The sequence below is a fragment of the Pinus tabuliformis genome, chromosome 4_2, assembly GCF_031772625.1.
Source record: "Pinus tabuliformis cultivar Carrire ecotype Pingquan chromosome 4_2, CPIR1, whole genome shotgun sequence".
Taxonomy (NCBI): Eukaryota; Viridiplantae; Streptophyta; class Pinopsida; order Pinales; family Pinaceae; genus Pinus; species Pinus tabuliformis.
In genome coordinates, this window is record NC_142304.1 from 711,017,260 (window position 1) to 711,089,348 (window position 72,089).

The window sequence follows — 72,089 nt, forward strand, 5'->3', positions numbered from 1 at the left end:
TTACATTAGATTATTTTTTTAATAGAATAATTGAAATGTCAATGGCCAAAGGCCTTATTTTCTTTTATTTTAATTAAATACTAATAATTATTATTATTATTTTAACTATTTTCTTTTATAATCATTTTTCCATTTTTTTTTTAAGTGGCCAAGGGCCTGACTGAAAATGGAGAAACTCCAACTCGTGTAGTGAAACGCTTTAGTTGCGATGACAAGTTGATGGCCAAAGGCCGGGATCTGCCAACGTGGCTCTGATACCAATGTAATGAGCAAGGTTCGTATACGAGGAATGCTCTAATACCAATGTAGCAAACAAGTTTTGTATACTCAGAGGAATGCTCTGATACCAATGTAACGAACAAGGTTTGTTTACACACCAAATTAATCTTCAAAATACTTGGAAGACGTAAGAATCCATAGTAGGATAGTAATTGTATATTAAATATTATATAAAAAATGATGAGATATAAGATTACAATTGAGGGTGAGGACCTCCTTATATACCCTAGGTAGGTACCTCTTCACTAACAGTCATGTCCTTAGGGACATACATTTTCATTAATTAGTTACTAATTTAACCATTATTTATTATTATTATTGTTTTACATTATTTGTATTATTTTATATATATATTATTCATAACAAAATGTTGTGGTGGACCATGAAAACCAAGGAAATAAGGTGTAGGTTCAAAATTCATACCAGTACTTACCTGTTTCCATGATTTTTGTACTCCCATAACATGCAACAATTTAGGTACCGAATGATCCTCTTGCATCACCACCTTGAAGCCATATATAGAAGGACACTCCTCTGTAGGATGTTTAACTACACAAATAACACAACTCTTATCAACATGAACATCTGCAGGGCATTCACACAATGGATGTTTCTTTCTGCATTTTGGGCAAAAAATAGGCAATGCAACTTCTTCCTCTTCTAATCTTTTTTGAAATTTACGAGAATCAGACTCCAAACTAAGATTATTCATTATTTCAATTCTCATATCATCTATTTTATGCTCAAGTTCAAGTAGCTTAGCATCAGTTGATCCAGATTTGATATTTTTAAAAGAATTTCCTCTTACTCCCCTACCAAATCTGGATTGGTTGCATGAATATTTCCTGCATAAGTCATAAATTTGATCAAAAGTTAGTTGGGAAATATCTCCTTGTCCTAATAAATTTAAAGTATTCATTGATACATCCAAAATTCCACATAAAAATAGAGACATAATAGTGGCAGGATCCAATATGTGTTTATACCTTTGGAGAATATATAAGAACCTTTTGAGATAATCCTCCAAACTTTGATCCTAAATTTCACAAGTTTTACTATACTTCGGATATTTACCAGGAAAATTACTCTTAATTTGATCTCAGGTACATATGGCATTTCCCCCCAATCCCATAACCTAGTGTAAAGATGAATCATTAAGGGTAGCGAGGAATAGCTTCAACTTTTGGGCATCTAATGAATAATCATAAATCCTACACAATATATCAAACTTGAAAAGAAAAGCATCAGGGTCTTCATGTACTTTACTGTAGAAATGAGGGAGAACTGATGGTAGGATGTTCTTCATTTGCATAATAGCATCGAGGTCCACAATTGGAAATCCAAAAGTGAGTTCTCCATGCTGATCATTCTGCAGGTTATTTTCTCCAACTCCCTCACTAGTGCCATCTTCATGATCTACCATATCTTTCCCTCCAAGTACACTGTACCCCGTGTTGTGTGAAGGTTGACTAGATCCTGAAAAATCAACCACAGAGGGAGAATCTACAGCAAAAGTTACTTACCTTTCCCTTGTTGGTTGAGAGACTCCTAAAATACTATTAACGGAGTCCAAATGCAAGGTATTACCACATCAACACACCATGTAGGCTACCACGTTATCAAAATAAGCAAAAATCACAAAACTTCTAAGTGTCATAACTTTTGATCCAAAAGTAAAAATAAGACAAATTTTATATCATCAGAAAGGTATGAATGAGGAGAATATGATGAAAATATTAAAAGTGGAGAATCATGAACATTATAATAACTCAAAATAGGAAAACAAACGAAAACCAAGGTGATACTTTTACAATTTATATGGGGGCCCCTTTATTTTTTGAGAAAAAATAGGGGAGTTGTTGAGGCCTCAAAAGGTATGTTTACCCTTTTCTTCATGAAGTTTATCCCATAGGAGTATAATATATCTTACTTGGAAGTATTTTTCACTAGTAAACTTATTATTGAACCATCTTTCCATCATCCACTGGTGGGAAGAAAATTTCTACTGATCTTTGGTTCATGCTTCTTCAAGTTTGAGCAAGGTGTTAATTCTCTTCTATATGATTGGGCATGGTTGTCCTAGATATTATTGGGAAAAATGAATAGAGAGTAATAAGATATTGGGCAGAAGTATGGCTTCATTATCATAGACCAAGAAGTAAGGGGAAGTTCCTAGCACAACTTTAGGTGTGACTTTGTTTTCCCATAGTGCATTGGGCATGTCATTATGCCATTTTCTTTATTAATTGGTTATAGTTCACTTAAGGATGTAGACCAATTTTTTTTATTGAACTCAACTAAACCATTTCCTTGCAAGTAATAGTTGGTAGAGTGTCTTAGGATGACACCTCTATCTAATGCAGATTATCATAGTTTCAAACATGAAAAATATGTTGCATCGTCAAAAACCAAATAAACAAGAACACCAACCTGGTTATGATTTTCTATTCCAGGAATTGAATGACCACTTAATCATTGATAATATTCAATGGTGCAATCTCCATCCATAGGGTGAAGTAGTCGGTGGTTGTTAGGATGTATCAGTGGTATTTGGATAAATGAAGGTAGATTTCACTAATCACATCCAATTCACATTATTGAAAAGGTTCTTCTATCTTGATTGATTGTAGGGGAACAATGAGCCTCTTTTCTTGACTAGCACACTTTTGACATATTGGGAACTTCCTAGCATATGTATGTGATTCGTTGAATATTGTTAGCTAGTAGCACCCGACTTTGAGGATCTTATGGGTTGTAGTCTCGCTTTCGAATTCCCACCTGCTGGTCCACCATGCAACTCAAAAATAATTTTGTCGACGTCGTATTTTTCTATGCAACACAATAGAACTCCATTGTAATGTTTTCTAAAGAGTACTCCATTGACAAGCTGATACTCCGAGGTTTTTAGTTTTACCACTCTTTGCTACTTAGGGTTCAAGTTTGTGGGCATGGCACCTTGGTGAAGATATAATTTCAAATCATGGTACCAATAAGTTTCACGCTGGAGAATGCAACGGTATTCAGATAAATATATGGATAATTCATTCTCCCAACCTTCTTCACCTTCATTGTTAGGATCTAGAGCCTTTGCAGAGAGTTTGCATAAGCTATGGATTTTTATGGTGTGAATAGGTTTAAATTCAAGTTCATCGCAACGAGGTCATCCAATTTCCCCTTTTCTCCCCCAACTCTTGCTATAGAAATACTTAACTTAATGTGAGGTTAGGTACAACCACTTTCACATGAATTTTGAGGAAGTATGACCTAAAGTGCTTGACTTCCTTGTACACAATGTAGGCCTGTTTATCAATATTAGGATAATGTGGTTCATGGCCCTGTAATTCCATACACATAAATGAAATGGGATTTTCTTCTCCTTTTCCATCTTTCTATGTGAGTATGAATTCTAGAGAGAAGTCAAAAGCAAAGATGTATAGTGAAAGTTCCTTAGTAAAATCCAAACTGTAAAGGGTAGGTGCCTAGGAAATGACTTCTTTGATTTTGGTGACTACCTTCTTTTAAGTGAAATTCCATTTAAACTGCACATCTTTCTTGATCATATCATGTAAGAGTTTTACAATCTAAGCAAATTCTAGGACAAATGTCCTCACAAAATCAATCTTACCTAGAAAAGACTACATTGGTTTTTTACTATTGGGGTAGGGGATTTGCATGATAACTTTAATTCTTTATGATTCAATATTTATACCTTGTTTGGACACTACATGAACCAATATATTACCTTCCTAGGGTTAAGGGAAATTCCATACTTGCAACACCTCTCAAATATCAATTTCAAGTGGTAGGGATGACCTGTTCTATGTTTCGAGTAAAATATTACATCATCTAGATAGACTAATACACTATGTTTCATAAGCCCTCTAAAAGCAATATACATTGCCCTTTGAAAGGTAGCGCCAATATTAATCAATCTAAATTGCATTCATTTGTATGCAAAAATACCCCATTTAGTGAAAAATGTAGTCATTAGCTTGTGTTCTTTGACAACCAAAACCTTATCATAGCATGAGAACCCATCTATCAATGAGAAAATATTTGATCCCAACACTTGTTGGAGGATCTGTTTCATGGTGGGAATTGGGTAGTTGTCTTTGTTTGAAGCTCTCTTAAGTTTACATAAATCCACACATGGCCTTATTTCACTTGAATTTTTGTGAACCAACACTAGATTGGAAGCCCAAGTTGAGTTTATAACCTTAAAGATAACCTTGGCATTTGGCAGCGTCTTGAGTTACTTTTGTATTAAGGGCTCCAACAAAGGACAGACTTTGTGTAGATTTTGCTAAAGAGGTTTGGCACCTTTTCTAATCAAGACAATATGTTGAATAATGCAGGTTTCATGTTTCTTCAAATCATCATATGTCTAGGAAAAAATATCCCCATATTTTGCAAATAGTTGGATGTATGTTTGTTATTCTGTTAGTGAAAAAGTACGCAAGTTCACATACTTGGGGTCTTTTTTAGTGCCTAAGTTAATCTACTCATGCATTAGAGTGAGACTATGGGTCTTCATATTGTTTGGATTTCGAAGTCTGGATTAGAGATCAAAATATTTCTCAAGTGAAGTCACTCCTTTGGGGATGGGGTTACATCGATCTTCCCACTTCACTTATTTCCCTTGCACCTCATGTTGATCTTCATCGATGAATGAATCCTTAAATTCATTTTCATTCCTAAGGAATTGCAACACCCTTGATCATTGTTAAACACCTACCAATTAGTCACATTATAAAGAACAATGATATAAAACCTAACTTGATTGAAATATTGTGACACAATGGGGAGAGTATAGCAACAATGTTTGCTAGAGTTTCAGAAGAAACATTCTTAAAGCAAAGAATGGAATCAATGTTAGATGCTTTAAAAGATGAAATCAAATTTGATACCTCTTGCTGGTAAGATTTTACGTGTAGATAAATAATGAATGGTCTTGTGTACCTAGCATGTGATTATCTTTGAATCATTGAGAACTTTCAAGCATTATACATTCATGTCAATGGATTTCTTAAGACTAAATATGAGTGCTTCATACTCTCCAATGTTATTTGTACATTCAAATTCTGGCTTGTATGATATCAAGGTTTTCTATCTACATGGATCGATTCAAATACACCCTACACCAATTCCATCATGTGACTTAAAACCATCATAATATAAAGTTCAAATGTTAGTGTCTACTGCTAACCTAGCAAAGCAATCATATTTTACATCTACATCAATACACTTATTTTAATTTACAACTAATTTACAAGGGTCATTTCTTCCAGTTTGTAAACATTAAAGAAGGGGAGACCGAATTTCTAATGAAATGGGAGATGGATGGGTTTGATAACAACCAAGATCTATTTCCAAAAATTAGTTCCTCGAACTGACATGTGAAAAATTAATTTGTTCATTTGGTCCTTACAGTTCAATCACTATGTATTTCATATGTGGCTCTCTATTTACCCTTCTCTGGTTGCTCTTTCCTTTGTATGAAAGCCAAAGATGGGACTAATTTATAGAAAATATCCTTACAACTTCTATGACTAGTCTTTGCTCAGCAACAAGACATATGTCTCAGAGATATCAATCACTATGATGTCGATGACTTCGTGTGCCTTAGGGTCTAAGGATAATATGATCAACACATCCTTTATCTCACCAATAACTTTAACCTCTTAAACAAGAAAACTATAGCTTGTTGAATTTAAATATAAAATACACAAATGTATTTGTAAATAATATTTTATTAATAAGATGAATGTACAAGGATATTGAATGTTAAAATGAGGGTCTGCTTATATTCCTAGGAAGGTGCCCTTTCATGAATGGCCATGTCCATTAAGACATGCCTCTTCATTAACTAATCATTAATTAACTATAATTATGATTATTATTCATTCACTCATATTTATTTTAATTTTATATAAATTGTATTCGTAACATTTCCCCTTTCTTCAAAAATCTTTGTCCTCAAATATTTAATGCTAATAATTTTCTTCACCTTGTGTTTGTCATCTTGAAATGTATAATTCATTAATTGTCTCAGCATGTAGAGCTCGTTAGTAATATTCCCTTGGAATTGGGGTTTATTCCTTCTTATTTTTTAAATATTAATTATTATTATTATTTTTAATCCTTTAATTATATATATATATATATATATATATAATCAATTAACTTAATTTCTTATCCTAAGTTATATTTAATATCTTGTCTCATACCAACGTGTACGTTTCATACGACATGTCTCTTCTATCGAATCTTGTGAGGATACAATCATTGTGCTGGAAACCATGTCATCATTCCAATGATTATTCAATTTCCAGTAGCATGCATATGCCGTAGCAAGTTCTAAGTTGTCCACCAAATAAATACCCTCTCCCTTATTCCTTTCGGTTGACATTAAATTGGTATCACTTAAGCATCGCAATCCATTTCTTAGAATGGAATACCATTTTTCCTTGGGACTTCCATGAAACCCAAATTTGGAAACTTCATGCTTATTGTTTATAGAGGTATATGCATGCTCCCTCTCAGGAGAATCCTGCACCACTGCAAATTGATAAATTCATCTTGAACATGAACTTTCCTCGACTTTGAGAAGTTTTTCATCACACTCAGATAAAAATACCAACGATATTTTGTTGGTGCACAAGATGAATCTAAGAACGTTATAAGGAAGTTGCAACACTTCCTTCCCAAAATATTTGTCTCCCAATTTCTACACTGATTGACCTTGGGCAATAGACAACCATGATTTCACTAGCTTTTCTTTTAACTTAGCTTCATCGACAACTATTCTCATCTCTCGAACTGAAGGAAATGATTTTATAATATTGATCAAAGCACACATATTCTTGTTTTCGTTTTGAACAATAATTTTGCTAGTAGGGTTTTCGTTATCATTTCAGAACTATGAACGGTGACAAATTTCCCTTTTGTTCAAGAGAAGAGGAGGAAATGGTTCAAACACATCACAATAGTCGTGTTATGCAATGCAAGCCAGGGAGATTTCTGAATCGATCAATTATAGTGGAATTCAGGCTGGTTCTTACAATACCAGAGTTCCTAGTCCTAAAACTTCGAAGCCGAAAAGGCATAATTTGTCGGCACAATTACAAAGTCTAGAGACAATGAATGGGATCTCTTTGTCGCAGAAAATACACTGCTTAATAAATGAGGCAAGACGACTTCCAGTGAAGAGCACAAACCTCACAAATATATTGTCCTCGCATGCCAATAAAATATTTGGATCCCTATCCCTTCCCCCTCGAGTGAAGAAATATTTAGTAATTCAAGGAAACAAGGATCGAAGACCATACAAATGTATTGGATTGGTTCTACTAATTTGTTCATCTAAGTCGCCTTGACCATCACATGTAGTACTAAACACAAAATTCCTTTCTTTAAATTCCATGTCTCTAATGTGCATTGTCAATAATCTCTCGAAGGCCCTACTTATTGACTCTCCTAGCGCTTCCAGGCTTGTACTTTTAAAGTTGCTACCAAGGGGTTGAAACGTTACTTCAATTACCAGTGGCGTGGCACATGAAAATCCAAGTGTCTCATACACATGTTGGTGGCGATGCTAAGAGTAATGGGAGAAAATTCCAGTGAGTTCAATATGAAATCCAACACAACAGTCATTGTGAGAAGGTGAATACAACTTACACCACCCAAGAATGTGATATTTTATGTTGTGATCGCTTCCAGGCACTTCAACCATGTGGAATTGAGATCCATCACACTTTTTATTTGTGTCCTCTATAAGCTACTCTAAACAACCATTTTTTTGTTATCTTTCATTCATACTGAGGGCCATCAAATACCCTTCACCATCACCATCACTGCTCCAACAATCCTCCTCCTCATCTTCATCTTTATCGTTTATTTTGAATACATGACCCGAGAGTTCACTGTTTGACCAGGAGTTTCCCAAGAGATGTATTCTTGAAGCGACTTCTTGTGCATATCGTAAAATTGATGTGAGTAGTTTTCACTTTTGCTTTTGTAAGTGTTATGGTTGGACATGTTGCGGATAGTTTCATAAATTCTTATGTTCTCATCCAAATGTAACTCATCGTTGCAATTAGTTCCTTTCATCTTGTTTCTCAATTTTTGGATACCAACAAAGACCATAGCCAAGAATTCTTCCCATGTTATCATAACTCCATGATCCTTTTCAACCCGAAGTCTATGTCCATCAAAATTGTAGCCATATATGCCTCTGATTGCATCCTCTGCATCTAGAGATTTGCCAAACTTAATGAAGAAATAACCGGTTGGATGTGGTGTCAACTTCAAATCAATGTCTATGATTCACCCACACTTGTAAAACGGATCTTCAATCAAATCATATGGAAGTTCATCCACAAATAGTTCCCCTTTCTCATCCACATCGAACCCCACAACTGATTTTGTTGTACAAGAGTCTTTGTAGTTTTCAATTACCTTAGTTTTAATAAACAACATATGACTTGTGTGATTGAAAGTATTTGCAGACAGTTCGACACCAACTGAAATTTGCACCATTTGTATATTTTTTTTATTAGACCCATTTTCTATATGATGCCTTGTGTTTGGAGAAGTATCTAACTTCATTACTTCCTGGTTCACATTGTCAAGTTTATCATATTCAACAATTTTTTTACTGACAGTTTCATCTTTGGCTGCTTCATCTTCAATTGCCTTACACTCACTTTGATTTCAGCCTCATTCATGTCACCCTAAGAAGATCGTAATTCAGCAGTTTCAACATCATTTTCTCAATTATAAAATTCTTTAATGTTAGTTCCTTTCATGTCAATGTATTCTTCCTTTAGACATGTTGAATATTCTGCAAATGATTTTTTTAATTGTTGAAACGATCCTTGAATTTCACTTAACTGGTCAATGATTTCAGGACATAAACTTAATGGAATATTGTGTAGCGGATAACGTCCAAAGGCTCACATGACTCTGATGCCACTAAAACAACATAATTGTAGCTTGTTGACTTTAAATATAAAATACACAAATGTATTTGTAAATAATATTTTTATTAATAAGATGAACGTACAAGGATATTGAATGTTATAATGAGGGCCCGCTTATATACCTAGGAAGGTTCCCTTTCATGAATGATCATGTCCATTAAAACATGTCTCTTCATTAACTAATCATTAATTAACTATAATTATGATTATTATTTTTTCACCCATATCTATTTTATTTTTATATAAATTGTATTCGTAACAACCTCAATTCTATCTAACTAAATAATCTTAGTATTTGTCTTTGCTGGTACAACATTTATCTTTTGGAAGACAAAATATAACATGTTGTTGGATGATGCTGTCGAATCCACCAAGAAATTATGAACATTATGATAAAAGATCTCAAATGTTAAATTAATGGTGAGTCTAAGACTTCAAATGAGTCCTAATACTAGCAACATTCATAGTAGACTTATTCATATTTCCACTGTCTTGAATTGGAGTACTAGCTTTTCTTGAAGTTTCTAAAGTTGATAGTAATTTTGATTGGGTTGAAGAAATATTAATGTATTCATTATAAGGTCCCTCTATTGTGAGAGATGGAAAATATCATACAAGGACACACTGGACCTAGTCTTCTTCATATCCTCAATCACATTATATTCCAGTGAATTCCCACCAGTAAAGGTTGAAGGCTAGTTGTTATGAGCTAAGGTAGATTCCTTATTTTTTGTGTAGGAGACATAGGTTTCTTAGTATTCTAAGGAGAAGTTGGCTTTGGCTTGGAAGCATGCTTCACAATCTTGATAGCTATTTGAAGAGGAAACACCTGTCTGAGCAAGGACTTGCCTTTCGTAGTTCACTAATTATCAGGTGTTGCCCTTTGCTATCGAGATTGTGTTCTATTAGGGTTGTTTGTGTAACATGTGCCTCCCCAAATGAAACTTATCTAGTACTCTATGTTTGTATTGACCACCCAATCCCACAGGAACATAGCTAAGCCCTCAATTGTCTCTTCCTTTGTTTTACTCGATTCGACTTTAACTTCTTGCGAAAGTTCATATAATAGTGGCTATTATTCTAAGACCTAACTTATCCTAGTTTAATGAAGTTAACTCATTGTGGGCATGTCTCCTCGAAATGATTCGCCTGATGATAAGAGAAAAATTTTCCCATGACAAAATCATCTAGGTTCAAATTAACGCTTGAGATTTTAGGTGTCTTTGGCTAGTTATTTGATTTCTTATGGAAGGGTTTGAATGGTCTGTGTCTTGAGGAATTTTCTCCTATATTCTTCTTTAGATCCACCACCTCGTTAGACAATTTCTTTACCAGTTTGAGTACATTGTCAATATCGATAGCCTCCATTTCAACTGGTTTTGTCAATAACAAAGGCTTCTTTCCAGTGGCCTTAGATTCTTCATTAGTTGAGTTACTGGACAAGGACAACATTTATTTCTCAACTATCAAGGCCTCATGAAATTCTCAACTATTGTGTGCTTGCTTGCTCTCTCCACAAACATAGTTATGGAGGAATTGAGAGTTGAGGTGTAGTATTCATTTACTAAGGGATTAACAAGTTGTGAGTTAGCAGGAATATTGTTCCTTAGGGTGGTAAATTGTTGATTGAAGTCCTTGACCTTTTCCTTCCTCTCCATTCTTATGGAAATAAGTTTTTCCAAAAGTATGGTTGGGGATTTGTTTTCTCCAAACTTATTCAGGAAATCTCTCTCAAAAGCATCCCAACCATCTATTTAGGTGACTAAATTATTGTAGTACCATAACAATGTTCCCAACTTAATGAGAATTGTAACTTCAAAACGAGAACTATAGCCCCCAAAACCCCTATTTTTGTGCAAAAAACACGAAAAACATCCTTGAATAAAAACCAAAATCATGATTATGAAAAACCTTAAGATTTTGACATGTTTCAACCATAGAATTAAAACCAAATATCATGAGTAGAAAAAACCTCAAAAGTTCAATAGTTTTCAACCATGGCATTATAAAACAAATATCATGACTAAAAAAACTTTAAAATTCAACACCTAAATCAAAGAGAAATTCTACCAAATTTTTTTGTTAAACATAATTATTTGTATTCTTTATTTCTTTTATATTTTTAAGATTGAAATTATAGCTCTTTTGAGATCTTAGCCTAAGACAACTTGACCAATTTTAAGTGAGACACTAAAATTGCAATATTTCTTTAATTGTGACTTATAAAATGATCATTAGTGTATACAAAATCATGAAAAATACCCTTAAAAATGATGTAATGCAAATTTTATATATATATATATATATATATATATATATATATATATATATATATATATATATATATATATATATATATATATATATAGTTATTTATTTATTTATTTATATATTAAATCAATATTTTTTTTTCAAAGAAACAAGTATGACAGTTTTATTAAAAAAGAAAGCTAGGATCCGACCTAGAATCATTACATTTCTTCAAAATTACCAATATTCCTCACGAGTTTGAGATTGAGCATGAAGGCTCAATCCAATCCCTCAAGTGATTGTCCCATGATACAAAAATTTCAATCCCATTCCAGGAAGTTTTTTTTCCAAAAAACTTCTAATATCTAGATGCATTTACATTAAATTTTTCACTACTTTTGATTTTATTTTGACTGGCATTTGGTTTTCCTTGGCAAAATAATTTTTCCCTTCTTCCCCACTTGAATTCAACTCGCATTTTCCGTTGTATCGCCCTTCGATGAGTGAGCGTTGCAATCTTTCGTTTCTTCATTTTTTGCATGTTTTGCCCAAGAAGTTGATTTTCCAGTTGTTTTCCTTGAGGATTCAAAGGGGGATATGACTTTCATTGGGTTATGTTATGCTCTTGTTGTCGATGAATCTGGAGAATCCTCATACAAATCTTTTAGACTAGTTTTTGTTTCCTTCTATGAATATTCTTTGTCAATAACTTCTTCCTATTTGTCCTTTGCTTCTTTCTTACCTTGAGTCTCTTATTATTTATATACCATATAATGTTTGGTTTGAGTTCCTTCTCACCATTTAGGCCTCGGGTTAAATCAATAAAAAATACTAAAACAAAAAATCTAAAGTAATTTTAAAAACAAATTTTAAAAAGTGCAGAGAACTTTTAAATATTATTAAAAAATAATAATAATGAAAGTATCTCTATAAAAATATTTTATTATTATTATTTTTAAATCAAAAACTTTTTTTTTGCTAAAATAATAATAAAATAAAAATAAAAAAGAAAAAAATATTAACTCAAAATAATTTTAAAGAAAAATAAAAATATATAACCAATAAAATTAAAAATTAAACAAACACACATATATAAAATAAAATAAAATGTATTTAATTAAAAAATAATCATTAAAAAACATTAAATAAATAAAAAAATTATAAAATAAACTAACAAAATTATATATATATATATATATATATATATATATATATATATATATATATACATACATATATATATATATGTATACATATATGTATATATATGTATCTATACATATATGTATATACATACATATATATATACATATATATACATATATGTATACATATATATACATATATGTATACATATATATATATATATATATATATATATATATATATATATATATATATATATATATATATACTCTCCTCAAAAAGGCCACACATGTGAGTGTAGAGGCCAACAAGGTTGATGCCATCCTTAAAAGACATGTCTCTCCATCAAAAAGTGTCATGAATGGTCCAAGGGGTATGTCTCCTTATCAAAAGTCATCTAACATCATCAAAAGGTGTTCTCTCAAGCCCAACATCACCCTCCTGAAGCCCAAGTCATGAAATAAGTTGCCACCATCATCAAATAGCAATGCCTAAGCTCCAATGGGTAGCCTCCAAGGTGTTGGAGGTGGAGTGTATCTAAATGCATACCAAGTCATCATCAAGCCCAACACTTATCCAATGTGAAATTTCCAAGGTATAGTGGAAGGCCCTCCAAAGGGTGTGTCATCAATTTCTGAGAGGTATGAGTAAACCATCATCAATGTCCTTTGAAAGAACCATGAATATGTCCATATCATCATGTACCAACTCAAGGAATCAAGTAATATTATCTATCATGGTCACAAGAGTCATTGGAGCATAAAAAAATGGTCCATACTCAATGTTAGAGCCATGTAAATATCACACAAAGTATTTTCTTCAAATTTCATAGTAGCTTAAAACCTTACACAAGTTGCTAGATTTAGGTATGGGAGGCTCCTCAAATGCCCTATTTGGTGCTCCTAGCCCCACTGGGAGGAACAATTCTTAAGTCAACCCTTCGATCAATAGGTGTGAGTAATAAGTAATATAATTTGGGTTGTACTTTCATAGATGTTCAAGCAAGTTGCAATTGCCTGCAAATTCTAATCCACAAGTTTAAAAACCCACACAACAATTACACTAAAAACTCAAATATAATTCATTTAAGAACAAAATATTTACAATATAATATCGGTCTCATTATCATTGGCCATTTACTCACACTCCACACCTCTCCCACACTCACACACAAATTTTATAGAGCATCAAATCAACAAGTACAATGCATGTACATTCATTTTCAATACTCCACCAAAACCCAAAATAATATCATATCTTTAAAAAAATTATTACAACAATTTTTTTTTCTTTCCATGAATCAAGAGAGGATTCATAATGGAATGAATTAGCTTTCTCCTCCTCTTACACTCATACTTCCAATGCTTCTCTAGTTGTCCACATACTTACTAATTTATAAAAATCATTCTAAATATAAACTTAGATCAAATCCATAATAAGTGGATAAGACCCATTATTTTAGTAACTAATTTGGAAAAAACAAAACTAAGGCTATTTTTTTTTTTTTTTTTTTTTTTTTATCCTAATCTATAATATTCGATGATAATATTTCTAGAGTCTAATTAATTATTAAAAACTTAAAATCATTACATGAGGAATCCAACTTCCTAAAAAAATAATAATATCTAATAAAATTTAAAAAAGTTTTTTGATGCTCCTACATCAGATGTAAAACCATCATCCATTAGCGCTTTTGTGGAGAGAGTGCTTGCATTGCTTGAATTACCCTTTCTTCAACACTATTTTTTTCACCCTTTACTTTTAGCCTTTTTTTTGCTTTGAGTTGGCTAATTTAATAAGCTTTCATTTTATTTTTATCCCTTTTAAGATGGGAAATTTATTGTTCATATGGGTTGGGATGTTTTTTCAAGTCCCTTATACTTTGATAGGTGTGATACACAGGGAGTAGGGTGATGGCCTCACACAAGTGGGTAGAGTTCATGTTACATGGATTTTAATCATCATTCATCCCTTGCCACCATTTTGAATTTTAACAATTGGCATATGCTTTTAACATTTTTTCTTTTTGCAACCACATTAACATCTAAGCATTTTCCAAACCCCTATTCTTATAGCATGAGGCAAATAGGGAACCAATACAAGTGACTGACAATCAACCAAACAAAGAAATGAAAACGAATTAAGGATAGATGGAAGGTGTTAAGCATGGAAGGACATGGACACGCTACCTTTATCAAGGCCTCCTATTTGTGCCCCTCCTTGATAATGAAAGAAAGACTCTAAAGTGGTTATACTAGACTAAGAGGAAAGGATGACCACCAATGTGAAATGAGGAAACAAGTATAAATTCTAAGCATCATAATCTGTAATAAGATTTGAACCCACAATCCTTAGTTAGATACCTAGAACATTGAATGTAAGCACTTCGTATGAACCATTGACTAATGTATCTCATAGTCCTTGACCTATCCTCATCGAATGTGCATGGTGATCAAGTGGAAACCTACATCTTAAGAGAAAAAATTTCTCATAAGATAAGCCATGTATATGGATGGATAAAAATATCCTTAAAGTTGTCTCATCTTTAACATAAAATTCATCAAGAAGTGTGTAGGGACCCCATACCCCTTTTGAGGCACTAGTATATTAATTTCTTCAACTAAGGAATCCAAAGAAAATCATTTCCCTTTCCTTTTTTTCCTTTTTTATTTTTTGCAATTGAGGGCTTTATTTGTTTAAGCCACCAAGCTAGATTGTTACATGTGTCTTTATTGCTATACCTTCTCTAGTTTCCTCAATATTCATCTTTTAATATTGGCATTTGTATAGGTGTTGAGCTTGTTTCATTTTTTTGCTTTTAGATCTAACCCTAAGTTGAAGAGAAACTTTGATTTTGTTTGAGACTTATTTGGTTGTTGTAGATCAGGCTTGTAAATGTATGCATTAGCCTCTCTCCATTAAGCTCATATTACAAGGGTCTATAGTAGTCTTATGATATCTCCATTATATACACATTTGATAGACAAAACAATTCCTTAAGTGCTTGAACACTCCACTCTTTAGACCTAATGTTTGCATTTTTGAGCACTCATTTTCACTTTTGAGGGTTGGCATCTAAGTTCCTTTTTAGATTTGAGTTCATTATGCCTATGGTATGTGGCATAATAACTTCTCTAGCTCTCACCTAAAACAAGTTTGATCATATGTTGTGTTTTAAGCACTGGTTGACATTGTTTTATATTACGCATAAATGTCAACATTAAAGTGTTTTGTCTTGTTATATTTGCAACATTTGTGCTCCGTCATAGTCTTGAAACACTCTCAAACAAAATTAATCCAAATAATAACCAAATGAGTTCATTAATGGTGATAGTATTATAACCTACGTAATTTTTTTAAGGGTTTCATCACTGTTTTAGTTCCCAAAGTTAATGGTCTCTTTATATTTAATGGAAATGTTACAAATGCATGACCTATACACTTGGAAAATCAAGCATTTAATCATTGGTTTGCATAATTATATTACATTTATGGTTTCCAACATTCAAGTAATTTCCTTGCTATTCTAGAGTGTTCTCTACTTTTTGATCATTATGGTGATGTTCTCTTTTAAGTTTTGAATGATGGTATAATATTTAGAGAATGTTGCATACACAAACAAATCGCTCACTAGTGGATCATCATTTCTTTTTGTGACTAGAAGAATCGACAACTAGGCCAAACTCGTACTTGTGTGACATGGGGTCAACTTTGACCACTACCACTATAACCTCTAGGCATATCCACATGGCCCCACACATGCTACACATGCTAGTCGAGATTTGAACCATTGGCATTGCAAGGAGTGCCTTAACAATCCACACTATCACAAATTAATTTACACCCAAGAGGCCATTGGTAGATCATCTTAATTTTATAAACAACTTGTGATATTTTTTAAAATCCACTCCTAAATTATGATTAAATTATGACTACTAGTGTGGCTTGAAAATTGGCACCCTTGTGATGTTTGTGAGTATATATTGATATAAGAGAATGACATCTTTTTTAACATTGTTGAACATATTGTCCACTGCCTTTATGCTCTAATGCTAATGGAATAAACTTGCTGTCATAAATGGTATCTCTCAGAGAATTTGATGGTCTTGCTCTACTCTAAAACATAGTGATGAATTTACCTTGAAGGATTACAAGCTCGCTGCTTTAAATAATCTCTGATGCATGGCTAAGTATCATAATATGAGTTCACAATTTCATGACTAAAAATACACCTTAAAGGGTCTTTGGTGGATGATAGCTTTATGTTCACATTGGTGGTAGCAATCTATGATCTTATGCTTTGAATGTTGTTGGTTCACAGTGGTGGTAATAATCTATGATCTTATGCGTTGAATGTTGTTGGTTATAACTGCTATAAAACACACACATATTTTGGTAAGTCCATTCCAAGTTGTGCATATTCCATCAAGGTTCTAAGTGTTGTGAACATCATAACGACACTCTAAAACACATATGAATCAATGCTTCTTTTGGTATAACTTTGCTACAATATTAGTAGTCCTAAACAGAGTTGCATCTTTGTTATATAATGTTTTATGCCTTTGTTCATAGTGATGAGTGAATGATATATGACTCTTTTTCATTTGTAAACATAACTTGTGATCTATTTTTCCATTGGATACATGTGCAATCGACACAACATTTTGAGTTTCATGGTGCAATTTAACACTTGTGATATACCTTGTGCTTGGTTTATTGGGCAAGATTCGTTTTCTATTTTCCAAGAATCACTTTGAATAAACATTTTTGTTTTAAGTTAGACACATTTTAAGCTTGGTCCTAGTTGGTAAATTGATGTGCTATTCACATACTCTTGAATCTTCGCTTTACCTTGAGAGTGGGTAGTGCAACTTACCAAAGCCTTAGTCAAACCAAGTTGTTGAGCTGCAAAATGAACCATTTTTGTTACAGAATTAACTCTTTTTGCTGCAAAATCATTTCTCCTTTTCTTACCTTTTCCTTTCCAAATGTCCTTGATCCCATGGTTACCACAAGCTATTAATGTATAACACATGTCTCATTAGTTTTCTATTTTATGTTATGAAAAGGCTAGAAATCCGTTAAAGAATGCTTGATATATCTATATCTATATATATATGGAATAAATTCAAGGCACTAACTTTCGTTGTTCAAAACTATAGAAATATACTTTTACAAGCATGTATCATTTGGATTATTGGCACACATGGACGAACAAAGTGCTAGAAGAACGGAGTGGCCAACACACATCTTTTCAAGACATTGACATCTTTGTCATGCATTAATATGGCATCTCTTTTAGTTGTTGCTTGTAGCCAATTGAAAGAGTCTTTTATTCCTATAGATTTTATTCAAACCAAGGAAAGCGTTTTGTGTCTTGAGTGTTAATGCAATGAACAACTTGGATGCCTTGGCACACATCAGTTGATGCGTCGCCAAGGCTCTCTATGCCAATTATATGTAACGTATGTCTGGTATGATTTTAGAAACATGAGCGAGTTCTTTGGATAGTGATTGTTAGCTGTTGGGGTAGAGAATCCCCCCCCCCCCACACCCCACCGTACTTATAAATATGTGTGAACTCTGATGGATTATGACTATTGTTGTTGAAACTCTTATAATTTTGATAATATATATTTTCTCGTGGATGCATTATTCCTCTGCTGAATTCCTGTGTTTAATTGAGCTTTGGGTGCAGGCTAGACCTCGAGTTTGGATCTACTCAAGGTAAGGCCCTGCACACATTTCCTTTCCAGTTATTTGTTTATGTACATGTTTCTTTCTTGCAATCTTTAATTTGGTTAATGTTCAATAGATTTGTGATCGGCCAAGTAGATTTAATGGTGTACTTATTAAGTATAGTTGGTTTGATTTCTATTTCAGTACTTTTATGGGCCTTGTTTTCCTTGAGTGTGTTTTTAGAAAGTGGTTGCACAATTGCTGCGAAATCAGTAGACTGCTTCAAAATTGCAGAATTGTTGCAAAATCATATTTTGATAAGAAAACCTCATTAATCATTGATCTTGCTTGTAATATTTCCACTCCAATAACTGGGTAAACTTATGGCCAGAACAATCATAGTAGTTTGACTTGTCTTAATCCTGATTACCACCACTTGTAGATCTTATGCATATTCATACCCCTTGGTAGGAATTTTGGTACTGTGCATATAACACAGATTCCTTGCAAGTTAACAAACCTTGGTTGATAATTAAATGAATAAGTGAATTATCCCTTAATAAAAATACATATATTCACATTGTCATAAGTATTGGAGCTCCCTTCCTCTACTCAATGATTTGACTTAGTTTGACCTTTAGGGATTCCACCCTTGGGCCTTGACGGGGACCCTTTCCTATCGTATGATGAGTGGGGAAAGGCCATGGAGATGGAAATGGTTGGCTTACATGAGAGTTACCTCTAGGCTATCTTGCTAGGGCTAAGGATTTTCCCTGTAGGAGTGAGTTTGGGTTGCAACAAGACCCATGCCAGATAGCTTGTCAAGATAATCAATTGGTATTTTGATATTCATTTACTCTTTGATGTTTACACTGATTATATCTAGAAAATTATTTTAACTATAAAAATAAGGTGAACCTAGAGAAGCTACTTAATACATCATTCAGATACACATATATTTCCCTTAAAAATCATATGGTTCAAGTCCATTTTAGCATTTACAATTTCAATTTGAATGAACTATCTTTATTGTGTGTCTAACATTTAAAAATGGTTCTTATATTTTGGTTTGTAGCTTTTATCATTTACATTCTAATTCTATTAACAAGATGGCTTCTCTAATAGCAAAATCATTTTGGAGAATTAATAAAAATGGATAATTTTTTGGTAAACAGACAAAGCATGTCGCAATCTGTCAAAATTGACTGCAGGAACACGTCAAAAAGACAGCAGTTCATATAATCAAACAACACGGCTTCCTACAGCTCATATAAATGCGTTAATAAACTTGAACTGCATTCTATAGAACATTGGGTATTGAAACCAATGGTCAACCAATGTGTTTCAACTCCTCAGATGCTAGTTTTGGAAAAGAAAGAACAACAGAAAATTCAGGATATAGCTTGAACTAATCTAAATCATCATTCCTAGTAAGATAACGAAGGAAATCAAAGAAATGATTAAGGAGCATAGGTCAGTCTATAAATCAGAGGATTAAGAAGCACGCAGCCGACATCAGGCATGGGAGGACCCGCTCTTAAGCTTTGGTTGAACATGCGAAAAAGACAAAGCATCATATATACATTGAGGAGGCTAAGGTTATTGCAAAGATTACTCATTTTCATCACCGTAAGTTTAGGGAAGCCATTGAAATCAAAAGGAGGTCGATTAATCTAAATAGGGATGATGAATGAAAAATTAGCAGTTGTTGGATCTCTGCCCTTTCATATTAGCTTTTTTCCTTCTTGATCTAGTGTTTCTGTCGATTTCCTTGATTTTTCTTTTTCTATTTCCTTGATTTTGGTATCTTATGATTTCTCCCCCTTGGGTTTATTGATTCCTCTTTGTTTCGTTTTGTCAGTTTATTTTATCCCTTTAGTTGATTCCTATATATATATTGTTATAGATCTTAATTTATTTTTCTATTCAACCTTTGACTTTGGTATTTTATAATTTATTTTAATTTCTTAATTTTTTTTTACTTAAGCAAGTATGGATCCTTCTATATCATTGAGTCAAAAAATATTGTACAGTATTTACCACCGTCCACTCGATGTCGCAGAGACAGACAGGAAAAAAGAGCAAAATCCTCTAAGGGCTACCCCATATAGCATTACATATAAAAAAATTAAGCCTAAGACAATACTGACAAGACCCCAAACCAACCTACGAAAATCCCGCGTGTTATCGCGCGGCCTCCCTCCGGAAAACCCCTACCCAACAAACCGACCCATCAAAACAAGAAGATCGTCGGCCGAGAGAATAACCCTTCTCTAAAGAGCCCGAAATTTACTAGCCCGACCCCACTAAGTTGCACTTTGTTGGACCACTATTGATTCGCAGCCCCCGAATCCAACGGATGAGAAGGATATCGCGACGGATAAAAAGGAGGAAAGTTAGTCCGCGATGGAGGGCGGTTTTTCGCCTCCACAAAATGATCCTCCTGTCAATGCCTAGGAGGGTGAGCCTCTGCAACCCCAGCTGCCTGAGAATTTTTAAATCTGCGTCTGAGGGGGAATTTTTGGAGAAGTTGCGAACAATGGTTCTCACAGTCTCCTTGAGCTATTTCAGGATTAACACCAGCAGGTGTTGAGGGGGTTCTTTTTCTCCCTTAAAAATTCTTTTGTTCCTCTCCTTCCACATGTTCCATACGATGAAGCTTGGTATAAGAGCCCACGCTGAGTTAAGAATTTCATTATCCGAAAAAAATTTCCTCCAATTGATGAGGGTACTAATGATGCTCCTTCTATCCCTATCAGATTGTTGAAATATTGCAACAAATAAATCCCATAACCAAGATGTGAAAATGGAATTGTTAAGTAAATGTTCCAAGGTTTCTTCTTGAACTTCACATAGCAAGCATTTTGATGGCCCCTGTACACCTGTCTTCCTTACATTATCCCAAGTTAGAATTTTCTTGTGATAAACAACCCACATGAAGAGTTTGATTTTCATCCACCCTGGATGTTTCCAAAGGTTTTGCCAGATTTTATATGGAACTAGGGGATCCAGCTCAAGGAGAATGTTTTTTGTTTCCTTAAGATTAAAGGTGCCCTCTTTGTTATCTCCCCATCTCAGTTGGTCTTGTCCCTCTGCCACTAAGATCTTCCTTTGTTCTATTATTTTCCTGAGCTCCTCTGCTTTAGTTTCCAGGAGATTGTTATTTCTACAATCTATGTTTCTCTAGATTCTCCACTTTTCCGTAAGCTGAGAATGTATCCAGAAATATTTAACCTTTATTAAACCTTGGGAATCCGACTCCTGTTTAAGATCTAGGAAATATTATTTTACCAGAATTGATTCTTGCTGCCATTTATCTTCCCAGAAAAGAGCAAGATCTTCGTCTCTGATTTCCCAGAAGCTATTCTCTTGTACTAGTCTTCTATTTTCCCAAGCTTTGTTCCAAATATAAGAACCTTTTATATTTCCTGACATTCTTATAAGATCACTGTTCTGCCAGGAATTAGCATATTTTTCTTTCCAGATCTTTGCCCATTGAGTATCTGGTTGCTGGACCCAGTGCCACCAAAGTTTGGCCCCTAGAGCCTTACTGAGAATCTCCTGATCATCCAATCCTAGCCCTCCATGGTTCTTGGGCTTACAAATTTTATCCCAAGACACTAAGGGCCATTTCCTCTTAGTCTCCTCCCTACCCCAAAGGAAGTTTCTTTGAATAACTCTAAATTACTAAAGGACTCCTTTTAGAGCTAGGAGGGCTGATAACATGAAGATGGGGATTTCTTGAAGCACTACTTTTGTAAGAACTAGTCTGCCAACAAGGTTTAAAGATCTGATGGTCCATTTACTAACTTTACCCTGTAACTTGTTGATCAAAGGTTCCCATATACTTTTGTGCATTGGTTTTGCCGTTAGAGGGACTCCTAAATATTTTGAAGGAAGAGAATCCCTTTGGAAGCCAAGAATTCTAGAGATGTTTTTCTGAATAGAAATATTGGTATTGAAGAAAAAGATTTTTGATTTGGAGAGATTTACTTCCATACCTGAAGCCGAGGCAAAAAGATTCAGAATTCTTTTGTAGTTTGAATCTTCTTGGACTGTGGGGAGTCCCTGAAGCATGGTATCATCTACAAATTTTTGGTGAGTCAGAGCTTGCCCATTATCAGTAAGCTACAGGCCTTTAATTTTTCCTGAATATTGTGTCTGCTTAATAGCTCTCCCCATCCCTTCCATCAAGACAATAAAAAGGAAGGGGGAGAGCGGGTCTCACTATCTAAGGCCTCTAGAAGGACTGAAAATCTCTGAGGGGGAGCCGTTGACCAAAATAGAAAAGCTGGAGGAGGTCACCAGTGCCATTACCCATCTAACCCAGATATGATCAAATCCAAATGCAATCAGCATTTTCTTAAGGTAGACCCAGTTTACCTTGTCATAAGCCTTGGCAATATCTAATTGCATGATCATACCCGCCTGCTTCTTGCTAGTTAAAGAGTGCACCACTTCTTGCGCTTGAATGATATTATCCAGAATTTGTTTGCCTTCCACATAACCTGATTGCTCCCTAGAAACTAGGACTGGAAGCAAAAGTTTGAGTCTGTTAGCCACAACCTTGGATATAATCTTGTAGATTATGTTGCATAGGGCTATGGGTCTGTATTTATCCGGTGTAAGAGAAATCTCCTGTTTGGGGATCAGGGCTATGAAGGAAGTATTGAGGGCTTTCAGAATGGTTTTATTTGACCTAGAATCCTCCACCACATTCAAATGTCCTACTTAACAATATTCCAACAAGATTTGTAAAAGTCCACATTGAAACCGTCGGGGCCCAGTGCTTTTCCATTCTGCATGTCTTTGATTACATCGCTTGACTCCCCATCTGTTACTGGTCTATTAAGGTTGAAGTTGTCCTCCCTGGATACCAGTTTCGGTATGTTTCTTTAATCTCTCTGATGGCTTGCTCTCTGTCTGAAATGCTTTCTTGTGTTATACCTTGGAAGTGGTGGATTAACACAGCTTCTATAGCTTTATGGGATATCTGAAGTTCCCCTGCTTCATTCTTGATTGAAGAGATATTATTGTGAACTCTATTGGCCATGGTGGTTCTATGAAAGAACTTAGTGTTGCGCTCTCCTTCTTTTAACCATTGAACTCTGGGTTTTTATCTCCAAAATATTTCCTCTTGTTTACATAGATCCTCCCATTTTTTATAATGTTTATCCACTTTTTCACTTATATTTTTATCAAAGCCTTCCTTGATTAGAGCTTGGTTGAGAATCTGCATTTTGTTTTCAACTACTCTCTTTTCTTCAAAAATATTACCAAAATCCTTCCTATTCCATTCCTTAAGCCGACATTTTATGTGCTTTAGTCTCTTATGAAGAAGATACATTCTGGTTCCCTGAATCCGCAAGTCCTTTGACCACCATTTCTCAATGTTTCTTGTGAAGTTTGGGTGTGACAACCATATATTTTCAAATCTGAAGGGTTTATTTCTAGGAGTCCCTATACCCTTGATTTCCAATTGGATTGGCCAATGATCTGAGCCTCCAAAGGGAAGAACTCGTGCTGTTACCTCTTTCCCATCTAGCATAAGATTCTCAGAGATGAAGAATCTGTCTAGCTTTGAGGCGACTAGGGCATCTCCTCCTCTCCTGTTATTCCAAGTAAATAGGCCAGTATTCCAATTAGTATCAACAAGCTTTATGTTGTCAGAAAAAGTTTGGAAAGCCATGGAGTCTTTACTTAGAGATCTTGTTCCTCCTTTCTTCTCTGAAAGGGATTTAATCATGTTAAAATCCCCTCCCATGATCCAAGGTATATCTGCATGTCTACTCCTGAGATCCACCAGGGTATCCAAAAACTTAAGTTTGTCATCTATTCTCTGAGGACCATAAACATTTGTGACCAGAAAGGTATCCCTTTCTCCTACTGGTTGAATGACAATCGACAAGTAATTTCTGGATGCCTCAGCATCCAGAATGCCAATTTTGTGGGGATTCCATAGAGTGAGTAAACCCCCTGCTGTATTCTCTGCTTTTACTTCAAGAAACTCATAGCTGCTAAGCCATTTACTGTGGATTTGTCTTACCTTTTGAATGGAACATTTCGTTTCTTGGATAAACATTATATCCGACGTTTCTTGTTTCATTCTGTTGCTAAGCATTCTCTACTTTCTCTTACTCCCTAGACCTCTAATATTCCAAGATGTCAAATTCATTATAAAAGATTTGTAAAGGAGTAGCTGGCTAGATCTTTCATCTTACCTGAATCAATCATCAGCTTTCCACCTCCATCAAGAGTTCATTCTACTTTTTCCTGCCTCTTTTCTTGCCTGGGTTTCTATTAACTAGTCCCAGCGTAGCTTTCATCGTTTTCACTCCTTTGTTGTCTTGCTTGTCTACGTTGTTACATCACTCTTGCTTCCCAGTTTGTGATCTCCATAGAAACAATTGTTGTATTCTTCTGAGTTCCTCTTGAGGTAGTGAATACACTCCCAACGTGGTACCCTGCCTCAAGAAGCCTTCTACATCTAGGTTTTCTTTGTCAAGAATTTCTAGTAGTTCATGGTCCTCTGGGTTCGTATCATTCTGGGTCATTTCCTGATCTATTTCTTGTTCAACATTGCTCATAGTGGCTTCTTTCTGGTACTCATCATTTTTTGTTTGTTCTAGGTTTTTCCCTTCCTCCTTTTCTACAAAACTCCCTTCCATTGCTTGATCTTCTTTAGTAATCTCTTCCTCTTCCTAAAGCACCTGAAAATTGTTCTGCCTAAACTGTTGTCCTTCGCGCTGCTGATTTTTCGGTCCTCTTTTACTTCCTTTACTTCGGTTAACCACTTTCTGAAAACCATTTGATTCTTTCACTGTATTGCTTCTACTTTTGTTTATTTCTTTGTTGAGCGGACAATCTTTGAAGAGATGTCCATATTCATGGCATTTGCAACATCTGAATGGAATGTGCTCATAATCTACTGTTTGCACCCATTCTTCATCAAAAACTTCCAGGATTATCTCCTCCGATAGAGCTCCTGATAGATCCATTTCCACACATATTCTAGCAAAGGAAGTGTATTTTCCTCTTCTAGTGGCTTCAGAGGCTTTAACATAGCGACCTAATTTATTGCCTATGGCTGCTAACAATTCATTTTGCCAGTAATCAAGAGGTAGAGAGTAGAGCCTTACCCAGACCGAAACTAAAGTAAAGGTCTCATTTTCTGGGACGAAGTTCATTATCCATGGTCTCATGTAGAGCCCTACAGTAGCATAGAAGTAGGGCCCTCCTTCAAATATTCTGTCCTTGTCTTCAATATTTGTGAACACCACCGTGAAGAAACCCTTGGACCCAAGATGAAGATCTATGCTTCCTTTAGGTTTCCAGTGGTATTTGATCTACAACTGTAGGGCTTTTTCAGTGGGCCATAGTCACATGAACTTACAGATGATGCCATATGTCCCCATGTGTTCCCTGTACGCCTACAGCTCTGGATTATTTAAAATCACTCTGGGAGTTATATCTATTTTGGGTTTGCAGGGCCCCTTGTGTTTCTTGTCTTTAGTTTCCTGTTTTTTGTCTTCTACCTCCTTGTCTTTTGTGCCATGTTGATCCTTTTCTATGGGTTCTTTTGTTCCCTCTTCCGTGATTTTTTTTCCTTCCACCCCTGTTTCCCTAACATTTTCTAGAGGCTTCTTTCCCCTGCTGGCCATGGCCTCCTTGTAGGAGGGAGTGGAGCCCCCTCCTCTGCCACCCTTCATAGGGTTCTTTGACTACCCCTGTGTGCGCTGAACTCTATTCGCTCTTCCCTGTTCACGCTCTCTATTTTAATTTCTTATTTATTAAGCTTTGTAACAAGAATAATATTTCCCATTATTTTAATATATGTTTTACAATTCCCCTTTTAGTTAATAATTCATCCTAGGCTTCATTTTAAGGATTGGGTAATAATATCTCATCACTTTATATATATATATATATATGAAAAATGTTTTTCTCCTAATTCTTAGTCCAGTCAAAAGTAATTTCAAATTTATGTGAAAAATATATTAATATTTATTTATATATATTTGATTTAATTATTTAAATTATGAATAAAATTAATCCTTCACCTATTTTTTGGCCCAATCAAAAGTAGTTGTTTCTTTATAGCTGTTGGAATGATCTGTCTCTCTATTTAACCCACTGCTATGATTTGATTCTTCATCTTGTCCTGACGATGAACCACATTGGTTGGTTCGAAACACGTCGAAAAATGTATCTTGATGTGAGTATTACTGAAATTTTTTTCTTAGAAACTAGAAATGATTAATGTTTATTTTCTCTTTTCTGGAATAGATGGTTTCCACATTGTTCCCTTTCTTTCCTTGTGTCGCCATATCCACTAACATAAACAATTTCTTGATTGGTATCTGTAAAAGAGATTACTTTAAGTTTTCTTCTTGCGCTTAGTAATATAAACATTTAAAACATGTAATGGTCAGGTAGCCAATTAACACAACCAATCACAAAGGAAGCTTTTAACAACACTAACTAGTATAATAAAGAATCCCATTGTCAGATAGTAATGCAAATACAATGCACCAATTGGGTTTGAATTTGAAACTTCATCACCACTATTGATAAAGAATTTCTTCCTGTGCATTACAAACCTCATCAATAGCTTCCACTGCTGCATCAAGATCATCTTTTGCAAACATAGATAGCTGTTGTAGAACCTGCAAAGATTCATCCCAGAAAAATATAGAGAATGTTACATGCATCAATCCACAATTGTTATCACTCCATGCATGTCTCATCCTATCATCTATTAAGACGCTACCCATCTACAAAATTGTTTATCCTGGAAAGTTAGCCAAAGACAAGCCAGGAACCCCAAGTAATAGACGCCCTGATTTCCCAGTAACTCAGAATGGTTTTACATGGTTTAAGGCAAATGAAAGGGATAAAGACTACTATATTTCTAACCAAACCAATTCACTGAATTGCATCTTTAATAATAACTAATTGTTCATAAATACCTTCTTTGTCTACACGCCCAAATGTTGGCACATGAAATGGAATACCAAAAGCCTTGTGAATACCCAAAGACTTAAGGACATTTGCTTCACTTGTAGTCCTGATAACTGACAGATTCCTTCCCTGGTTAGTTTTTATTCAAAAACAGTGGCAAAGCATCTGTCAGCTGAAAGTCCTGCATAGTTATAAGAAACCAAACTACATCTAAACCAACTTAGCCTCACCATATGACTGACAATAGAGTTCATGATTTGGAACACCCTACTCTCAAGGGAAAAGGAAAAAAAATCCTAATCATGGTGTTTAAGATATTTGAAATACAGTACCTTAGGGGGGTTTTCTTGAGAAGCACCAACAATGTCTGTGAGATCAAGTTTGAAAACCGGGGCCCAATCACCACAAACTCCAATAATCTGGAACCCAGTGGACAAACAATTCAGAAAGTAAGGAATAAAAGGAAAGTTCATTTTCCTGCTCATAAATAGTTGAATAGCAAGGTGCAATTTCAAATGCAAAAGCTAAAAAAGCATTTTCTAAGGCTTCAACATTAGCTAAGAAAAAAGGAGCATAAATCATTAATAAAGTGATGCTTCAACCATTTAATCCAAGGAAAAAGTGCAAAAAATACCGTTCAATATCATCAAGAATGATAATACTCAATGGAGACTTGTATGCATCCTCAAAAACCTGTTAAATTGCATAACTTAGTTCAAATATTACTTTAGATGAATTCCAACTGACACTCGGAGAATCTTAAGAGTTAACATAATATCATATTCAATTAAGGCTAACCTTGACTATAACTACACATTTGCTGCTCTCATTCAGTCCAATAATTGATTCACCAAATACCTGTCAGATAGCAAAATGACTAGAAATCAATATTACCTAGAAAGCTAGGTTAAGAAAACCCTTAATGAGCAAGGACATGCAACACTTACTACTTTAACAAATGGAAAATTGTTGTCAATGCCAACTGTTGCTGCCATGGATGTTTTACCACTGCTTAAAGTAAATCCTTAGTTAGCTAGTAAACAAAATGAGAATATCTATTCACTTATTCACAATCAAAAGGCTTACAAATACTATATTCACATGTTCTAAACTATTTGTCTAAAGAAATTAAAGCAAATTGCTTAAAACAGTTCATCAATTTCATACTTATAAAAAGAAAAAAATAACTGAGGTTCCAACCAAATCAAGCCGATGAAAATATGCCAACAAACTACATAAGAAAAACACTAGGCACCAATATAGGAATATCCAAATGTAGGATGTCGAACAGTTGTCATTTGATAATACACCTAACAAATCAGGGACGAGGGACCCACAACACATTAATACAAAATATCCTAGGTTGCAGGATACAAGGAATCATGTTAAATAGCCTATGAATATGTATCTAGATAATAACTTAGTTCCAGGGCACATCTCTACCAACCTATTGGTCGAGGTCTTCATTATGGTCGTAAATTGTCCATTGTGATTCAAATTTCATACTAACATAACTATATTTAAGTACTTTCATAAATCAACTGTTATGATGTAGACGCAACAAAATACTTCAGAAGATTTAAAACATATAAATATCAATGATAGGACAATGTATTTATATAGAAATATATAGAATAACTGAAATGTTGATGGTTATAAATGAGGACCTACTTATATACCTAGGCAGGTGCCCTTTCATGAACAGTCATGTCCTTAGAGACATGCCTCTTCACTAATTAATTATTATTTAGTTATATTATTTTTATATATTTTATTCATAACATTGCCTTCCCATTTAGAAAGGTTTTGTCCTCAAATCTTATTGATGAGGAAGCCTAATATATTTTTCTATCTCACAATATTGCTTCGCCTCCTTAACTTGTCGTACTTCCATCTTTGATTATACATGATGATATGAACTCTTGAGTGTGGTACAAAATTGTTGTACTATAAAACTATGTAACCATCCAAAATGAATCTTTTGTGGAATCTTTCAATTACTGAAAACATGGGATGAATTGCTATCACAAGACTGGATTATGGTGAAATCAACGTTCTGGGGAACATAAGTCACTTGTTTCTAGTTTGGGTATAGAGGTCGCATGATTAATTGCGAAATCTTCACTTGAAATTTTTGTTGCTTGAACTGCAACTTCTGAGTCCGTCTTCACTTCAAATGGTTTATCCTCTTCTTGAGTTGTTGATGCAGGAGCATCTAGGCCTAGCCATCAATGTGATGGTGTGGTCACATGTTGTGGGTAATGAGAGTTTGGAGAAAGAATTGGTTATTTAATTTTTATAAATTTCAAAGTATGTAAGTAGTTATATTGTTGCCAAATACTAAGGAAAAGAGAGAATAGGTGGCAAGTTGATCCTCCCTGCGTGGAGATCAAGCCAAGTAGTTTAGTTTGTTCATATTAGGATAGGATTTGATTTCTAAATATATAGTCTATCCCTTCAATTGTGGAGGAGATGGTTAGCTTAGATATATTGTATTTCCTTTCTTTTCTAAAAGGATAGAGAGAGAGGATTGGAGAGGATTCATGAGGGGATTGTAAGCCTACGGGTAGATTAGGAACGATGGCCACTAATTAGAAGAATCAGGCCAGAGAGGAAGGATTCGGGAGAGAAAGTGAGTGAACAGAGCGAAAGGAGAAATGAATGTAAATCAGGCCATCAAGGTCTGAAACAGAACTCTATTTTATTTTTGATATTCTTTTAATAACAAGAACGAGAGTGGGTAATTTAGAGGCAGAGGAATTGATCAAAGTATGCACAGGAGCCGTCAAATCTCACAAATCGATGGTTAGCATTGGCAACCTGTGGTGTAGGCACAAGGAGTAAGAGCCGTTGGGTCTGGACAATCAATGAACCAGATCAAATCGTGGAGAATAGACCAAGTGATATCGCATTGGAGGAGAGCTGTGTTATCAGAACCAGCCGAGGAGACTTAGTGATGGCGATCATGCGATAGAACGTCAACCGTCGGATCAGAAACAGATCGATGGTCATCGCATGGCATAGACGCGAGGGCGTTAAGTAGCAAAAGCGGTCTTCATAAGGTGGTAAACGGATTATCGGGCAGCCTCAAAACCATAAGTGGTATTCCCAAAGACGGACCCGATGATGTTATGAGCCGAGATTTAATCTAGTTGAAGTCCGGAGATGATCAGACCGTCCGTTGAAAGACTGATCGGATGGGTATCGGGTGCGAATAAGCGTGATTGTTAATCCCCAAATCAGACCCGATGGGGTGTTATACAGCGGGGTTAAATCCTCGTTGAGTTCCAGCGATCAGGACCGTCCGTCGGTTGACTGATTAGATGGTGATCGCGCAGAGAAGTGCGTGCTGGTTAATGACCTGGACGGATCTGATGGATTTTTGAATGCAGGTGTAAAATATTTGAAGTCTGGCTAAGTGTTTCAGAGTGAGGTTCCATCAATTAATGCTTTCGATAGTATTAGTGGGCCATAACCATAAACCCACGACTGATAATTGTTGAAGTAAGGGATTATCGCCTAATTGCAATTTTGATCCCCACCATTTGGTATCAGAGCAAGGATGCCTTGCTTGTGAAGATTATGACTAAAAAGGTACGAGAGTTCACAGCATGTTAAATGAATGCAAAGTTTGGCACTGGACTACAGCAGTAAGACTGTAGGAAGAACTCTTGGAAGTTCTTAGAGATTGTAGCAGAACCTCATTCCAACTGAGGCTTGGAATAGATAGGGATAGAGGAGTCCTTAAGAGTAGTGAGTGTAGCAACCAAAGAGAGAGCAAGATTGCTCAGTGCAAGTAACTTGGAGTCCAGGCAGAGGAGAAGCTTGGTGAGAAGATCAACTTAGAAGGAAGTTGATTGGTTGCAAGTGTAGGAACTCACACATAAGAGAAGATGGCTATGGAAAGTCATATGGAAGGTTCAGAAGAAGGCTACAAGATGAAGGAGAAGGGTGCTCAAACAATCTGTAGGAAATAGATGAGTCAAGCAGAGCTTGACAAGGAAATAGCTGAGATAAGAGAAGAACTCGATGCATTAGTAATGCTGCTAGAGGAGAACCAAAGACTAGGTTGGGTCTTGAAGAAGAAGCCAGTGAAGTGGCCTAAGTTGTAGAGAAGGCTACAACAAAGACAGGTAAAGTGGTTGATGGAAAACCTTAGAGAAGTAGAAGCAGAAATGGAAGTTTCCATTTGTAGACCAGAACAGGGAGAAATTTTGGGTGAAGAGGATAATGAGAGGTCATCTGAAGATCTCATGAACTATTGGAATAGTTCAGAACAATTAGAAGATATGTTGACAAGGGAAGCAGATGAGGCAATGAAGCCTTGTGATTTTAATTCTCATAGTTTGTGTATGTTTGCAGGATATGCAGAGGATGATGGACAATCTGGTGAAACTGTCACAAATAGGAATGAAGCTCTTGAGGTGAAGTATGATGGAGAATGCCTTTTAGAGGAAGAAGGTGCTGATTTATTGCAGCAGAAAGAGTTCATAAATGAATTTCTGTTTGGTGTAAGACAGTCAGATGAAGTTGATATGGACCAGAAGTCTAATGAAATTGCCATAGTGGTATTCCAAGAAGGTAAGCAAATGAATTTGTCTAATGAAATTGATGAAAGAACTTTGCAATATGATAGTGCAGAAAATAGGATAACTCAGGAGGATTGCCAGGAAAAGAATGAAGCTGAGAATGAAAGTTGTGATGAACTGCTGGAAAGATTTCACATGGAAATAGAGTTCTTGGAAAGATTGCTCAAGGAACCTGAAGGAGAAACGAAGCTTTCAGAACCTGATAAAGAAGAGATTATGGTTACCATGCATGATAAGGATGAAATGTCTTAAACATTTATAGAGTTAAGTAAATGTTTAGACTCTTCAATTAATGATGTGATTGTAGGTATGGAGGAAAACATTAATAAGTATGATATTAAAATCAGAGAAATTAAGCAGAGATTATTTGAAGGTGAAATGGAAGATCAAGAGCAGCAAGAAAGTTATATCCTTAGAGACATGAAGGAAATAGGAGTATTAATCCAGCAAGATAAAGATGGAAGAAACCAACAATTTAAAAGAGATGATCAGCTACATGAGAGTGAATTTGGGGAAGGCATTAGATTGCAGGAGTATAGCAACTGGAAGCAAAATGAAGAACAAGATATTAATATGGAAGTAATGAGAGGAGGAGTAAATATAATAACATAGGGCCTACAAAGAAAGACAAATGAAGATCAAAGATACAGATGGAGAATGAAGAAATGGGTCAAGTGGAAGCTATTGCAACAGAGGTGGAATGGCAAGCTGATAAACAAGTTCAGGGAACTTGAACAAATTCATATTGATTTGTTAGAGAAGGAGAGACTCAAAGAAATGGAGTCACAACAAAGAGGATCTACTGAAATCCAGAAGATCTATGATGGAAGATTGGTGCTTGAAGCATCAAAAGAGGATGAAAGGTATTGTATTTTTAAAAGTGATCATTGTTGTGTGCTTGCAAGTCATGTAAGCTTAGGGAAAAACAAGAAATTATTGGCAACTGTCGTATCAACAGGTGAAAAGATGACTACCCACAGTCATCTAAAGAATAAAGAGAAAAGTTACAGTCAAGTGAAGGAAGATATCCAGTCAGATGACATCCAAAGGATAAATCAAAAGGAGGATTGCAAAGGAATTATTGAGATCAAAGAAGTGTTTGGAAAGGAAGAGATCCATTCATATGAATATGGAACAAAGAGTTTTCTCAGGAAAACTAATGAAGCTAATACAAACCAAATGGAGAATATTATGGTGTATTCAGGAAGTGGGAGTCAACTGGAAGAATTGATGATGAAATTATTTGAGGAGACCTTGGTGTCTCATAATTTTGAAACTAGTATTTTGCGTGTAAATGCAGGATGCATTGAAGTAAGGCAACTGTTTAATGTTGTCATAAGGGAAAGGAAAAGTAAAGATATGATTTTTCAGAAGATAAAAGAAGGAAATTCACATAATCTTGTGATGCAAAGGAAAGAGCAGTTGTTAAACATAGCTGTAGCGAATTATGCAGATATTGGACAACTATTGAGGACTAAAGCCAAAGGAAAGAAGCTACTGAAGATTGATACTGGTAGATGTTAAACAGTTATTGAATATTATTGACCTTGAAGAAAGCCAGAGTAGAGAAGGACTAAAGATAGATGTTGCAGACAATGAAGTTAGTAAAGATCGTGCAGAGCTCTTGGGAGAAATTCCAAATGAGATGGCAGATTTGTGGCATGAGTCAAGTCTTTTGGAGAAGAGGCAAGAAAACCAAAGAATAAGTGATCAGACTGTACAACCAGAACTGAATGAGAATGAAGAAGTTGTCATGGATGACAAATATGGAAAAGAAGTTGTCAGAAATGTTGGCATAATGAGGAAACAGGGTAAAGCATTTGTGTTTAATGAATTGATTGATTCTGGTGAAGATTTATATGCAGAAACAAGGCAATGTGAAGTCAATTTGAAACAAGGAGTTGATTCTGAAGATCAGATCAAAGTAAGGAAGGATGAGATCAGAATGTCTCAGAAAGATGGAATGATGTTGAAATTACAGTATGGAATTGTTGAACTGGAGATGAGTTCAAGGGATGATAGTAACAAGAATACTATTGTGCAACAGGGAGTTATTGATGAAGAAGAGGCTGAAAATGACATTTCAGAAGCAGACAAATATGATGCCATAATCATTAAGGGTGCAGAAATTAAGTTACTAGAAGAAGAGGTATTCCAAGTACCTAAGCAAGCAGGAATAATTCTTAGTTTTCAAGAAATTTGTGGAATTGCAGGTATACTGGAAATTGAAGTAAAAAGTGATGAAGCCATGAACGAGAAACTAGAAGAAGGAACTGGAATTGTTGCAGGGGATAAATGGAGAAAGAATTTGTACATTTTAGAAATATATATGGGAAAATATTGGCACATGGATTATGATGTTCGTATGCAAGAACACATCCAGTTGCAGGAGAATAGTATTCATCATCTGAGTAGTGAAGTGGACAAAGAAATTGGTGAGTTGTGGGGACTCATACAACAACATTCCAATAGAATAAATAGAGGACAAAAGGAGAAAGGAAGATGGGCTGGAAAGAATGGTATAGGTGAAGGTAATGGTAAACTGCAAATTAAAGTGTGGAAGCCTGGCATAAATTGTGATGATGAGCAAAAAGCAGTAAGTTATATTGAAAAGACAGCAGCAGATAGTGAGAGCATAGTTAATGGGGCAATGCAGCATAAAGTATGGAGACCTGGAGAATGAAAACCAACAACAACAGTAACCAAGGACAGACTACTGAACAAAGTATGGGATCTAGGAGGACACAGATCAGAAGCACACGATCAGGAGATCATGATTATTTTTAACCTTGGGAGTCTAATGCAGGAGCATCTAGGCCTAGCCAGCAATGTAATGGTGTGGTCACCTGTTGTGGCTAATGAGAGTTTGGAGGAAGAATTGGTTATTTAATTTTTATAAATTGCAAAGTATGTAAGTATTTATATTGTTGCCAAATACTAAGGAAAAGAGAGAATAGGTGGCAAGTTGATCCTCCCTGCGTGGAGATCAAGCCAAGTAGTTTAGTTTGTTTAGATTAGGATAGGATTTGATTTCTAAATGTATAGTCTATCCCTTCAATTGTGGAGGAGATGGTTAGCTTAGATATATTGTATTTCCTTTCTTTTCTAAAAGGACAGAGAGAGAGGATTCATGAGGGGATTGTAAGCCTACGGGTAGATTAGGAACGATGGCCACTAATTAGAAGAATTAGTCCAGAGAGGAAGGATTCAGGAGAGAAAGTGAGTGAACAGAGCGAAAGGAGAAATGAATGTAAATTAGGCCATCAAGGTCCGAAACAAAACTTTGTTTTATTTTTTACATTATTTTAATAACAGGAATGAGAGTGGGTAATTTAGAGGTAGAGGAATTGATCGGAGTATGCACAAGAGCCATCAGATCTCACAGATAGACGGTTATCATTGGCGATCTATGGTGTAGGCGCAAGGAGTAAGAGCCATTGGATCTGGACAATCAACGGACCAAATCAAATCACAGAGAATAGACCAAGTGATATCGCATCGAAGGAGAGTTGTGTTATCCGAACTGGCCAAGGAGACTTAGCAATGGCAGTCATGCGATAAGACATGAACTATCGGATCAGAAACAGATCGACGGTCATCGCATGGCATAGACGTGAGGGCGTTAAGTAGCGAAAGCAGTCTTCATAAGGTGGTAAACAAATTATTGGGTGGCCTCAAAACCATAAGTGGTATTCCCAAAGACGGACTCGATGATGTTATGAGCTGAGATTTAATCTAGTTGAAGTCTGGAGATGATCGGACCGTCCGTTGAAACACTGATCGAATCAGGTGCGAATAAGCGTGATTGTTAATCCCCAAATCGGACCCGATGGGTTGTTATACAGTGGGCTTAAAGCCTCGTTGAGCTCCAGTGATCAGGATCGTCTGTCGGTTGGCTGATCAAATGGCGATCGCGCAGAGAAGTGCGTGTTGGTTAATGACCTGGATGGATCCGATGGAGTTCTAAACGCGGGTGTAAAATATTTGAAGTCTGGCTAAGTGTTTCAGAGTGGGGTTCCATTAATTAATGCTTCTGATAGTATTAGTGGGCCATAACCATAGACCCACAACTGATATTTGTTAAAGTAAAGGATTATCCCCTGATTGCGATTTTAATCCCCATCAGTTGTGATATTGACTGGATCGTTATTCGTTCCTTTATCTTCAATTTGGATTGTTATGACTGGAGACTTCAGTACTTATTCTTGAGTAACTTGTTCTAACTTGTCTTTTAGTGACTTCTTCCCACTTTTAAGCTTCTTTATTTGTGTAAGAAGGTTTTGATTATGATTCCTTAGACGTGAAATTTCTCCGCTTTATGGATTGTTGACTTTATTCTTAGTGTCCTCTTCATCTTTTAAACTTTTGATTTATTCTAATAAAATTTTATTAAGGTTCTTTAAATGTAGATTTTCCTCTTCTTGTTTAGATAAGTGTTTCTTGAGTTCCTTCTTTGTGACCTAAGTCTTCTTGATTTGTGCAAGTAATTTTTCAACGTGGTCATTGAGGAGATAAATTTCTTCGTTCGTTTCCATTACTTACTTGTAATGCATATCCGTAGGATCTTTATATTTTTGTTGTAATGCTTTCTTGTTTTGTCGAAGTTTGGCTATTTTGTCTTTCTCTTGATCTTCCAGCTGCAATTTCTCAATACACTGGGTTACATCATTTTGTAGGAGTGATGATGGGAATTTAACTTGCAATTTGGATTCTATTTTCTTCATTTCCTTATTAAAATATGCATGTTGTTGCTCAGGGGTTGCCATTAACTATTTCATCATTTCTCGAATCTTCATATCTATTTCTCATGATTGTTTTTGTATGTCACTTTGATATTCAACTAAAGTAGAAGTTTTGTAACATTTTTTGCAGATGACATTTTGATTTCTAAGTGACTCTGGACAATTAGGATATCCTTCTGAGTAAAAAGGACATTTTTGAAAGAATCCACAACCCCTTGCGGCATGCATATTTTTGCTTTTTCTTGACTTATTTTTAAATCTTTAACCTATTTTGACTCTTTTACATATATATAACCTTGACTAAATGAGATGTTTATTTTTTTCCTTCCTTATGACTTTTTTCTTTTTCTTTCATATCATCAAATCACAATTTTCTTTAGACTATAATAATCATAGTCCACTTCCTTAAATAATTGAAGAGTATTCCTTTTATTGAATATATATATATATATATATATATATATATATATATATATACCTTTAAAACTTTTGTATTGTAAATGATAGTTTTTAATTAATATGCTTATACTTCTAATTAATAACTTAGTTTCTTCTTATGTAGTATGTCAACTTAATTCCTTCGATTAATATAACACCCAAAATCTTTAATTCAAAGAGTGGAGCAACTCGGGCAATGTTTATATCAATCGATTTTTTTTTGTACTTGATAACTAAACCATGAACCTTGGAAACCCTCAATTCAACCTCAAATGACAACAATCGTTTTGGATGGCAAGAGCTAACCAGCCTGCCATAGGGCATTAAATGCCCGGTTATATGCAGGCTGGATAACCCGATAACACGCCCGCGCGGAGACTAGATAAATAAGAAATGGGTGTGCGCGTGTTATTGGGTTATCCAGCCTGCATATAACTGGGCATTTAATGCCCTATAGCAGGTTGGTTAGCTCCAGCCGTTTTGGATTCTATTGGTGATGTCAATGATGGAATAGGTACGATTAATGGCGAAGAATCGATTCAGAGGAGTTGCAACCGTGCCGAGGGGAGGTTTGGCTTCCGTATGCAGCGGTATTTGACACAGTGGGAACAAGGGCAAATACGGAAGGAGGACAGGTGGTGAATTTGAAATTTTACTGCAAAAGTGGAGTGGTGGGAGATGACGAATAGGGAGACGGAAGCTTGGCATCTATGCATCGATGTTGCTGCAATGAAAGTGACGGTTCGGGGTTTCTGTGACATTGGGAGTGGGGCTCAGCATCAACTGCCCAACAACGTGGTGTGCGACAAGATGGACTTGGTAGCGATGGTTGCATATGACAGTGTGTTAGTGTCGGTTGTTGCGGTGGTATTTTTTGTTTGGACAAATTTGATGGTCAGAGGTAGCGGCATTTGATTATTTATTTATTTATTTTACTATATTTTGTTGTTTTTTCTTCATATATATTTTTTTAATTTTATTTTTTTTTCTATTTCCTTTATATATTTTTTAATTTTTTATATAATATTTTTGGGTTTCTTTTTTTTTCTAATTATTATTATTATTATTATTTTTAATATATACTTTTTGTTTGAAATATATATATATATATATATATATATATATATATATATATATATATATATATATATATATATATATATATATATATATATATATATAGATATATATATATATCATTCTGTGGGTGACACCCATATGAGAAAATTTTCTCCTAGATTGTTTTCAGTCGATAGCCAAGAGCCACTTGCAACCACCAGTTAGCTCGATGTGCCATCATCTCTGCCACTTGAGCCGACCATTATGCACCCTCTACCATCTGTCATGACTGTATGTTTGAAGGCAGGCCTTCCAACCCTGAAGGTCCTTTCATTATGTAATTGGGTAGTTTACTTATCATGGACACTTTTGGGCATGGATTAGTGGGGGCATTTAGCGAAAAGAATGGGCTTGGTCTGTACTCTTGTCCCCTTGTCCAACTTGGTGGTTAACCTTGTATCCTAGTCCCATAGGATGTCCTCTTTTTGCTACTAGTTGTAGGAGTGGCACTATGTGGGAAACCTTGAATTTGGTTGCGTGGTCTTTCTTCCTGACATCACATACATCACTCCCCTCTGCTTATTACAACCCCTTTTCACATATTTTCAATATGGGTCCACATTTGTCCATTGGATCTGTTACCCACCATTTTGTGGGTGATATCCCTAGGACAAAATTTCTCCATGATGGTCCTCAGCCGACAGTGAGCAACCCCTTGTAGCCACCATCTAGCTCATTGTGCCATTTCTCTGTCACCTAAGCTAGCCATGTGGTCCCTTGCTCATCTTTCATGATTGCATGTTTGAAGGTGGGCCTCCCAAACCTAAAGGTATGCCTTGTCATTTGGTGATTGAGTATTTTAGTTTACTTATCATGGAAACTCTTGGGCATGGATTAATGGGGGGATTTGGCAGAAAGAGTGGGCTAGGTTTTTTCTCTTGTCCCTTAGGTCTCTTTTGGATGTTAACCTTGGACCCTAATCCCATGGGGTCTCTTTTACTGACCTTTCGGCTTTAGGGATGGTACTACATGGGAAACTCCAATTTTAGTTGCATGGTCCCACTCCCCGATCCACATATATCACCCCCTTCCACTCATTATAATCCCATTCATCACTCTTCCCCTTGGGTACACAATCCTCCACTAGGTCCAAAAAGGATCAGCAACTCCCTCCCCTTGGGTCCACATTCCTACACTAGGTCCATAAAGGGTCAGCCACCCCCTCCCATTTGCCCAGACCTTGGGTCAGGCCTGGAACGATGCCCAGAGGTTGATGCAAAAGAAAAGAAAAGAAAAGAAAAAAATTGGCCACACTCAACAGGAAATTGTACCACAAAATGCAAAATATAGACAAACACATTTAGCATGTGGGAAAAATCCAATACATGAGATCTACCCCCTTCCATGGCCATCACTATGGTTCCTATAGGCTCTAGATGGGCCTCCTCTATCATTAAGGAACCCATGATTGTCCCAACCCCTAGTGGACAATGAACTACCCCACCTTAAAGGGGGTATGAGCAGTTAACCAAAGAAAAATCATAAAAGGAAAAAGGAATATGAAGAAGGGTGGAAAAATCAAGGTTGGGGTAACTCATGTATCACGATTTCTCCCTCCTACACATACTTTACCCAATTTTGGGCTTCCCTTTCATTAGCTACCCTTGTACCATGGCATGTGACCCGGGTTTTCCCCTTCATCCCTTATTTCGTTCCATCACTTTATCACATGACACCACCATTTGAAGGATGTACAATGGACATACCACCCCCTTTAGAAGCAGAAACCACCTAATAGGGTGCTTTGTTAACCCCCCTTCGAGATTGGAAACATTTGCACATGCCAAAGCCCACTATGGAAGTGCATGCCATTATGAAGTGCCCACTTGTTTTCCACGGTTTGTAAAACTCCTTTACTTTATTTCTTTAATGACTTAGTGTAGTGGAGGGAAAGAGGATGCACTGGATCTTATGCAGGATTACAGATGGTCTCCATTTTGGTTTTGGTCTCACTATACGAGGTCCTAAGCCTCCAAAGGGATACATTGGAACATGTAGGGTGTGTGTAGAGATCCATGGGCCTCCACAACAATATACAACATTCTATGGATCCCCAGAGTCATTTAGAGATTTCTCGTGGTTCACCTATTCGAAAAAGAAGATGCACCTGGTTCACCATGTCCAACTAGCTCCACAGTTACACCATACACTTGGCAGATGGTCCAGGATCTATATGATGATGTGGAATAACTTATATCATCATCCTAGCCCTTGCATATGGTCTACATGCATCTTTGATATGTTTTTAGACCCATGAGGACATTTGTGTGCCCTCACATCCATTTGGGAGCACCACATATTTATTTGGATAACAATGGGCCAACCCCTTGTCCACTATTTTTGGAGTCCTATTTCATATTATGGAACCTATGGACTTCATTAGGCCTCCTCTAAGGCCCAACGACACATGTTATTGATCATTCAACCCTCTTGAAAGGCTTACTCCTTTATTATTGAGCTATTTTGGTGGGCTTGTCACCAAAGGTACTTGTTATTTTGCACATTATCTTATTCTAGGGGCTAAATTAGGCCAAAATAAGCTAAATAGAATTCATTAGACATTGTATAAATAGATGATGAGTTGATTCATTCTCTCATCATCACTTGGATTGGTCATATTCTCTTGTGAGATTTTTGTTATCTTTTGAGTTTGAGATTTTTGGGATGAATGGATGAATTTCAATGTTGAGATAATTTTATTTGTATTGGAGCTTCTATGATTGGCATATCTTGGTGATTGGATATATTATTCTTACATGTATGTAATATTTCAATGCTATTATTGTTATTTATTTTATTGCATTCATGTGTGAAAATACCTGAATCTAACACATCGGAAATCCCTACTGCAATTACTCGTTTACACTCTCCTACTTGGTCTTTACATTAAAAAGTTATTTAATTGCATAAACATCGAAGTAAAAACTATTGCAGCCTTCACAGATATACAGATCGTGCACTAAAATAACTAGAAACAATAACACAAGGGACACCATTATTTTTGGACAATCGTCCCCGGAAAAACCCAATTCAGGAAAACAGGTGTAGCATATAGAGGGTTTGTATTATTAAGAAGATTTCGTGAATACAACTAGGTGCCAGAAATGGCTCACCCAACAGAGAATATCCTCGGCAGTAGCACCTCTATCCGGAGACAGATATTTCAGCAAATCAACAACCGAATGATCAAACCCCACTGTGACTCCGGTTGTTCCCTATGCTGGACAGTGAAAAATGCTTTAAGCACTGCTCAGGAACTGCGTCACTCCTCCAGGAGCTGCGTCACCCTATCCTAGCTTAGAATCTGCTGATCTGCTCCCATTCTGCCCCACAGAATCTTCCCAGCGCTGCCTCTGAAGCCCTCTACGACTTCTGCGTCAGCCTCTACGGCCTTATTTGTTCTCTGTGTCAGCTCCAACGGCCTCTGCATCAGCCCTTCTAGGGATTTCATTGTCTCTCCTGACACTTCACTACCTCTCTGCTATGTATTCTTCAGCCTCCGATGGAAATCCCTTGTTGAACTGCCACTCACTGCAACTAATCACTAACTCGTTTCCTCATCAAACCTCGCCCCCGAAAATTGAATTCTTTGATCACTTGGTGTAGTTCCAACTGACCCTCAAGCCTCCTCTTATACTTTTCCCGTTGATGAATCAACAGTCAATATTAAGTCCCTAATCAATGGCTAAGATTTGAACTATCTCAATTCTCGTCACTTAGAACTTTCTCACCGATATTTTATTAATACACATTAATATTTTTATTTTCCTAAGTTTAGACTTAGGAACCCATTAAAAATATTAATTATTTTAATAACTCCTCATCCAGGTGGAATTTCTCCAAACTATTTCTGGGTCTTGGAGATCTCATGTGCCTTAGCCTCTCCACCAATTTTCAAGGCTAGATCACATTCGATGCTACCCAAAATCAACACTCCCTCTTAGCGAGGAATGTGCTCTGACAATGCTTCATCATAGAAGCATCACACTGATCCTATGCATTGGTCCTCTGTGTTGATGCTTGGCCTACTGCCCCACATCCACTACACTGTTGCTTCCTATACTATTTCCCATGACACTGCCACTGCCACTACTACATTTGTACTGCAACTCCCTCTCAACATGTTGCATCATGGTGCCCATAGCACTTCCACTACTAACCGCTGCATTGCAACTCAGTTACCAAGAAGTAAGTAACTGACTTCACCCAAACACTGACATCTTGGTTAGTCTGGAAGCCACATGATGCTGAAGCCACCTCTACTTCCATCATGTTCTCCCTCTGCTGCCACTGCGCTACAACAAACTCTTATGTGCCTCTCGCACTGTTACAACCTCCATTGTGCTGCTACATACTTGTGCACTCTAGCACTGCCTTGTCGCTCCATCACACCTTGCTCCACCTAACACATGTCATCATGCTACTATCTTTTAGGGCTCCCGTATTCGTATGTGATCCAAGAGTTTGTGAAACTTAAGGATCCTGCCCCTTTTTCTATAGTCCTCTCGACTACATCTCCATGTCTCCCCACCTCTTCTCTAGAGGTGCATGAGCACTCATGGCACAATCATCATCAATCTCGACATCCTTCTCCACCTTTGCTGGAGAATCCTTTGATTCAGAAGCTTCTCCCTTGCCTTTCTTCGTGGGGCACTAAGATGCATAATGTCCCAACTCCCCATAGTTGAATCACTTGACCTTGGAGATGTCTTTCTTCTTCCTCTTCTATACTCCCTGTTGTCCCACTGATGCGAGAGCTGCATCCTCCTCCTCCTCCTTCTTGATTCGAACTCCCTTATCGCTACTCCCTGCCTTGGTCAATCTCCTAAAATCTTCCTGTCAAAGAGATGCCCACATCTCCTCCCAACTAGGGAGAGTTGCTCTGCCCAAAATTCTTTTGACAAACGTCTCCCACTCCTTGGAGACTACATTCAGGGCAGTCCTAACCATGTACTCTGGATCCAGTGTAGACCCCAGGGAAGTAAGTTGGTCACAAATTCCTTGCAACCTGAGAAGGAATGGATCTATCTCTTCTCCTTTTTGCATCTGATATGACCTTAGTTGATTCTCCAATAACATCTTCCGCTACACGGAAGAGCCCTAGTATAAGGTGGTTAGGGTCTACCACAACTTCCTAGATGTTGACTTCTCAACAATATGTGGTATTACATGATCCTTGACCTCATCTAGGAACATGCATTTAACCTTCGCCATGGCCTCCTCATACTTCTAATTTGCATTAGGGTCAACTGGGATAACTATTGTTTTCAAGGCATAGTCCTTGATGTGATGTTTATCCAGGATTGCCAGGATCCTGGCCTTCCAGGTGACAAAATTGGAAGCCCCGTCCAATCTATCATGATCCCTCAATACGTTTACTGCCATCTCTGCTTCTCTCTTTAGACTCCCTCTGAGTCCTGATTTCCCTCTTGGAAATCCTCCTGCCAACTATCAAATCACTCCTCTCCAATCCTCCTTTGTTGCTGCAACCCAGATCTAGATTTCTTGGCTAGAAATATGTCGAGGTAGTGCTTCCCTCTACCTTGGTTCAGTCTCCTTAGACATTGTTCTGCATTGACAGAAACATCATCCTAACATCTCCTCAAATTGAAGTCTGCTCATCTCCCTTAGCCCCGAATCTGAGCCCTTCTGGCTCTATGCAATCATAGTGAGAGCTGGATCAATTCCTCCTAGCCACTATGTCAATCCCAGATCAGAGTGTTGACACAAGCACTACGTGAGCCTCTGCATCACCTTCTCTGCACTGCGTCACTCCCCTTCTGTATCTTTGGCTTTGGAACAACGTTGCCACTCGAGACAACTACTTTCTACTGCAAATTCTTTGAATTTATTGGCAAGTGCCTTCAGTCGCCTATGATCTACAATCACTATGATACCATGTGAAAATTCTTGAATCTAACACATCAGAAACCCATACTACAATTATTGGTTTACACTCTCCTACTTTTTCTTTACATTAACAAGTTATTTAATTGCATAAACATCAAGGTAAACACCATTGCAACCTTCACAAATATATAGATCATGCACCGAAATAAATAGAAACAATAAGACGAGGGACACCGTTATTTTTGGACAATTGTCCTTGGAAAAACCCAATTCGGGAAAACCAGTGCAACATATAGAGGTTTTGTATTATTAAGAAGATTTAGTGAATAAAACTAGGGTACTATAAATGGCTCACCCAATAGAGAATATCCTTGGCAGTAGTACCTCTATCTGGAGACATATATTCTAGCAAATCAACAACCAGATCATCAAACCCCACAGTGACTCTGGTTTTTCCCTATGTTGGACAGCAAAAGCTGCTCTAAGCACTGCTCAGGAACTGTGTCACTCCTCCAGGAGTTGCGTCACCCTATCTCGCTCAGAATCTGTTGATTTGCTTCCATTTTCCCCACAGAATCTTCTTATTGTTGCCTCTAAAGCTCTCTACGACTTCTGCGTCAACCTCTACGACTTCTACATCAGCCTCTACGGCCCTCTACAACCTCTGCGTCAGCCCTTCTAGGGCTTGTGTTGTCTCTCCCAACACTTCAATGCCTCTCTGCAATGTATTCTTTAGCCTCAGATGGAAATCCCTTGCTTAACTTCCCCTCATTGCAACTGATCACTAACTCGATGTCCTCATCAAACCTCGCCTCAGAAAATCAAATTCTTTGATCACTTAGTGTATTTCCAACTAACCCTCAAGCCTCCTCTTATACTTTTCCTGTTAACGAATCAACGGCCAAGATTAAGTCCCTAATCAACGGTTAATATTAGAACTAGCTTTATCCTCATCACTTAGAACTTTCTCACCCATATTTTATTAATACACATTAATATTTTTATTTTCCTAAGTTTAGACTTAAGAACCCATTAAAAATATTAATTATTTTAATAACTCCTCATCCAGGTGGAATTTCTCCAAACTGTTTCTGGGTCTTAGACATCTCGTGTTCCTTAGCCTCTACACCAATTTTCAAGGCTAGATCACATCTGATGCTACCCAAAATCAACATCATGATGCTGGGATTTTCTTTATTCTAGAGTTAATTTGTTGCTTTTCTTAGAATGAAATTGTGGAAATTGAATCTCTACATAGTGTTGTATCATGTATGGGCCATGTTTAAATGAATGAATGTTCCTAGAGACAATCTTGTTGAATTTTTTTTGATAATTCACCAAATAGTCCTAAACAAAGTATAAATGACCTTGAAGTTGCTTCCATTAACCCCTAATACCTAGCGAAGTTTCTTTTTAGGCCTCCTTCACAAGTGGAAATCAATCCAAACTCTAAATCTTCCATGATTCTATCTCTCCTAAAGGAAAAAGCACTAGACTTCCTCTAGTGATAACTTTAAATTTCATTTTTCTTTTTCACCTCCCTCCTTTTCTAGGTTTATCCCCATTAGGTCTCCTAGGGCATCAATTTACTTGCAAACCATCCACCCAAAAATTTTGATCTCTTGGCATCTACTGCGTTGGTGAGTCTCCTAGGTGTCCCCTAAATTTCAAGCCATTCTAACGGTTGGATCCAAAGACATCCTAGGCCCTAGCTCTGAGACCAAATTTGGGCCTTGGTTTCCTTAGGCTAGTAACCTCATTGGGATCATTGCATTACCTTTCACAAGTACATCATTGATTGCTCAATCCTATCCCCTTGACCTAACCTGGGGTCTACTTGGTCCCGTGTGGTCCCATAACTTTTGGAAGGTAACTCTTCAAAGAGAATTTGGAAACCAAGCCTTCGTAAGGGTTTTTAGGACTAGGTCCCTCCTTAAGAAGTCTCATTCCAAAAACCTAGCCCCTAAGACCCCCTTGGCCCTTCTTAGATAGCCTTTCATCTTTCCTCTTGGGCAAGAAAACCATATATTGAGCCTCTCTAGGAATCACTCTTTTCCCTTTATTGACCCATTTATCTAGGTGATTCCCTTCATATCGGGTCTCCTCCCATCAGTGAAATTCCGTTAAGAGTAGGGAGATTTAGCTAAGGTGATAGTGGGATATTGCTCCATTGTTTCCCTTGACCTAGTAGTTGCCCCTCTAAGATCCCCCTTTAGGACCCCACTAGTTTGATCGGTAACATTTTGGCATTGTTCCCGGGGACACAAGACGTGTGTTTTGTTAACCATATGACACATTGACATTTCACTATTGGAGACTCCATTGGAAGAAAAAAGCCCTAGTTCTTCATTGAACTTTAAGGTCGATGCTTTTAGGGTGAAGCAAACATTTTTTAGGCATCTTTAAATTCGCCCTGGTGACTCCTACACAATTTACATGTATATCTCAAATAGGTTGTCTTTCTTTGATTTTTTTTCTCGCTTTGGACATCGCTAGCGTCCCTAGCCACAGGAAGGATGGTACGAGGGGTGCCTTTATTCGATGGTGATCCACTCTTTGCAATTGACCTTGTAGAAATATTTAATGCACATGCTTCAAAAGATAAAAATGTTCACCAGGATGTCCTTATGTTGTTGTTCATGGGATCTCTCGATGGTCACAACTCATGGTTGCATGCTCATGACCCTGACGTCATCTCATTTGTTTTGGAGTTTGTTGATGGCTTTCTTAAACACTTTCAAGTATACCTTGCATTAAGCATCCAAGAGGAATCCTTCATTGATCATCATCAAGACATTGAGAATCTAATTAACGAGCAGGAAAATGAGTCATAGTGATTTTACCTATGATACCATGTAGAAATTTCTACAAATATAGCTTTGATACCATGTAGAAATTTCTACATATCTAGTTCTGATAACATGTAGAATTCCTTATAGATTCAAACTGCTAATTGTAATTTACTAAAAAAATAGACTTGAATCTACTCTACTCATCAGCGGATACAATAATTGATCGATGAAAGCACAAATGATATAAGAGAAATAATTCAATCACACATAACACAATAATTTTCTAGGGAAAGCCACATCTAAAAAACCCTGTTATATGTATATTTCATTAGTCAAAGAATCTGGATGAATACAATATTCTCTGCTCAACCTTGAGCTCAACTTGCAAAAGTATTTTTTATGCTCTGCATAACTGACTTACTTTTTCCAATACTTAGCCAAATTCCAAGCCTTCGAGCTCCTAATTCCTTGCCATGTTCCCTTGGGAACCAACCCCTATTTAATGGGAAAATTCCTCAGTTATGAATTTCGCAATCCTCATAGGCCTTACTATGATTGCATGCACCATCGGTTTAATTTAGATGATTTTATAACTAATAGTACATTGTCCTTGAACTCCAATCTCAACTGAGTATTTCTCTGATCTGACATGCATGAGTTAATTATGAGTGAATCTTCAGTTTGCTGATCACTGCATGTTACACCCCACTACTACAGCTTACACCTCACTACCGCATGTTACATCCCACTACAGTAAGTTACACCCCACTGCTACAGGTTACACCCCACTACAGTAAGTTACACCCCACTACAATAAGTCACACCCCCCTGTTGTAGGTTACACCTCACTACTGGATCTCCCACTAATTCCTCCATCAATTGGAACTAGTTTAACTTACTTTAACTCAGTTGGACTGAATTGAATAATTACAACTCAAAATAAACTCAACTAGTGCTCCTAGTTGTAGGAGACACTTTACATGACTCTAGTTAGACCCCCAACTCTAATTAACAGAGCCAACTAAGTCAAATTAAATTAGTTAACTAATACAAGTTGTCATGAGATGTGGAATTACAATTTAATTCAAGGAAAAATTAAATTAGGATTTTTTTATTGATGTTATTTTTAACATTTCTTGTTGGTATATATAAGAGTCTAAGGGGTCACAATATAATCAGAGCCTACATAACAATAATATTGTGAAGGCACCACAATAATGATAGTGGGCTTCTATGGGGCACAACAATAACAACATGGGTGATACATGGGCACAACAATAACAAAAGGGGGCTACACTAACAATAACAATAAGGGGAATACACTAGTATTATAGGTACCTAACATGTTACGATCCTTGCGCCTTAAAAATGATAAGAATCCAATAAGTACAATACACTTTGAGGGGAAAACCTCCTTATACAATAAATACAATGAACAAGACAATATTTGATGATCCTGAAGCAATGTGCTAGAGAAATTGGCTTTCTAACTAACTCTCAACTTCGCCTTATCCAAACATGTGGCAACACTTTAGATGTTTTATCTAGTCAAACATAGTGAAGTGCTTAAATAAATGGCTAATTAAAAGCCAAAAAGAGAGTAAGAAAATTGGTCAATCCACTTAGATTCTTTGCTCACGTGTGAGAAATGAAGTTCAAATGTTTTTTATAGAAGAGCCTAGACCATGGAAGACTTTCTAGAACTCTCTAGAATCGTGTGATAATATCCATAATAGACTATTCGTGTTCACACATGCATGATACACTAGCTCGGTAATACATAGACAACAAACCCTCAAATGTAAAATAGGATAAATGACCAAGGGGGAACAAAAATCCCTCATATGCTAGAAATCAATGTGGTACAAGCTCTATGTAATGTCACGAGATGATGTTGACACCTTGATGATGTTGTTCCCATGTTGTCATGGATCTCAATGGAGTATACGCAGATTATGATGATAGCATCCCAGCCTATCATAAATCTAACTTGGAAAAAGTTGTAAGGCACAACAACAAATATAACGCGAGTTAGCAAAAATAACATGAGCTAGTCTTACCAACTTGCCTAAGAAAATAACTGTGGTACAACTTTGCCTCCTTTACATGTGTATTTGGAATAACACATAAGGTATCTTCCTAATTTTTAAAGTTAAAGTATGTAAGGGTGATATAATTTATGGAAAGGGAGCAGGGAAAACCCATAGAATAAGTTTCAAAGTCATGTTGTGTTGGGTCTATATCTGGTTTGACTAGCTCTTTTGGCTAGGAATATTCATTTATTGTTGCAAAACTTTGAGACTGGGGCATTTTTATTCATTTTTTTACTACATTGGAACCTTTCTCTTCCCCTCATTGACATTTTTGTTTAATTTCTTAGTCCTTTTTCTTTAAATGTGCATTTAACTCTAAGACTTTAGGAGGTGGGCCTTTTTTAGAACTAGTGGGAATTATTTTATTTCCCTTTTGTGCTCTTTACCTCACAACATTTTTATTTTGGACTAAATTTTACGTGATTATATTCTTTCCTAAATTTTTCATTTGGACTCCTTTTTGGGACATTTGATAAGTTATTCAGAAGTCGGGGAATGTAATTTTTGTATGAATGAAATGGAGATATAAGAGAAATTATTGAAAAGGTTATGTTTGGAAGTTGTATGATTACACTACCTACCTTGATAGTTGGGAATACATGGTGGCATAGGCCAAGACACATTTGTGAGAGAACAATTATGTTCCCCATGGTTGGATGAGGAAAGAAGGTAAGATTTTTACTCATATATAGATAATAATATTCCATATCTATGTTGTAGGGCACTCTACAAACAAGTTAGAATCATCAACACCACTCTAAGCTATAAAACAACACATGGAACCATAATAACTGGAAGAAATGATAATGGAGTAGTGTTTTCTATAACATATGAAATAAACTACATGGAAAGCAATAACCAATGTACCATTGTAGAATAAATATGAAGCATATGTGTATGATGGAGTGGAGGAGAAAAGTATGCCTAGATTTGAGGAACTAGAACAAGAATCTTATACATGCAACAACAACACACACGATGGAGTGTTTCTCTGAGGTAGTTACCTTGAAGGGGGAACACGGTGCAATGTCCACTTTCTTGGCTAATATTTATACAACTACGCTCTCTCTAAGGATGCGTAATGTTATTTCATTGAGCTACAAGAATTGTTGGAGTAGTTATTAAGTAATTTATGGTAAGCTAAAGGGTTGACACAAAAAGGTTGCAAGTTATTAAAAGCTTATACATTTAGATTGCATTCATTCGCCTCTCCTAGGTATGATCGCATTGTCCACCACTAGTATAATGAAGATCTTGGTGTTGTGATTTTACCTTTTGTAGATTATGAGATTTAAGTTTACTTAATAAGGGTAAAGTGCTAATATCATCTCCAAGAATCATGAGTTGTTCCCTATTACGCATCCACGTACATGGGTAGCCCTAGGAGTAAATATTTCTCTTAGGATGTAGCTTTCTAGCCAACAACCCTATTATGATCCATAAATAGCCAACCTCATATACCCCTCACCATTTTCTTCAATCAATGCTCTCATTGATCTAACCTACTCATCTAATGAAGGTGGATCATTTATTGTGAGGCACTTCAATCATTCATGCACTCAAGTGCTTTCGTTTTATGTTTAAGGAATTCTAGTGTGGATCACAGTTTTAAAATGGATTATGGATTGTTGTTCCTTGTGTACTTGTTCCCTTACTTCACCTTGGTAGTTATTATTTATCCCTAGTCCAGTGTGACCTTCCTTAGGGTATTTCTTTCATTGTACAAGACAGACACATATAAGAGGCTCTTATGATGATAGAGCTCCATCTTTTTCATACTTAACACTTTTCATCATTCCCCAATGTCAATTATCTCATATATTGATTGGTTGTTGTTAGTCACTCATACTAGTTCCCCATTGGCCTTGCCCTATGAGAAGAAGGGGTTGAAAATACCCAAGGTTAATGAAGCTGATAAAAAAGAAAAGGAAGAAGCCAAATATCAAAATGCAAAAAGAATGGCAAGGTATATAAAGCAAGCAAAAAATGATTATAACTTAAGATCTACCCTCTCTTATATAGCCACTCATCCCTTGGGGTATCCATGCATATCATGCATATTAAAGTAAAAGGAATCCTCAATTAACATCCCGACCCCAATGAACTGATAAATTTCCCATCATTTTTTTAACCACAATAATAATTTATATTCAACAAAATTATGCATTTGGGGCCCAAACTTACATCACAAGAGAACCAAAATATAGGTGGAAGATTATTACAAGTAGTTATTTCTAGCTACCTAGATGCTCAAAAAGTGAATTTAAAATGATGACATACTTATCATGTATAGTGGTAAAAACTTTCCAAAAATTCCCAAAATTTTTACAAAAAATTACGTACATACTATGTTATAAAAAAAAATGAGACATCATCATATTGGTATGTTTCTTTCTCCAAATATGAGGTTGGGGCATTAATATCTAACATTTCTACCTTGGTAGCACTAACTGAATTACTAGAGAAAGAAGGGTCTGAGTGCTACTAGCTATGGATCAGTTGCAAATCTTCCAATTGTTAATGTGAGCTTGACAATTCATCATCGGTCCTCTAGACGTTTTAATTTTTATAAAAAAACACTCCAATGTAGAGGTGACACTCGAGACCATTTGATTATATCTTAGTTGAAGTTCCTGTTGAAATTCGAATGGATGATTGAATTTTCGAGCATGGAAATTACTTGTGAATGTTATCTATGTTTCATTTTAGTATTTACTTCAATTACTTATGTCATCGAGCAATTATACATTCAAAGATATAAAGAAAGTGCACACGAGACAACAAACACCATAGATTAGGCCAGAGGCCAGGACAAAACCCACAAGTGGAAAACCCAACAATCCATTCCTTATAGATTCTTCGTCAACAAGAGAAATCCAAGTCAAATTAATAGTGACCCAAGTGTCAAGGCAACCCTCCAAACTCTGTCATATTTTCTACACAAGGTAGTCAACAAATAACTGAAGTATAGTATCACAATGAGCTTGCATGATCACAGAAGGTAGTGCTACAGGAAACTCGCATCAATATAGAACGAAGTACTACAAAATCTCACATCATTACAAAAAGAATCTGCGTAAAAATCTCACATTTCACAAAATTATAGTGCCTCAAATAGTTCATCTTTTTACAGGAGTATAGTGCCTATTTCACAGTAGTGTGTTGTCTAAGATGTCCCCTTTTATTATTCCTCTAAAATCTCAAATATATGCCTCAGAAGTGTAATGACCCTTACATACACCCAATTTTTTTTTTTTTTTTTTATCTTATCATATTGTCCCTGTAGACTTATTGCTATATGGTTCCCCCGAAAGGAACTTATATTCTTCTTTGACTCTTAATTATTGACCTTCACAAAAGGTTTGAATATAGTTCACTTTACTATGCATAGTATAGAATTCATTTACTCTAATATTTTAAACCTAAAAATTAATCAAGAGCGTTTTCCAAGGTTCACATTTAAATATTTTCAATACTTATTCGTAATTGATACTTCTTATTCATAATTAAAGTAGTGTCCTGAATGTTTTTCTAGTTTGGTGTTAATTTATTTTCCTGTATATTTTCATGTTTAACTTATATCATTATTTTTTATAAAACAAAACCCCTTTTCAAAAAGGTCTTATTGAATTTTTTATACATAGTTTGTCATCCTTACATAAACAAAAATTCTTCTCATTTGCAGGAATATATATATATATATATATCTATATATAACACATTCTATTTTACCTTTATAATATTCATCTATCTTTTGAAAGTAATTTTCACAAAAATATTAGTATTTTTGTACATGAATTCAAAACTATACACATGTATTGTGTGTCCATCTTCATATTTCGCATTTTTCTGTAACCTTCTCATTTGTAGACTACCTAATTTTGGTCAATAGAGTCTAACAAACAAATTTGATCAAAGCATTCACTTTCTACAAAATATTCAACCCTTTCAATTCATTGCTTTCCTATTGAGGTTCACAATCATTCGTATCAAATTACTTATTATATGCAATACATAGATAAGAATTTTCATATGCAAACATAATGGAACACATTTCATAACTAACTATGTTAAATAACTAGGCTCTTTCTTCATATTTTAAAATAAAATATATAAGTTAGAGACATCGACTTGATACAAATTCTTTTTCCTGGAAAATTAATGATCAGGTACCTGACTCCTCCCAACCATGACATTGATATAAAACAAATGTCCCCTCGAGCAACTAGGCCTGCAATTCCTTTTTCTCTTCTTTCTGTAAGTTGCTTCTCTTCAGTCTCTATTATGATCTTAGAATAATGAGAATAAAAGAAGTGAAAACAACATATATTATCCATCTACCACTCTTTTGGTGGTTAATTACTGCCTCCACCTCACCAACGAGTGGCAGGTAGTTATTTTCTCATCAATGAGCTATTGTTTCCCACTCTTGACGACAACTTCATATCTTCTAGGAAACATTTAATTGACCAATATCATAATTCCTTTAATTAAATCTAATCACCTAGATTAAATGCCTAGAAATTTTTTATGGATAATAATAACTTTCTATAATTAAATTGTAGCCTTTTTCTCTTTCAGCAATTTGTACCCAACCACTAATTTCCATATTTCTCTTTATTTACAAAAATAAAATAAACAACTTCACAATCAATTATTATCAGCATTAAACATTGTTGATAGTTTTAGAGTTATCTAATGTCTTTCAATTTAACTCACATAACCATAAATAAATTTATGCACATTAAATTACAAAAAGATGAAGCAAAGGGATATCACAAAAGGGCTTGCTCTTCATTCCTCAAATAGACGCTAAAGAAATTTTCCTTGATGGAGATACATTATCTCTATTTATAGTTGTTTTCTCATGCAAAGAGACACGTCTCTTGGGCAAGCCAAATTTTCATATGGAGAGCTAACTTGGTCAACTTGGAGGGACAATGACATTGTTAAAAATTCAAATTTTATTCTTTTACAAGGGTCACAAAGAACATGCCCTTTTATATTTTTCTTTTGACCAAAACAAAGCATGAATAACATGCTGGAAAATAATAATAAATTTTCTTTTGTTTTTACATAAAATACATATTGATATAAGTACAGTGAGAATTATAAAGATCTAACCTAGTTATAATTTCAACTATCCCTCTTAACTAGGGAGGTATTCATAATGACTTATCAGGATATTCTCAAGTTGAAGACTACTATAAGAAATTATATGGATTGATAAGCATCAACGATGATAACATCATCATAGCCAACATTGCCAAACTACCAAGGCCTTGACAAGTAAGTTCTATCTCTTCACTAGATCAGAGCATAATGTTAGGAGGCATTCAATAGGACACCACACTGCCTCTCTGAGGAAAATACTCCACCTAGGTTCACTAAAGTATGCCCTCATAGGCCCATTTCCTAATACATTATCACAATACTTGACACAAGGAAATTTTGGTCCTCTAGACCATTCTTATATTAGATCAATGTACTTGACTTATGCTTGTTAGTCCTGGTCACAACACAAATCTCAAGAATGTTAGTCCTTGATGTCGATCAAATCCACCAATATCCATATCCATGTTCATGTACTACACTTATGGGTGTTAGTCCTGGCCATAGTACATGACATATGGAGAACAAGGTGTCCATCCTCACTCCCTCTCAAACAAGAAGGAGATATCAATAGGCCCAATATTGTATAAACAATACTCATCCTTTCCCTTAGGAAGGGGCTTAGTCAATCCATCGACTACCTATTCATCAATGGAGATATATTTAGATTCACGACTCCATTCTACATAATTTGCTTCAATCTTTCGAGTTCTCTATCAATCTTTATAAAGTATTGTGATCGAATCTCGTACATCGTCAAATAGTCCATCAAACGTTTTACGAATCCAAACTACTTCACAGCTAAAATTTCATATTTTCCACCTCTATAGTGCAACAAAATATTATTTCATGTTCTTCCAAAAAACCATACCAGATCCCAACCATCAGTAGTATCCCTACTCATCAGCACTGCCAACCCAATTGATGTATCCTCAAGTCCCAAATTGTAAGATCAAGTTAATTTTTTCTTCCAAATGCCTCTGAAGTCAATATTTCTTCCTTTGACTCATGAATCATTCTTTCCCAAAGTACGAGGTCTTCTTTAATCATGAGGATTCTTCCGAAATATTGAGGCAATTGACTTAACATGATCTTCTCCCTCTTACTGGGAGAATCTTCTTGCTTTCATGTTGTCATTTGATTTTGACTTCTCTAATGCATACTTCAAACTACTCTCTTATTCACGTTCTTCCACTTCTTTATTATGTTGTCAAATCCTAGGAAACTCTTATGATTGACCTACAAACTTTATTAGGAGGTTATGGAAAAACAAATACAATTAAGCAAAGTGTATACATAAAATATTATCCAGGGGTAAAGACAATAACAACAATAGTAATCTAGTAAAGGAGATGTAGAGTATTTATCTTTTGAGAAGAGAATCATCTCCCTCTTAATCTTGTACTTCTTGTAATCATCCTTGTGCTCACATTAACAAGATGCCATTTCCGTCATTCTCAATAGCTAGGGCATCTTCTTTCAGCGGAAACAATTAGTCCTAGGGATTTATCCCTAGGGTTTTCCTAGTTCAGACTTTTACTAGGGTTTGAAAACCCTATATGCTTCAATATTTAAAGTCTTCAAGACCTATCAAATTTAAGACTCTAGAAATTCTATTGACAAGCCTTCTATATATGAAATGGTGTTCATTGATGTTTCAGTCACTGATTATCTAACATTGATTTCAAAAATTAGTCTTCATATGCAAGGAAAGGATCTAAGTACTTTATGAGAGCAACACCTAACATATTGATTATGTATTTTTCCTCAAGAGAGGACAAACTTCTTATCCTATATGTTAGCTTACTCTAAATGTGATCTCCTAGAGATTTATCATTCCATGTTAAATTATTAACATAGACTTATGAGATTGCTGAGCGTTGAGATCATTATTTCCTAAATTTGAAATATAAAAATAAAGGATTATATGTACCTTTTCAACGTTACATGTCCATCCTTATAGTTCTTTTATCAGAAGCTTGACAAATGTCTCGTCCCAGATAGTTTCGACTTTCTACAAATAATGTATATTGTATTCCTCCAACAAAAGTACCTCGGGCCTATAAATCACTATGATTGCAGCCCTTAGAGGTGAACCTTAGAAAGATATAAGAGATATGTCATAGTTTTTATTCCTTGAATGTTATGTCCTTGGAATTGTCCTTGTTCTACAAAGGTTCATACTTTACTCAGATATGGAGGTTGATCTATTTAGAATGCCACTTGATTGCATTTATACTTTTTAGAGATAATCAAATCACTATTCATCCACTGGTTTGGACTTGATGTGCAGGTAATATGTCATAAAAGTTTGGACCTTCAATCTGCTACTAAGCTTGATTCATATGCCCAATGTTATCCTTTGAATAATCATTAGCAACTCTTATACATGATTGTTAGGATTTCTTTATGCAGGGTTCCGCTCATCTTTATACATAGTTTTAGATACAGATGTTTTCGACCCCTTTTCTATTGGAATAGAGGCCTTATAAGAATTTTAACAAGGATTTCATAGATGTGATAACGATTAGTTAGGTTCCCTAGAAAACTCGACATAATTGCTTTTTACTTCTTCAAGATACAAACTTCATTGAGGTCTAATTGTGACAACCCCACCTAAGGTTCTCGTATGATCCACAGTTGTAAAAGTTATGTAAATATTTTGCAATGTTTGAAATAAAAGAAAAGGGGACTAAGTAAAGGGACATATATTCTAGAGATGTGGATGGAGAATCGTTGTTTGGGATGTTATGGTTTCTTGTGAAAAAAGAAACTTGAACTTCATGACAACCATTAAAGGTTGGCTGGTGCATGAAGTAAAGGGACTAGCTCTTGAAATTAAATGGGCTAAAGGAAAGTACTCAAGCCCGTTCTTGCTTGAGAAAATGCAACAAGCAAAGAGGACATAATTTATGAGGGTTGCAAAAAAAAAATAGGAAGGATGCAACAAGAAAAAGGGGGTTGGAAAAGGAAAAAGGGATCTCTTGGGAGTACTCCTCGGAAGAGAGAAACAAAGACTTACTTTTAACGAAGACATGGATTTGGAGGTAGACAGAGAAGGGGGCTAGAGTCAGCTTCCAATAACAGCTTTCAGCAGGCAGTGTTGAAGAGAATATAAGAGAAGGGGATTGATTCTCAGTCCCTGGAGGTTGTGGGTTGAGTGCTAGTCTCTAGAGCCCTGTAACAGGTTGGGTCCCTTGGAGGTTGTGCATTGAGATAGGATCCCTAGATCCCTCTAATAGCTTGGGTGCCTAGAGGTTGTGGGTTGATATCAAGGTATCTAGAGTCCTGTAACAGCTTGGGTCCCTGGAGGTTGTGGGTTGGGATGAAATCTCTGGAACCCTGTAATAGCTTGGGTCCCCTGGAGGTAGTGGGTTAAGATAGCTACTCTAGAGCCATGTAACAACTTGGGAGGAGGCCATCATGAAGCAAAAGCAAAGGAACACTTTATTAAACACTTTGAATATTGTCATGTTGGTAGAGTGGATTCTAGATTCCCTAGAAGGGGGTGAATCACTGTGTGTGCAATTGAGGGTGAGGTGGGGCACCTCTGGATTCCTTGTGCTAACAAAGAAATAAGCCATCAACTAGTGAGTTTGAGGAAGAGGTCCTTTGGAGTCCCCGATTCAGTTAGTAGTTGGCACATGGTCCTAGAAGCAAGCATTCTCCCCCTAAGACTCTAGAATATGGCTCGGGGGTGATAGTGGCAAGTGAAACTAGTTGTAATTGTCCATGGTTAGGTGGAGAGTCCTTGTCCCAGAATCAATTTCCCTACAAACTCAAAGATAAGTACTTGTGAAATCTTGCTTATTACTTGAATGGGTCATGTTGTATTTTTGGGAAATGATGAACTATATCTGTGTTGTTAATGTATGTGTATGTGGTGTAGCCTTGAGGTGATATTCTCCTAATATGCATAATGTGTGTGTGTCTATCTATATATATATATATTTGAATGTGAAAGTAAAGGTGTTTAATCACTTATTGGGGAAACCACAAACTACCTGATACAAAAGAGGTGTAATAAAACCACATAATAATGATTTCCAAGTTAGAGAGTTGAACTGAACCTGAATCTGAATGACATGCTTAACTGTGATAATAATAATACATGATTAACAGTAGAATAATTGTATGATAAATTAGAGGCCATATCCAAAGCCTTGAGAGCTTGAATTGATCCTTGAATATAGTGGGTTATGAGACCCTTTCTTTATGTGCAGTCTACGTAGAAGTCTCATGCAGGGCAAAGTCAGTATTTTTTTACAAGTTATGTATTTAGTTACATGTTTTGCCACCAAACAAGCAATGGGTGAATGTCGAGGAGAGATTTCCCGAGGCCAGTCGAGCCTTGCAACTTTCCCTAAGTGTCTTATCTTTTTATCTATATGCCTTGCAACCTCGTATTTCAAGCAGGCCAAATATTCGTAAGTTTCACCTTTGCTTTTTCAGTGAGGCACAGGGAGGTGTGGAACAATTCCAAGAAGCGGCTTGTAGAGTTTGTGTGGGTTCTAGAGTTCTTAGCGTGCAGCCGGTGAGGTGGAAGCCTCTCTAGAGCTTGAGCCAATATCGTAGTAGATAATAGACACATGAGCTCCTATGTCGTCGTGCGAGTAATTCCCTACCCGAGGGCAGGGGAGGCCCACTTGCTAGAAAACCCTCAATATAGCTATCACCTAAGCTTGGGAGGGGTAACATCATGAAAAGCTTTAAATCAACCTTGGTATAGTGGTAGAATCCTGAAGAGGATATAGAGGTATACTAGGCCTTGAAGATGGGACCGCGATTGAGAAGACTGGTTCGAGAAATCTTGTGCAGTGGTAGATCTTATCCTCAGGGAGATTCTAGAGATCCCTGTCTAAGGCATTGTTGGGGGAGGAACCGAAATTCCTTAACCAAGCCATGATAGAATTTCAAGGAAGAATGATAATCAATCTCTGTAATTGTTTCACGAGCCCGAAGGACACCTGAACTAGAGTATTGGTTGAAGAATCCAAATGATCAGTGACAGGAGGGGATGTATTGAGAAGATTTCAAGTCACCTTGGAAGAAAGAGGAAGGCAACTCTTTACCTTATAAATATTGATTATCCCAACCTTATCTAAAAATGGGAGATAAACCCTATACGCGTCAACTGTGGATTCACGGTTGGGATCACGTAGGTCGGTACACAGGTTCTGGTTGCCATTTAAACCCCAAGATGTAACAGAGGTTGGAGGTCAGGCTGTCGAAAGGAAGTAAGCCATGTGCTTAAGAATTGGTTGACCCTGACTAGTTAGAGGTTGAGCAGCGTATCAGAAGAAACGGGCATGGTAGTAAGGCATGGTGTATTGACCTGACTAGGTTGGAAGTCGAGGGTCAGGTCATCAGGAAGGAGGTACGTCCTGTGCTAAAAAATGGGCTGACCCTGACTTAGTCAAAGGTCGTGGGGTCAAGATATTGACAATGTTGGTGAGTGAAGAAGCGAATGTGCCCCGACTCTTCTTCTTAGTCGACTATCAGAGTGCCTATGGTAGACTGTCGCATGGCAGCAGGAGACAAAGGTAAGAAGGGAAGGAAAGAGTGCAAGTGGAAAAACAAAAAGGAGAAGTTCACCCAAGAATTAGGGGTTTGACCTTCGTCATCCTGTTTCCATGACCAAAGGATCAATGGTGGTTGAATCTGCCAAAGGCGACCCCACCCCCCCTCCCCCACCCCCTTTCCTCCAGGAGGGTTGGTGGGTATGTTACACTAATAAATTGTAACCACTGCAAAAATGAAAACTAGTTGAGATAACTAACTATTAACTTCTGAAACAATCTTTGAACAACTTTGGTATCTTGAGATTCTAATGGTCCATATTGACTAAAATCCAAAACTTCGATCTTTCATGAACTAGGTCATAAATAATTCTTCAATACTTCGATTTTACCACAAGGACTTGTCACTGCTATGCAACCATCTCAAAAAATAGAAGAAAAGATAGATGAACAACTTGAGAAATATACTCTTCAAGGGGGAACCTCCTTTACATCACATAAATGAGAAATTCTTAGACGATACAAATGAAAATACCTCCTTGATATATATAGGAGTTTAAGGGGTCACAATATAATCAAAGCCTACATAACAATAATAATGTAAGGGCACAAAAATGACAATAGTGGGCTTCTATAGGACACAACATGGGGAATACATGGCACAACAATAACAATAGTGGGCTTCTTTAGGACACAACATGGGGAATACATGGCACAACAATAACAATAGGGGCTACATTAACAATAACAATAAAGGGAATACACTAGTAGTATAGGGACCTGAAATGCCCCTCTCCTTCAAAAAAGTGTTGTCCTCAATGCTTGAGTAGTTTCAGATGATTTTGTATAAAATTCTCATCCTCCCACGTGGAATCTTCAATGGGTAAGTTTTTCCACTTAATGAGATAATCTAAAATTAGTCAATTCCATAACTATCGGGTTCTTGTTTCTGTGACTGCTTCAGGCTCAAATATGATTTTTGCCTTCTTCATCAAGTTTTGACAACACTGTTTGAACTAGGAGTTTGTCACGGATAACCTTCTTTAAGCATGAAATATGGAAAACTTGGCGTACTCGGGAAGATGCAGAAAGATCCAATTTAATACCAATCTTTTGCAACACCTTGTAACGACCATATTACTTGGGTGATAATTTATTATCCTTCTTAGCTTGCTTGAGGGACATTTGTTTGAATGGTTGTAGCTGTAAAAATACCCAGTCGCCTACATCAAAACTTATTTCACTACGATGGTGATCTACCTGTTGTTTCATTCGATTCTACGCCAGAGTTAGGTTATCCTTTGAGAGTTGGAGAACTTGTTGTTGATGCTCGATGTGATCTTCCACTGCTTGAACCTTATAATTTCCTCTCAAATATGATGTGATGGATGGTGGATGATAATGATATCCATAAAGTGCCATAAATGGGGTCATTTTTGCTGCAGTATGGAAGGAAGTGTTATACCACCATTCAGCTAGAGGTAACCACTTGACCCATTGTGTTTTTTTATTAGATATAAAGCAACAAAGATATCTTTCCAAACATTTGTTCACTATAGTAATAATGTTTTGTCGACATTTTGAATCCCAAAAGGGATCCATCACCAGGACTTCTAAAAAGAATGATAGAAGAGCTATGGCGGAAGGGGAATAAATAGTTAAAAGAACAGAGAACAAAAGAAGGTTTGTTTAAAGGGTCGGCTAACAAATAAACTCGAAAACCTAAATTAATGAAATTAATAATTACTGACTATTAATTAATTAATTAATAATAGTAATTAATATTATTGCTATATTTATAAAAACAATAATTAATAATAATTATTACTTATTTATAATAATTTAAATAATTACCATAAACAAATAATTAACTATTTAATTAATATTTTTTTTTTCTCAGTAAAAACTAATTCTATTAAGGGGAAGTATAGTACAATAAGACATTACAACCAAGAGAGGCAGGAACAAAGGCAGCCGTAAAGGATAGGCTATCCACCTTGGCCCCTAGAAGAAAAGGAGAAGAGAGGAGTGTTGAGCAAGAAGAAACAAGAAGAACAGAGGAGCAAGAGCAGAGCAGAGGATTCTACCCAACATGGGTGGAATCAACTATTCGGCATTTTTTCCCTTTCTTTTTACCAACTTTGACCCATTCAGGAGGGCATTGCTGAGCTGGAAAGATTTGCAAACTGAGCTGGGCTGACGGAGAGGTTTCCTTATCTGAATCTGAGGTAGAGGATTCATGATTCCTTTTCTGTGAGATTGGCTGGACAGACGAATCCACAGGCTCAGTCGAGGGCAGATCCTATGCCAGCTTTGCTTCCATTCCTTCCTCATTCTCCTCCTCTTCATCCGAGCTGAAATCAAAATCGTCCATGGGGGGAGGGTCATGAGGCTTCCAGCTTTTGGATTTCTGCTTAGGATTGGATTTCTTCTTTTGGACAGGCATCATGGGACAAGAGCTCTAAAGGTGCCCTGTGTGATGGCAGTTTCGGCAGCGAAAGGCTGTGTTCTCGTAATCCAAGGCCTGAGTCCAATGGAAGTCTCCAATTTTGAGATTGATCTGGTCAGGGAGACCTTTTCTCATGTCTATTTCTGCACAGATTCTGGCGAAGGTGTATAAGCCCTTTTCCCCTCTAGAGATGTCTGTGTCTAGAATGCGGCCTAGAGAATTGCCGATCCCTTGGAAAACAACAAAGTGCCATAGATGCGCCGTGAGATTAGGAAGTCTGACCCAGATGGGGAGCTTGGTGATGATTGCTATAGATGGATCGAAATCTAGGAACCAGGGGGTGAGGAATAAACCTGCTGAGCCCCAAAACCATGGGCTTGCAGTTAAAGCTTTTTGGTAGTCCTCACCGAGAGCAAACACTACAATGAAGAAGCCCTTTGAGCATAACAGAACCTTGCAATTGTTGGTCCAGTTAGAGTGAATCCATTGGTAGAGGTCTGTTGTGCGAGGCCATAGCCCATTGAACCTGCAAATAATGGCATGCTCTACAAACTTTTGGGTTTTCTCATCCAGCGTTGGATGCATTATTTCAATGGAGGGGGTTTCCTCCAGTTTGTCCACCAAAAAAGGTTTGGGAGCCTGAACTGGTGGAGCTGTTTTCTTAGGCATCTGAGCATGGACAACATCTTTGTATGAAAACGCCTTAGCTGAGGATGACTGTCCAACAGCTCCCCCTCTCAAACGAAGGGTAAAAATAATGGAGGCATCTCTCTTAATGCTGTAAAAAGAAAGGGGATAAAGATCCTCAAGTTGTTTACCTTCGTGGAGAAGTCGTTGAGCTGCAGAGGGTATCCCCAACTTGAGTTCCAGAACATGCTTGAGGTCCTGCACTAGATCCGACGAGCTCACCCATTGTAGCAAAGTTTTGCCAGAGATGAGCATGATTTGGATCTGGAACGAGGCAGAGAAGTCAGAGTTCCGCTTTCCTCTGCAGATCTGAGACGTGAGGAGGCATGTGCTTTGAAGGGCCTTCGTTTCCTGAACTTGCCGCAGGGGCTTGAGAGGAGATGAAGAGAGAGTCCAAAGGTCATTGAGTCTGTCATTGCATTCCGCCCAATATAGCTTCCAGATGCTCCATCCAGGCAGATCCAGGGAGCTGAAGGAATTCTGAAGATTAACTATTTAATTAATATTATAAATAAAATAATAATTAATTATTACTATAAATTAATTAATAAAATAATAATAATAACCCTAGAATACATAAATTATTATTAGTACAACTTATCAAAAAAAATTTATTAAATAAAATAATAATCATACTTTATGTATAATAATCTTGTAGTTAGAGCCCTTAGGATATCCAACTCTGACCATCTTGATGAAGAGAAGAAGCATTTAACTTCGGTTTTTAAAAGTATAGGCTATAAGGAGAGTGAAATTAAAAAGCTATAAAAAAGGTTGAAAGGAGGGTTTTACCCCAAGAACCTCAAGCTCATTCTCAAGGTGGAAGATTTTTCCTACCATACATTCAGGGGGTAACAGATAAGATTGCTAGGATCTTGGGGAAGAAAGACATATTCACCCAATTCACAGCACCTGGAACAATTAAACAAGGTATGAGGTATGTTAAAGATAATATTGATTGACATCAACTCAAGGGAGTGTATAAAATTGATTGCTCTTGTGGCAAGAGTTATATCGGGGAGACAGGGCGCTCACTACAAAGAAGGTTGAAAGAGCACAGAGCCGACATTAAAAATGGAAGATCACGCACTTTGGCCCTTGCAGAACATTCTTCAAAAACAAAGCACCATGTTTGTTTGGAGAATGCCACAATTATCGCAAGAGAGGAGCAGTATCAAAGAAGGAAAATTAGGGAGGCTCTTGAGATTATGAAGCATCCCCATAATCTCAACAGGGACAATGGGATCGAGATCAGTGGAAGTTGGCTTCCTTTAATCAGGCAGATTAGGTCTTCCAATTCGTTGTAGGTATAACATCTCAGGTATTGTTTTTCTTTCCCTATCTTTTTATAATAAAATAATATTGATTAACTAATCTATTATTATAAATGAATAAATATTAATAATTATTATAATAAATTATTTATTTATATTAATTAATAAATTATTAATAAATTATTTATTATTTATTATTTCATTTATAATAATTATTAAGCTTTTATTTCTTGATTATAGGTAAGCAATTATTAAATTATTTATTTTTACAATAATAATTAATTATTTAATTATTTGTTTATAATAATTATTAAATTATTATAAATAAAGAATTGCTATTAATGATTATTATACATAAAGTATGATTATTATTTCATTTAATAAAAAAAATTGATCAGTTGTAATAATAATAATTTATGCATTCTAGGATTTTTGTTATTAATTTATTAATTAATTTATAATAATAATTAAACGAATAATTATTTGTTTATGATAATTATTTAAATTATTATAAACAAGTAATTATTATTATTAATTATTTTTTATAAATATTAATATTAATTAATTAATAGTAAGTAATTATTAATTTCATTAATTTAGGTTTTTGAGTTTATTTGCTAGCCGACATTTTAAACAAATCTTTTTTTGTTCTTTGTTCTTTTAACTATTTACTCCTTTCGCTATATCTTTTCTATCATTCTTTTAAGAAGTCCTGATGATGGACCCCTTTGGGATTCGAAACGTCGACAAAACATGATCACTACTATGGATATTCCGCAATTAGCTCAACAAAAACTAACCACAGAAACTTGAAATCCAAAATTTGCTCACTATCTCAGTTTTCCCATCAGATTGAATATGATAAGATGAGCTATGAGCTAATTGAGTACTAAGACAAGAAAATAATTATGTTCAAAAATTTCCAATGAAAATGGGATCTCTGTCACTTATAATAATCTTTGGGTTTCCATATAGATTTTGAATTGTTTCCATAAATGCAACAACAACTATATTGGCTTTAAAAGGATGAGAGAACACACAAAAGTGTGCATGCTTGGTAAATCTATCAACTACCACCAGGATGACACTCTTTCCTTCAGACTTGGGTAAACATGCCAAAAAATCCATTGATACCTCCTGCCAACGCCGACTTGGAATGGATAAAGGTTGTAACAAATCTGGGGTCTTAATTGGCTCACTTTTATTTTGTTGGTAAACCAAACATTCTTCCACAAACTTCTGAATAACAGATCTAAGGCCATCCCAAAAAAATTCCTTCTTAACCCTGTGGTAGGTTTTTAAAAATAAAGGGGGAGATGTGCAATTCCAAAAGAATATTTTGCTCAAGTTTGGAATTCTTATAAAGGTATAAGTGATATTTGTACCATAATGAATCATTTTTCTAGCTAAATGTATGAGATGTACTAGGATCTTGCTGCAACTTTTGAATGAGTGTCCACACTTCTTCGTCATTCTTCCATTCATCCCTTACTTCTATTATCCAATTAGGTTGGATAATAGAAATGGCACAAAGCACTGCTTCCACATCCTCATCCTTTCTTGAGAGTGCATCTGCAACAACATTTTGCTTCCCTTTTTTGTAGATGATTTCAAAGTCATAGCCCATCATCTTTTTGACCCATTTTTCTTCTCTTTCGAAGATAATGTTTGTTCCAAAAAATTTCTTCTCTTCTGAAGATAATTCATCCAACAATTCATCAATGACAGGAATGGGAAATTTATCTTTGATAGTGAGCTTGTTGAGCTCCCTATAATCTGGACACATATGCCATGATCCATCCTTCTTCTGCACCAATACTACTGGAGCAAAGAAAGGACTTTGACTAGGTTGAATTATACCAGCCTCTAGCATTTCTGCAACCATACATTCAATTTCACTCTTTTGGGCATAAGGATATCTGTAAGGTTTGATGTTTGGAGGAACACTACCTGGAATCAAATGAATAGCACGATCATGATCAAGAATAGGTGGGAGGCATTTGGAAGTCTCAAATACTTTTGAATGATTTTCCAAGGCTTTTTGGAGATATGGAGAAATAAATGATTTCAATGGTTGAACCTCTAGTGAGCATAATTATGAAATTACGCCCTGTTGTTCTTTCTTCAGAATATTTGTCATGCCATTAGAGCTGATTATCTTTCCTAGTTTCCCTACGATACCCCTTAATTCAACTTCCTTCCTTACCAAAAAAAATTCAAGAAAAATTCTTGAAAATTAAAAGCTATCGTCACTAAAGTTTGTAACCATTGGAATCCTAATACAACATCAACACTACCCATTGGAATGGAAAACATTGGACTATTCAATACATATTCCCCCATGGTTAGCTTGATATTATGGCACTTTCCAGATCAACTTATAGTTCCTCCATTTGCAACCATCACTTGACACTTTGGTGCAGGATATAGGAATCAATTCGATTCCTTGGCTAACTTACAATGAATAAAATTATGGGTATTACCTGAATCAATCAACACTGTTATCTTTTTCTTCTTAAAATTTCCTTCTATCTTGAGAGTTAGAGGAGTGGTAATTCCTACCAATGCATTACAAGATATGGTCAGATTAATTTATGCTTTATTTGGGGTTGGTTCTTGGTGTATATCCTCCTCTTTTGATGTTTCTTGTTCCTTTTCTTCTTCCTCTTCACAATCTATGTAGAATAATTTCTTCTCAGCATACTTATGACCTTTAGTGTATTTTCTATCACAACTATAACAAATCCATTTTTTCTCTTTTTTCCTCAAATTGTTGTGGTGTCAACCTTGTAAGTTGTGGAAAGCTAGGAGCAATAACACTTCCATATTTATAGTTGTGAGTGGTAGACTTCCTTGTTGCCATAATTTTGCTTTCACTTTTCTTGCCACCCTGAATGCCTTCTCCAATGAATCAAGTTCCCAAAAGCAAACCTCGTGTTGGATGTTATCCTTCAAATTCCCTATGAAGACATCAATCATATGCTCCTCTGAAATATCAGTTACCCTGATATTCATTCTTTGAAAGTCCTCAATGTGCTCCGCCATTGAACCCTTTTGTTTGAGATTTATCAATGTGCTAAAGAAGATGTTTCTCTTTGTATCCTCCTAATGTGCTATCATTTCCTCTATAAAAATTGACCAAGTGACAAGTGGTTTATGAGAACAAAGTGATCGATACCATATAAATTGATTGGGTTCTAAATATAAAGATGCAATGTGTACCTTTTGTGTGTGTTGCACATCACGGAGATCAAAATATTGCTCCATTTGTAATATCCATGTTACCAGATCCTTGCCATCAAACTTCCTCATATCGATCTTTGGAATGTGGTGGTTCTTAAACCCAACATTGGAGTCTCTCAAATCCCCATCATGAGTTTCATGGAATACCTTTTCGCCATTAGGAAGCATTTCTTGTGGTAACTTTGTCAAACCTTCCTTCAAACCCTCCATGTTTGCTTTTAATCCATCCTTCAAGAATTCCATGTCTACTTTTGATCCTAGTGGATATTGGTGGCCACCCACCCATTCCACCTAGAACTCCATTCAGTTTCATCTTTCCTTGTGAATTTCAGCATTTGCTATTTTTAGCAGTTTTCGGGTCCTGAACTTCTAGAGCAGTTTTGACCCCCCTAAACAGAATTTTTTATGTCCATAATAGGCCCATAGTTATAGGCAGGGGCCTACCTCAAATCTTGTAGTACTCAGGGAGATATTTCCAACAAGGTATCATAGGCGCCAAACGGAGATAATATGACCAAGTTACGACCCCAGGAAGTTGGCTACCAAACTAACCCCAACGAGGCCCACAAACTCTTGGTGTTCCATCTCCTGGGGTTAGGGTTTTGGTTGTTTAGGTTTTTCCCTTTTTTTCAATAATAAATAGGCCATTGAGCCTCATTGTAACATAGTTTAGAGATATGTAGCCACCACATCTCTTCTTAGAGATAACTACCATCACCCGAGCTAGTTTATTTCCATTATGTTTGTAAGCGTATTTCAATATTTTGATATTAATGAAATGAAGTGTTATTTATGTTGCATCTCTGTATTTATCGTTATATCTATAATTTGTTGCATTCTTATTTAAGTTTGGATCAGTTGTATCAGAGCAGTCTGCTCTTTCTATATTTTTCTTTGCATTCCCCAACGAGGTCAGGGTATAAGGAGTTAGGGCTCAATCTGGTTGAACCTTTGCAAGACCAACCTCACTAACCCTAATGACCTCTTATGGAAAAAGAAAATAAAGATGAGGGGGTAGGAGATCCTATCAAAATATTGCTCGAGGAAGCCCTCGTGCGACAAAAAAACGTGATGATGGATAACTTTGCCCAAATCCTTCGACGGCTACCCACAGGTTACGCATCTTCATCCAGTAGCCACTCTGGAGGTGCCACTCATTTCAAAGTACAAGTTAAATTTGAAATTCCCATATTTTAGGGTCAGATAGATGTAGACACCGTAGATAAATGCTTGAATCTGTTAGAAGGATATTTTTCAGTTCATGACTTTTCCAATTGGGAAAAGATTACTTTTGCACTTCCTAAAGCCACCCCACACGTCAAGGACTGGTGGGAAACCTACTGTGAACAAAAGGAAACAAGGGAATCCTCATTATTTTCAACTGCACCCACTTGGGATTCTTTCTGAGACGCCATCAACGAACAATATTACCCTGTCGGGAGCTATGAAGATAAATACATAAAGTGGACCACGCTACGACAGGGAAGGGACCAAGATGTGTCAGAGTTCACAAATTTTTTTCATACCCTCTGCACAAAATTGGGTTTCAAGAATTCTGAGTGGCATTTGGTACTAAAGTACTGTGGTTTCTTGCACAAGTACATCCAGGACGAGATGGAGTTCCTGGACATCTCCTCTCTTAGCATGGCATACTGATACGCTGTCAAGATTGAGCAAAAGTTTAAATAGAAGAAGGGAGACTTTGGATCTGTGACTCTGAAGCAAGAAAAAGGCACCCCCAAACCAAAAAGAAAAGGCCAAATCCAAGGCAAGGTGACCTAGCAAAACCCACTGAAGCCGCAAGAAAAGAACAACACCCCGAAGACAAAGAAGGACACAGGAAAATGGTGTGAGTTCCATAAGAGCTCCACTCACAACACAAGTGAGTGCTGGGCCAAGCAGTCATTAGTGGCCGAGCTAAAGGCTTCCAAATCATATGCATGTTCTGACTCTGAGTCAGAACCCGACAAGGGGAATGACAAAAGGAAGAAGATCATTGATGCAAATCCCAATGCCACCGTGGCCACCACCAAGATCCAAAAGAATGAGCCTGAAAATCCAGAGGAAGGGGAATGCCTCTTCCACTCATAGATGTGGGTGAAGGGTTATCTGTTGTAGTTCATTGTCGACAGTGGGAGCCAAAAGAACCTCATTTCAGTAGAGGTCGTGAAGCGTTTGGTCCTACCAATGATAGTGCATCCGCAGTCGTACACCATCAGGTGGCTTCATCAAGGACGAGATCTTTGTGTCATCCAGGAGTGTCACGTTCCCTATAGCATCAATACCTTCACGAATGAGGTACTGTGTGATGTTTCTCCTCTTGAAGTTTATGATGTATTATTAGCATGACCATACTTGTGGAAGCAGCATGTTGTATATGAGTCTAGACCTCACTCTATGATTATTACTTTGGGCAATAAGTTGTACAGGATACTGGAGGTAGCCCCACCTACTGCCATCTCTTTGATCACTGCAAAGCAATGCAGTAAGATCATTTCCCAAGATAGGATTTTTTTTCCTTATGATTCTCCCTCAAGGCAAGAAGAAGTTTGTGGCCACAAATTCTAGATAGGGCTCCTTCGCACAACAGAAGTAGATGGACAAGGTTGTGGAGGAGTACATGGACATTTTCGCCTCACCTACAGGGGTACCTCTGCATTGTCAGGTCAAGAACTCCATTGATCTAACCTCGAGCGCATTTCTACCCAATGGATCAATCTATTGATGCTTTGTTCTGGATAACAATGAGATCAAGAGGAAAATTTTGGAGGTGTTGTAGAAAGGGGACATCAGGCCAAGCTCATCGCCCTGTGGGAGCCCAATTATATTAGTATAGATGAAGGATGGGACCTAGAGACTCTGTATTGAATATCAGATGTTGAACAAGATCACTGTCCAAAATAGACCCAATCCCAAGGATTGACGACCTTCTGGACTAGCTCAAGGGGGCCAAATATTTCAGAAATATTGACTTGAATTCTGCTTTTCACTAGGTGCCTATCGAACCCTTTTATGTGTGGAAGACTGCCTTCGAATCCAATGAGGGCCTTTTCAAAAGGTTGGTCATGTCTTTTGGGTTAATGAATTTCCCCACAACCTTCATGAGATTAATGGACGACATCTTGCAACCCTTCACCAATGCATTCATGGTGGTGTATTTAGATGACTTCTTAATCTTTAGCCAGAGTTGGGAAGAGAAACTCCACCATATTTGATAGGTCCTTCAAACTCTGCGACAACACAAGCTGTGTGCCAATTTGGAGAAATACACTTTTGACATGATCCAAGTTCAATATCTGGGGTACATCATTGATGAGCAGAGTGTGCATATGGACCCAACCAATATACAAGTCATTCGGGATTGGCAAGCCCCAACCGCTCTAACATAGCTTTGCATCTTTCTGGGTCTTGCCAATTTCTACCGTAGGTTCGTGTTGGGGTTCTCTCATATCACTTGGCCATTAAGTCAAGTCACCAAGGGCGAAGCGAAAGCAAAGTTTTTTTGGTTTGAAACCCAACAAAAGGCGTTTTCCGATTTGAAACATCGCCTCTGCTCTGCACTGGTGCTCACATTACCAGACCTACAACAGCCATTTGAGATTGAGACAAGTGCTTATGACTATGCTATTGGTTCAATTCTTACTCAGCAAGGGCATCCAGTGGCTTACCATAGAGAGACACTTTTAGACATAGTCCTAAATTATCCCAGTTACGAAAAATAAATGTATTCCATTGTGCAGGCTTACCTTCAATGGAAGCATTACATACTACGGAAGGAAACGGTCATCCACAAAAACAACCGACCCCTGCAGATCATACAGACACAAGGGAATTTTCAAAACGATCGCCATAAGAAATGGTCTACATACCTCTAACAATTCCATTTGAACATTAAGTACAAGAAGGGTAGCACCAATAATGTTGCAGACTACCTCAACTAACCACTAGTCATGGTGTTGATCACTGTGCTCGACTCTTGTGGGCACGAAACTTCAGGGTGGTCACATATTTACAAGAGAAAGTTCCAAATTTTCACCTCTAAGATGCACTGTTATTCCACTTGGGACACATCTGTCTTCCTTCAAGTGAGCATGCCAAGATTATTTTGGAGGCACACTATAGTCGAGTCGCTGGACATTTCAGGATAGAGAAAACAGTGGCAGTACTGCAGAAGTATTTATATTGGTCGAACCTTCGTCAGGATGTTGGGAGGTATATTAAATCCTACATTGCCTGTGCCATTGCCAAACCAACCATTAGGAAGCAAGGCCTATTTACTCCTCTTCCTACTCCTAGTCGACCTTAGTAATCCATCTCCATGGATTACATGTCAAACCTTCCTTCTTCTAAGCATGGCAACGACTACGTTTTCGTGGTCGTCAACAGATTCTCTAAGATGGCCATTATGGCGCCTTGCAAGAAGAGTATCACAGCAAAGGTTGTTGGTTTCTAATTTTGCCCACTTTTTACCCGCCCTTTTATCCCTTTCATGTACTCATTTCATGCCCTTGTTGGTCGATTTGTATTATAAATAGCAAAGGTACGCCTATTGTCATGTCTGTGTGAATTGTTAATCAATGAAGCGTAGTCGTAGGGGATTATTTCCTAAAGCGACTTGCTAACTTAAGTTTTCGTGCAGATTTGGAGGAATGATGATCAAAGGCACAATTTAGCATATGATGACTATCGAGATGGCAGTGCTATCTTTGGATATCAGCTGCAATGGTGGTTCAACCTATCGACCAGCACAAGTGCTATCTTTGTATTATGTTATATCTCAAGAATCGCTATGTATTTGCAGGCAAACAACTGTCGTAATCTTAGGCACTGTCAATTGTTAATGAAATGTATAAGTAGTGATTACGGGGCTAGGAAATCCACCACTA